Raw genomic sequence first — 72,089 nt, 5'->3', positions numbered from 1 at the left:
TCGTGAGGTTTTGTATTGAACGGAAATCTGAGACACAGATGTCTTGAATGCGGATAATCTCTGCACGCTACCTGTTTGTCAAAAAATCTAAATCAGAGCAACCAACAATACGTTCTTATACCTGATCTGGACTACAAACCCGTTGGAGTCCAAAATACAGAAAGCTAATTTAGCCTTTTGAATGGAAGTAAGAAAACCTTATTTGGTGATATTGATATCATATTCAGCCTCCAACTTTTGTATCCAATTAACAAGTGTAAAAATATATCAACGAGTTTATTGGTTTTCCTCTCAAACATTTTCTCACAAGCGACGAACTAGAAAGGAACTAGAAAGGGGGAAAAATATAGCACCTAACAGGTTAATGCTCTTTGGTCAAACACCGAAAGAAGATACATTGATATGATCAAAATAATGAATTCGATAACTGAAATCATAGGAAAAAGGATAGGTTGATGTTGTACCTGGCCCTTTTCGGCAATAATAGAGAGATCACTGACATCTTCTTCAGCAGGGTTCTTCTCCTCCAAGGATAGCTTCGATAGGTTAACCGACTCAAATGGATCAAACTCTAAGACGAAGCAGTCCTCAGATTCCTCGAATCGTTTCACGTCATCTATTCTAAGGCAGACCATGGCCCTAATTGGACTATCGTCTTCTTCTGAAGAAAGGGTGATTGTCTCGATCGGTTTCTTCAAATTGCTCGAGGATATCAGGAATGGCTTCCGATCAATTTCTCCCATTTTTGATTTCGTTTTCTTCCGTGCTTGGCTCCCGAAAAAGAAAGCGGACCGCTTTGTTCAGATTCCTTCAGAATTCGGGAGTTGCGTGGCGAAACCAGGGATTTAAAAGCAGCAATATCCAAAAATCAAATTTTGGAACATGGAACGACCGTTAGGATCCCAACCCCTAATTCAGTTCGGCGTCGTTTCGTTCTCAAACGCCGAATGAAAGTCACATGGTTGCTGGATTACCACCCCCCCCCCCCCAAAAAAAAAGGAAATTAGGCCATTCTATTTTCCAAGTATTTTCTCTTATCAAAAACTCTATAATCATCAAACCCTGAAGAATCTCACTCATCTCCTATAGGCGTTCATTAACAAGGATGACCCCACCAATTAAATAAAGCTTTAAGGCCTGGTAAAAATCCCTAAGTCATGTCAACTTTTTAAAGAAAAATTAAAATGTAAAAGAGAATATATCCTGAATCATTTTAATCCCATGAAAGCAAGCAATAGCAATTAAGACCAATTTATAAACCATGACAAGTTAATGGTAGAGAAGAATTCAAGTAAGATTGAGAGTTTAGAGTATTTATAATTTTGGATTTTTGATAAAGTGACAAGAAAAATGAGGAAAGTTCAATCGAGCATTTAAAATAGCTCTTTAAGGAATGAATCCACCTACACCAACCTAATTTCCCTAACTTAATTCAATTTGGTCCTTGCACTTCAATTGGCACATGAAGATGCCTAAATGACCTTTAAGACTAGGCACAAGTGATTAAACCAATTCACAAACACCTTGACCTAGAAGACTTATGCTAATCTATGACTTAACTCTTGAAATTAGCCCTACTCTGACTTTGATCATGTTTAATACCTTAAACCAATTAAGATTATGATATTAATCAAAATTTAAAACCTAAATAATAGCTAATGCACATCCAAATAGCAAGAGATTGAAATGAAAATATGTATTTATTTATCAAAACCTTGAGGCATAAATATAAACACTTAGAGTGTACAACTAGTTTAAGAATCAAGTACATATTTTATTTTTCTTTAAACAAGAAATTTGGCCAAGATGAAATAACTAAGATCTAGATAGAATTATTAATAACACAAATGAAAGAATCAAAGAAAAAGATGAGAAGAATCATAAGAAAAATAAAATGAAAAGCAAAGTTAGAAAAACTCAAGAATAGGCTTCATCTCCTTGAAAAACTTTGAGAAGATCTAGTTACTTATGGTGGTTCTCTTTATAATCCATGTAGAGACTCCTCCTTGAATGGCTTCCATAGCTTCAAACCTTGATTGAGAAGAGGAGAGTAATGGTTGGAAGTGAAGAGAATGAAGAAAATAGAGAGAGGGATGACAATGTTCAAAACTGGAAAATTATGAAGTGTATGGAATGTGTGATGGAATAAATGTGATTTGAGTGATTAAGCCTTGTGATTTATGTCCAGCCTTCCTAACCAGCATGTGAGGGTGTAAAATAAGTAAAATATAGTGGGTTCTAGGTAATCAAAGCTAAGGAGAAATCTAAAATTAACTAACCAACTTGGTTAAGGATTTAAATTATGAATGTGACCACTAATCAAGCTACTTTAATTTAAGTTCACTTGTAGCTCTTCTTGGAGGCTTTCGTACTTGATCAAAACTCACTAACACTTCTAAAATGATGATGAAAAGGTGATTAAGGGTTTCTTGGTAGAAATTCTCAATACCGAGTCATATTAGAAGCTCTTTAAATTAACTCTTACACATGTGTCACTCTAGGGTTTTCTTACTTTGTAGTTTGTCTTATAATCCAATCTTTTAGTCATTTAATCTTTATCAAAATCCTTGTTTGCTTCTACAATTATACATACAAGAATGACTAAAACTGTGTGCAAAATTTCAAAACAAAACTCAAAGCTAATTATAAGAAACAATATAATTTCTAAGGTCCTGGGTTATAAAACATGAAAACCTAGTATTAATGCATTTATCTTGAAAAATCCTATGACTTATATATTTTAATATCTCTTTGTAACTTAGAATGAATTTGAATCTCAAAATTTTTCTATTGATCTTAGAAAGACAAATGACACAAACTAAATTAATAACCCAAAATTGTTAAAATGACCAAAATACCCCTATACTATGAATGAACCCTAATTGATTCTAAAGGCATAGAAATGCCTAAATATACAAGGATTGAGTTCTCTAGTATGTAATAATGGAAAAATACATTCTAAAATGTACGCAAATAATGCAACATGTCACTCGACACCTTACGAGAAGTTCATAAAAAATGCCCTCAAGCTGCTTAGAGTCATCAAGGGTGCTTCCTATAAAATACTGACTTTTAATTAAGTAAAAAATTAGGAACTTGATGATTTGATATTATGATTTAAAATTTACTTTAAAGTGAAATTTAGGAATAAAAACACATTTGAGGTTATTTGAGAATAATGATATGTCTAAGCAATTAATTATGAGTTTTATTAGGCCAAAAACATAGTAGAAGAGATAGATAGGGTTCAAAAAAAGTAATTAGGCCAGATTAGGCCCAAAAGGGGTAAAATTGGGCTTTTGGAGGTTGACCTCACACAAACAAGCTTAGCATAAGGTTCGACCATGTACAAATAGGGAGTAAAATGTCAGCATTTTATTTAAATGCTCATCTACTCGCGGACTAGCTTGTACTAACCATAGCTATACATGGACAGGATAATTTAAATGCATTCCTATTTCTATTTTCAGACAGAAACACATGAAAAAGGAGAAGAATCAGAAGAGAGCTCTAGCAAGTGTTTCTATGGTATTATAATAATGATTTGATGCTTGAGGACAATTTTTGATTTTTCAGGGTATTTTTGGACAAATTTTGAAGTTATGTAATGGTGAAATATTGATATTGAGATTGATTTGAAGTTTAACTAGAGCTTATATGCATAAGAGGATGTTAGAATTTTTAGAAGGGTTAAGAAGGATACTAACCCTAATTTAACACTAAGTACGAATTAGGCCTAGACTTCCTAACTCCAAATTTAGAATTATTTATTTGTTACAATATGAAATTAATATGTAATATGATGTAATGATTGTGTAGACCAATTGATTAAAATAGTGGAGGAAGTGGTATTGAGAAGAGGAATTTGTTATCCACAACACAATGTAACCATTATTAATATGTAATGGGGGTATGTGTGTATGATTAATTGTGTGTTGTTTGTTGTTTAGAAAATCTTAATGGTTTGGAAGTATGCATGTGTGTGTTCGAAATTATTGTCAAGTGGGTTAACATTATATATGTGTAATATGTTGAGATATTATTATTTAAAAGCATGAAAATTGTTTAGTTATATTTTTGTTTGGTTGTTTAAAATATACATGACTTGTCAAGATATTTGAAGTATTGCTATTGTTAGGAAATTTTTGACTGGATAATTTATTACCATATGGAAAGCTCTTATTGCACCTAACAAGTAGCATATAACTTGTTCCAGCTCACCTTTAACCTGGTGATTTGACTTTCAAGCATGGCTTAAGAGAAGATATAAGATGTAGTCATATATTTAAATATTTATTCGAATAAATGTTTTGTGTATTCCCGCTTTGCAATAGCATGATCAATTGTATCTGCATGCATCATTACATATTAACTATGATTACTAGTACTTTTAATTTTCATTCTCTGTGATTAAGAATTTTTACAAGAATGAGTTCGATCAAGAAAATACTAAAGGCGTAGTTTGGTGTATAAGACACCACTTTATGTATTGCCTTTTTATTTAGTTTATGCAATGCATATGATGCCAACTCATGACATATATTATTTTGTAGAGCACGTGGACTCTAATTTTTTTATTACCTACATCTATAATGTCAAAATGAATATGTCTGTCCTTCTTAGCCCTTAACTTGATTTGAATATTATGTCATGATAATTCTATCTATCCCTCATGGCCTTAGATTTGAGTTGTATGGTTGACCATGAGGATTTTGTCTGGCGCTCATGATCCTAACTACTTTTTGAGATATTCGTGATATAGTCAAATTTGTTTGGAATTATTGGGTATTTTGGTAAAGTTGTAAAGATTGACCACGTTGTGAACAAGTGTACATCTTAGAACTATTCCTGGTAAAGGTCAAGTGTTAAATGTGAATATTGTTCGTATCCATCTAGGGTATTATTAAATAACTTATTGTTTGAAAAGTGTTATGAGTTAACAATAAGATTTATCTTGTTCCAATTAGGATGTACAATTGGGTCACATTGTCATGTCAAAAATTTGTGCTTAGAAATTGTTTGGGATTTTGCCACCCTGGGAGTCATGCTTCTCTGCTCAATTCTGATTTCAAAACTATTACTTGATTTTTAACGTTGGCTACTTCTATGGGATCCTTTAATGCAAATGGTTTCACTTTCACATTTTCTTCTAATAGGTACAACTTATAATAATTGTTATTCTAATGATCATGGTAGAGTTCATTTATGATGTTAAATTTTGTCTGTCATGGGAGGTTGTTTGCAAAATAATTTATTTATCTAATAAACTCTTTCCTACTATGTAGGATTTTTAATTAATTAGGCTTTGTCTTTTCTATTATAATAACTCTTTAATTACCATAGCAGTATTTTGAAAATATAAGTTTTTTTTGTTACCATTATAGGCTTTCTCAATCATGGTAAGTTTTTAATAAATTTAGTTTGAGTTAATGAATTATAAACTTGCGAAAAATTGATATGAAATTTTAGAGTGTTACACTTCCTTTAATGATATGCTCTGCATTAAATTGGGTTCATCACATTTTTCCTAGTTTTTTCTTGCTAAAATACTGCAATTAGTGACATTTGTTTTTGGAAATAGATTTTTTTCCTTGTAGGTCTGATTTATGATGAATTTTCCATGTTCTTCCAAGTAAATCTTGGTCAAGTGACTAGATTTTACTTCTAAGATGGATGAGAGGTCGGTAGCATTGTTGTTTCTTAACTTGGGTCCTTCAATTACAATTAATCCAGAAAGGAAAATGATGAGCATTGTTGTTGTTTTTCTCAATGTTGTTTCTTAATTTGCTAGGTATTTGTTGTTTCTTGAATTTGAGCTTGGAAGAGCAAACGAACAGGGGTCACTTGTTCAATTGTTGAAGAATATCAAAGCAGGCCTCGTCGAAATCCTTTCGAACATTCTGTTAGAGAACATCATGCCGGACGTTGCCACTGGAGTCAAGTCACATAAAGAATCAGGTGGCAAGCATGAGGGACAAGTGTAGAATTTGGCAGCCACAAGGTGAGGAAACGTCAAAACTATTTTCTAAAAGGAAAATAATGTAAATTGGATGTCGAATGGGGTTGTGACATTAGTCCAGGAAGTCAATTAATAGCCAATATTTTGCTTCTGTCATCTTAAGGTGATATTGTATCACTTTAAAAAATGTTAAATGTTAGGGGTAATATTATATATTTAAATATTTAAGGATATCAATTGCATTAAAAAAAATTTGGGACAGATTTGCACATTAATATAATTATTTTTATAACCGTTCAAAATAGCTTTCAAGATTTTTATATCATATTCTGGTTATTTTAAAAATCTTAAAAAATGTATTTTTGAAAGTGATTTCTTTTCAATAAAAAAATCATGGAAAAAAACTTAAGCGAGTATGGCTAAGTCAATTTTCCATTATCTATTAAAAAATGAATATATATATATATATATATATATATATATAATGTATATTAAAACCTAGCATAAAAATTACATGATGGCTCATGAATCATGAGGAAGCTTAAGGAACCATCTGTTAAAATTAAAAAATAAGTTATTTTTTAAATACTTTAGAGACTCTATAAAAAGGGATTATTTTGTAGAGATTTTTAAAAAAGTAGACATTATTTTATATTTAGTTATAATAATATTAGTTAATTATTTTTAAATTTTATGATATCTCATTTAATTTTTGTTTTATAAAAATAATTTATTATTTAATTATTTTAATTTTTAATGATATATCTGAGAATCTCGCTTTTTTAAAACATTCTCTTCCATTTATATTATTTTGAGATCTGATTATTTTTAAAAATTTAAACAAATATTATAAAAACTTCCAAAATAATTATTTCAATAAAATAACTAATTTTTTTTATAAAATAAGCTGAAACTAACATACTCTAAAAAACACGCCACAAAGTTTACAATTTCATTAATATTATGGCTGGTTAAAATTTTTCTATTTTATACTAATATTGATATTAATATTGTTGAAGATAAAAAAGGATAGTATATGATCTTTTATTTTAAAATATTAAATCAAGCTCACTCGTTCATCGATTAGAGATAAAAATATTTTTTTATCGTATACCAAAAAAAGGTTGATCCATGTCCAAACATTTAAATGAGGTCCTGTAATTTTGTTTTAAAACAAGGTAGGTATGTCACCGAACAAAAAGAAATAGATGATAAGAGCTGACATAGCACAGGTTAAGGTCTAAAATCCAATTTCAGACCTTTGAATATAATGTAATTGTTCAAAAACAAAAAATAAGGGGTTGTAAATTACTTGTAATTGTTAGTGGCAGCCTGCAAATCAACCATAAGAACGTGACGTGAATTATTGGCAGCCCGCTATCACCCTGTGCTACTCAACTTATGAGTATTTCTAAAGGTTTAACTATACATTAGAATATCAAATTCATTAATTTTAACTCTTTTGAAGCTCTCATGCTCATTTAGCATGGTTTTTTTTTCCTCTTATAGTCACTCTCTTACAAAAAACATCAACAGATTCTAGAATTTTATTATAAAAAATTAAATGATTGCTTTTGATTATGTGTTTAGAGAAATTAATAAATTTGTTAATTGGTTGATGCATTAATTTTTTAATGATAACTTAGATGTTAAAATTTTTCATATTTTGCTGCAGGGTGCATAAACCTTTTGTATTTTGACATGACATGATTTGTTTTTCACTCACACAATTTATCTGTGACTTTACACTAAAAAAAAAGAAAAAAGACGAGGGAACTATACTGGGAGGGAGGGTGATTTGATTTATCATGAGTGTGTTTAGAAATTTTGTTTTGAAAAGAAAATCACCCAAACACTATTTTTTTTTAATTCCATTTGACAGCCACGTTTGATCATGTATTTAGAGAAGCTAATAAATATGTTAATTGTTTATCACATCAGTTGATAATTTAAATTTTAAGATTTTTTATATTTCACTTCTAGGTTATAGAAATATTTTATATTCTGATATGACATAATTTATTTTTCACTTTCACAGTTTATCTGTTACCTTGTACTGAAAAAAAAAAAAAAACATACGTGACTAAGGGAAGTAAGATAATGTGATTTATCATGAGTGTGTTTAGATATCTTTCATAATTAATCAGGGCTCCTGAAATTTTGTTTTGAAAAGAAAATCATTCAAACACCTCATTTTGTTTTTTTAAGAGTAAAGGGCAATAAAATCTTGCCGAACATGATGAGAGTGATGGCCGAATTTGGTTTGTTGTTGGCCCCTCATTGCCCTTGGAAGAGGCCTGTCAGATTTCCAAGGCCAAATAGGTTCTTGTTTTTTTTTTTATATTTTAACTATCAAATAGAGTTGCTACACATATTTATCATTAAATTAAATTAGACAACTTAAATTTACTACTTTTTTAAAATATAAATTAATCTGTATCATTAAAACTTAATTTGAATAGTTAAATTTGAAGTGAAGGTAAAATGTAAGGGAGAGAAATCAAAAATCAAATCATCATCATTTCTTGATAAAAAAAAAAAACGTAAATGCCTCAATATCAATACCATTAGATCATTGTATGATGGTTTAATTTTTCCAACTGGTTTCAATCTGAGAGGATCCGAATCTAAACGTGGTGTTGCATTCACAACCCCCGAAATAAGTAATTGATATGTGTAATTTATTTATTTTTTAAAAAAAAGGCAGAGTTCTTGCTACTCTGGATCAAATAATTGGATGTCCTATCCTATGTAGACAATTGAACTAACACATGCATCAATATCAATACATCACTAATAACTTAACAATTGCCCATACTGTAGTAACTTGTTGGTTTTATACTTATTTTGTCCTCTAGCCAAAATGAATGCCACATGTCAACTATAACTGTTCCAATGTTTTTTTTTTTTTACTTTATTTCCAACGAAAATGGGTTGGCATCCCAGGTCTAATAAGCTGGTTAGAGAGAGCCCAATAAGCCCAATTTTTTAATCCATTTTTATCTTCTCGGTCCATCTCTGTCGCACCAAAAATTGGCACTTCCACGATAAGTTTTTCCCACATGTACAAGCATTGTTGCACTAAAAAGGTCAGCAATTGGCTTTGCTTTGGAATTTTATTTTTCCTGTTATATGCATTCTTGCACGAAAATCGTACCGGCTTGTCTTTGATTCCTTGAGGCATCCCTTGCTTTTTTTTATTCTTTCTTCGTGATTTCACTTGTCAATTCCCAGGCCTAAAACAATTTTGTCCGTAAAACTATTTCATTTCCATCTTCCCTCTTCTCAGAACCATATAGACTATAGTCATTGTTTCAGTCCCGTGATGGATGACTGCTGCACTCGGCTACCTCTTTTCCTCTCTTTCTCTTCTTCTTGCTTTTTTTATCCGTTCCTTTCCCTCCTTCATCTTCATTTGTCACTTCTTTCTCGGAACTTTCTGGAACCCTGAGCTCCTCATCATTATCAATCTTAGTTGCGCCACCACTAGATCTTAGTGTCCGGTCGTCAAAGAAAATGTGGCTGAGTCGTCTTCTTTGACACTTGAGCAACCCTTGCGGAGTCATCTCATCTATGAACTACAAAGGAATGCATTTTTCTTTTTTTGTCGTCGTCTCACCCGTCTCTCTACTCTCTCCCTCTTTCATGTCTATAAGTTCTTTCCCCTGTTTCTTCTTCATTAGTTTATTCTTAGCTTTACTATCTCTCGCTTCATGATCGATTTCTTCTCCTTCTCCGCAGTCTTCTGCTTCTCCACAGATGAATCAGTAAGAATGAGCGGATGGAAAAATTCAGGAAAAGAAATGAAATAAATTTTTGGAACAATCTCAACGTTCATTGCGACGCTGTCGGAAATCACTCCGCCATCCTAGTTGTTTCGATTTTGGTTCTACATTTTCCTTTCAATTTCCATTTGACTTTTTTTTCTTTGTTTAAAGGGAGATGCGTTTTGATTTATTTTGTTTGATGTATTATCCTTGCCTCTGCTAATTCAGTATTTTTTTTTTTTTGGTTTAAACTACAGACAACAATATCTTGTAGAAAAGTTTTGATTCATTATTTATTTCTTGCTAGCAGCAGGGATAATTGAAAGCACCTCATTTTTTAATTTTTTTTTCCTCCATTCTGTAGCCAGGACAGTTGAAAGCGCTTCATTTTTATTGATAACTAGATTCAGTTTGCATAGTCAATTTATACGTCTTTGTTTTTTTGGAATATTTTAAAATGCATGGTCAACCCCAACATTTAGTGTAATGGTTGAAATCTCAATAAACTTTTTTTATTTGTCAAGAGAGTTATTTCCTTTATCTATATAATATTCTCACCTTGCTAAAGTTGGAAAGCCAATTACTTCTAAATCTTATTTTTGTTGCTCTACTTTATTATATAACTTTGAACTATTATTTCAATATCTAGACCCTAGCTTATTGCAAGTTATATTTTTGTTGCCATCAATTTTTCAGATTTAATAGCTTACGATTAGTTTTGCTTCTTATTTGAAGAGATTGAAAATTTCAAAATAGCTGCAGTGGATGTAAGAAAAATATAAGAATCCCACTTTCTTGCATTTTAAAAGAAGACAAAAGCAGGAGGTTGTATCGCTTTAATGCAGAAACTATTGTGCATTTTTTGGGCTGCATTTGTGAACATTATCTTTTTGATCATTTTGGGCTAGATTATGGTATATTTATATGTATACACTTATTTAAGTTTGGAGTGACTTGCCTTACCTTGCTCAGTGAAAAAAAATTGTGTAAATCATATATTCAAATAAAATATTAAAATCAAATAGTTCTATAACTTTATCTTGCCTAAGGTTGCATGTTGCGTGCTTTCACCACAGCTTCTCTTAAATAATTGTTTTTTCAATTGTGTAGTCATTCTTTGAAACGTCAAATCTCCCTAAAAATGTTTTGTAATTTGGGGTGGGTAGAGTATTTATTATTATAATCTGAATTAAATTAATTTCTCTCTTGATGGCCATGATATTTGAAAGTTGAATTTAAAAATATATAACTTCATATCCAATTAGTTACAATTTTTTTAAATCTTCCTTCACGGGTAGTAAAGTCTTGATCATGTATCTAAGAATGAAAGAAAAAGGATATCAAGAGAGATTTTTGGTCTAGATGTGAAGAGTAAGTGATCGTGATGGAGTATTTGGCTATTGTACATCATATACATCCAAGTTCACTCATTTGTTCCACTAATGAGATTGAACAAATAGTGTGGCTTCTATATATTTGATTATATAGGAAAAATTACACCTCATCAAAGGTCAAAGAGAATGTGATATGAAAATCAATTAATTGTTACAAGACTCATTCTAATATGTGTCTCAAAGTTTTTTAGAGTATGAATCTCAGCTTGATTAAGATAAAGTTGTCAAGTTTTATTGCCCTGCAACTCTTAAAACAAAATTTTATTATTAATCATAATAAACATCAACCTTTCAATAAATATTTGATCCCTATGTAACTCTAACCTTTTCATGCATTATATGGGAAGTAAATGCTTGAATAATGTTCGTTTTGGGGTCTATGGAGATTTTATTTTTGATTAAATTGAAGAGGTAATATTGGTGCATAGAAAGTAAAGGGATGAGATGAGGGTATTTGTTCTTAAACAAGATTTAATTGTTGCTATGCCCATAGCTACAATGTTATTTGATGCAATTAAGACTTATGTACATACTTACTTACAATATTATTTGATGCAATTAAGACTTCTGTACGTAATTGTTGCTATGCCCGCATGTCCCTACAAGTTTTTTATGGTTTTATGTTGACAATTTTGGTTTCATTGTCTTTTAGATCTTCCTTTAATACAACTTTTATAAAAAAAATAAATTTTGTTCATAATTTAATAAACTATTAATAATTGTCTCCCCTCGCATCGCACGAGTAGTAAAATCAAGTCCAACAATGATATATCTTCCTTGTTTTTCCATTTTTATTTCTTTTTATTTTTTTAAGAGGATGAGTACATATGTTTCCCTATCCTATGGGCTACACAAAGATCGGGTTAGATTAGGTTCACCCTCAAGTCAAAGTTTGGTCTAATTTTAGGCTAGTTTTGAAATTATGGTCTGAGGACTGGTCCTACCCAATTAGGGACCTAGTTTGTCGAGTTAGACACTAGTCTAGTAGACTTATTTTTTTAGTTGGTGAAAAAACATAGAGAATGACTGAAGAAATCAAATCAAACACACGAAGAAAGATGAAAAATTTATAATACCCAATAGTAAAATGATACAATAGGATCCACAAAATAAAGACACAAAGATAACAAAATAATACATCAAGATTCAAGCATCAAAGAGCCCAAGAAATTTTGCCCCAAGACTTGTAATATCCTGATTTTTATATAATAAAAAAATTGTGAAATTTAGGTTTTGAGGATAAAAAAATGATAATAATAGAAATTTATATTATTTAAAGTTATTCAAAAATAATAATATGGTTAGACATTTAATTATGTATTAAAAACTTATGTTTAAAATTATATAAGAAATAATTTGTTAAGATGTAATTTTAAGATTTAAAATTAAAAAAATTATGTGTGTGTGTGAATTAAAAAAAAGAAAAAAAAGTAAAAAAAAAAGAGGGATTGTAGAAGTCCCACATCGATTAGATGTGGGAAGGTGAGGCGCCTCCTCACATATAAAATGAGGAGGCACAGGTGAGGAGACGTAGGAGGAAGCAAAAGAAAAGTTTTTATAATTTGTGAAAATTGTAACTAATGGCCCAAAATGTAATTTGTGAAAATTGCAAGTAATGGCCCAAAAGTTTGAATAATTAAATTTAAACCTATAGTTTTTTTTAATATAATTGTGGGACTCACAATCACATTTTTATATTATTTTTCTCTCTTTCTCTCACGTTGCTCGGCATGTTCTCGCAAGGGGGGATTATTTTCTTTTTCTTCAGGTATGCTCCAACTTTCCTATTTAAATTAGCATTTAAAAATTTATTTAATTATAAAATTAATTTTATAGTTATTTTCTAAATAATATTAGCTTTCTAGTGATATGATTATTTTGTAGGATAGAGTAAATATTCTGATTAGAATTTTCTATAGGATAGTTAATCTGATGATATGATTGATTAAAAATATGGGTTGAAGTTCTTAGAGGTATAATAAATATTATAGAATATTTTTTTGAGGTTGAAACTCATGTTTAAGAATTTTTGAGTTAAACTCCAGATCTATATAGTTGAATTTATGTTGAATCTGAGATATAGGGATGAATATCTGATTATTAAATATTTATTTAAGTATGAATATGTATTTTTGAGGCTATAGAAAGATGATTTGAGGCTTCAAGTTAATTTTTAAAATTTTTAATTTATTTTTAGATAGATTTTTAGAATATAAATGGATGAAATTGTGATACTAGAAGTGATTTGAGATTTAAATATAGTTTATTAAGGTATAAGAATTTTAGAAAAAGAATTTGAAAAGTTAAATGAGGCATAAATCTTAAATTAGTGTTAATATGAATTTTAAGTCTAAGACTTTCTAACTCTTTAAATTAGAGTTATTTATTTTAATGTAAAATTAATATATAGTATTATGAAATAACTATGTAGATTGTGTTAACAAAGATAGTGGTGAAAGAGAAATTGTAAAGGGAAACTTGTTATTCAAGACACAAGGTAACCATTATTAATGTGTTGTGATGAGTGTGTTTGTGAATGGTTATGTGTTGTCTTATTGTTTGAAAAAATTATGAATTATTAAAAATAAATACTTTTATATACTTGTTTGAAATTATTACCAAGTGGGTTAAAAATTTATTTTTGTTTATCATGATGAGATATTATTATTCGGATATATTTCTGTTTGGATATTTGAATAATGCATGACTTGTCAGGGTATTTTAATATATGATGTTAATAAGAATTTCTATTCGGTTAATTATTACCACATGGTAAGCCCTCATTGGACCCAATGAGTGGCGTATCGCTTGGTCCAACTCACCTTTGGCCGGGTGATTTGGCGTCCGAGTATGGCGAAAGAAGGATATAAGGTGCAGTCATGCAAATTAAATACTTGTTCGGTTTGTTTGAAAATATTGTTCTGTTAAATGTTTTGTGTGCCCACTTAGCAATCGCATGATTAGTTACATTCGCATATATCATTACATATTAATTTTTGGTTACTGGGACTTTTAAGTCTCATTCCCCATGGTTAACATTTTTACAGGAGCGAGTCCGGCCGAGAAAGCACCAAAGGCGTAACTTTGGTGTATGAGACACCATCTTTTACGTTGTCTCCTATTTTATATTATGCAATGTATCTTGTGTCAACTTAGGACATTTCTTATTTTGACAATATGTAAACTCTAATCCTTTGTATTAAATGCATTTATATGACCAAGAAGATTATGTTTGTCCCTCTTGATTCATGACCTGATTTAAATATCATGTCATGAGGATCCTGTCTGTCCCTCATGGTTCTAATTGCTTTTTAAGATATTTTAAGACTTGTGGCATATTATCTTGGATGTATCATGGTAGAAAATTTTCTACTATGATAAGGGTATAATAATGGTTCAATGAAAAAAAAATGATTTGTTGAATTAATAATTTGTGAAAAATTGATTTGTAAATATGAGGATGTTACAAGGCTGATAACAAACCATGAAATCAAGAGAATTAGAGGAAGAAGAAGAAGTCATTGAAGATTGATGAAGAGATGTAACTAACAAAGAAAGGGGGAAAGTTGGAACAAAACAATAGAGATCAGAGAGGAACACAGTGACAACTAAGGACCCAACAAAATAATAGAGAAAATGGAATGGAACATGAAAATAGGAGAGGGGTCTAATGATATACGGGCTTAGGGTTTTTTATGAAGCCCATTATAAATTGAACTACTTTTTAAACACATTCTATACAAAGCATTACAAGCACATATATAATAAACAAATAATAAACTTGTATTAAAAATAGTGGACTATGTCCAAATAGTGAGAAGGGTTTGTCCTTAGCCCAATCTAACCTGGATAGTCAACTCGGTTTGATCAACCCAATCTTCTTATTGGGCTGCTTTTTATTCATCGAGTTGGACCACTGGACCGAGTTAGGGTAGGTCAAACTAGGTTTCAGGTTATATCCACAACCATACTTATAGATGCCTAAAGACTGAGAACTATCAATTTGGATCGTTGTATAGGGTTGCTTCACTTGTTGACAAATGGATAGAAGTAGGGGTGAGCATAATCAAATCGAATTAAATTTTATTAGAATCAGTCTATTTAGTTTTCTTTAATTTTTTTTTCAATTGATCGGTTCAATTTGGTCTGGAAATTCTTGAACTAAATAAACCAAACCAACCAAATTATACGTATTTTTTTATTTTTTTTAAATGTGAATAAATTCTCATCTAGGTGAATAAGAAACGTCTTTTTACCACTTGCAATTGTAATATTTTTTATTTAATGTGATGTTCTAATTTTTTATTTCTACAATTTAATTTTTAATGCAATAGTACTGAGGTTCATTAATTTTCTCATAAATTATTGTATAAGACTGCTATTTTTTTTTGTTGGGCTTTTAACATCAAGGGAAAAATTGGATAGAAGAAGATATGAACAATTAGATTCCATAGACCCAAATCAAAGCCCATGAACAAAATAGACCGATCGAATTGAACCATTATAATTCAACTTGATTATGTATTTCGATTCAATCTAAATTTTTTATATAATTCGATCGATTGGTTTTAGAAAAATTAAAATCGAATCGACCAAATGCTCACCCCTAAATGGAAGTTCATAAATAAATTAATATTATTATTTTTATTAAAAAAATATTGTTACACTGTCCATCAAACTTTGTTGTTAAAAATGGTAGAAATTTATGTGTAGGTTCATATTAATTATCTTATTTATTTGTTAAAATGGGTTAACCGGTGGTTCATTGAATATTAAAGCCTAATTATGTATTTGATTGGCTAGACACACAACGGTGATCTATTGAGTATGTAGTTAGTAGTTAAGGTATTGGTGACTTAACCTTACTAAATCTTGCAGTGGATGGGCCTATTAAAAATTATTAAACATGTTAGGTCCCTCTTTAACCCTAACTTAATGTGTATTTTTCATTAAAATTAAAGTTGCATAATTCCAAAAACATATAGAGAGGAAGACTTGGTTTGACTAACTCATTGTAACTTAATGACTATGGCAAAATCAAGTAGGCAACTCTATCTTGTGTGTGTGTGTTTTCCTTTCTTACATACATTATATCCCCGTTTAATCTATTAATTAGATTTTACGAAACAATTGTCTACAATTCCATCTACTTGCTTAATTAAAAAGAGAACACTTCATCATGATAATTAGTTACAACACACAAATCCTTAAAAAGAGATTCACGTTCAAACTCGAGATGGCATATGCATGCACGGCAAATTAAAGCATAATAATATTACATTTTCGTCTTTATTTTATGGGGTTAGGTTGACAATATTTTGAGCAGAGACTAATTATTAAGATAACGCGGTGGTAGTCTCTATCAAGGGCGCTCACAATATCAGTAAAGAAACGAGAAAATTCTAAACTAGAGTTGGTAGTTGGTGAAGGATGCGACGTTTGGTGGCGAGTAGAGAAAGACCCATGGGTGTGAAAATTTTTACTATTAATCTTGCAAGTTTTGAGTTGATTGATTTGAGGCGAATTTATTTATAGACGAAGAGTGGGGTCAATACGGGAATTTCCACATCACACAATTTCTTTCTGCTCGCTTGTTGCATGTTTCTGTATTGCTTCTAGATTTTAGGTAAGATGTCATCCCCTTTGATTTGTCAATCCTACCATTTTCGGGGCATGGCTAAATTAATTTAAGAATTTAAACTAATAAAATATTGCAATAATAATGACTAGTTTTTATATCATTTTTAGTGACCGCAAACTCGAGTGGGCTTTCTGTATTTGATCACCACGGTATGATATTTGTGTGGATCTATAACCTTGTAAATAAAAAGCCTGCACCGGCATTTCTATAATTTAGGAACCATTTTGACGAAGGGTGCCCAAACGCAGAGCCGTTCAGACCATTAGATGTCCATAGTTTCATTGCTTTAATTTGGTTTTCCTTTCCATCAAAAAACAAGTTGAAAATTATGGATATTGAAAGTTTCAAACTAGTATGATTTTTTATTTTTGGGATAAAGGAAGTCATAGGAGAAAGGTGGAAGAATGTATAATAGAGAAAGGCCTCAAAGAAAGCAAACATAAACTCGAGCTGATTAATTATCTTATGCATGAATCATAAATCACTACCAAACAACATCTTAAAATGATTCTCGAATGATGAATCATCAGGTACAAAATTTGAGAGTGATTATCAAAGAAATGAATCATTGAGTAGGAAACTCATGAATGATTATCAGAGGGATGAATCACTATATGAAAAAAATTTGAGAGTAATTCTTGAAGGGATGAATTGCTAGGTGAGAGAAACTTAAGAGTGATTCCTATAAAGAAGAATCATGAGGCAAAATCTTAAATTGAACCATCAAAATATTGAAGACTAAATAAAAAGGTAGAGCTATTAGAAGCAATCTTATTCAAAACAAGATTAAGCATTAAATATAGACACTTCTTTCAGTAAAAATTTGAACCTTGGTTCGTTATGTTGTGAAGCAAACTAGCCACTCTTATTAGATCCATCCCTGTTGATGATATTTTAATATTTTTTGGTATATAATCTAATAAATAACAGATTTGTGAAAAATGTTATCTTTTTTCAATTAAAAAAAACATTGCTATCAACAAGCAAGTGCCTATTCTAATGGGAAGAGCTATACTCACCTAGGTGCAAAATCTTAAGTTCCAATCCATGTGAATGTAAAACATGCTTTTGAGAGAGTTATTTTCAATTAAAACCTAATAATATCTAAATCTAACTTAATCTGATAAATTTATGAAAAAGGATTGTTTTTGTTATGAACAGGGTCTCCAAGGACAACCAACCTGGAGAAGTCAATTATCACGCAACCAGATCAAGTAAATTGCAAGAAATGATCAAAACCATTGTTGTTTAACATTGAAGTGACACCATACACTTCACTCCATTCTTCTAACGGACACACACACACACACACACACACACACACGCACACACATATGGCAAGCAAATATTTTGCTCCATTCAAAAACCGGATTAATCAGAATATTTATCTGATTCCCTTTGATCTCATTCAAGAGAATTACTATGTTAATTAATCGTCATTGTCGCCAAAGCTCCGTTGTTAATTATTTGTCTGTTTATTTATTATCATAATGGGAACTGAAAAGCGAAGAGATGTTGACAATTAAAGCCAAAGATTGACAAACTTGCATGAGCCTGTTATCCAAAAGCGTGAACTTAATAACTAAACACAGCCTCAGGGGCAAATATATTGGATTAAAATAAATTCACACCTCATTCTCCAAACAGGGGAAGGAAATTTTTACTAAATAAAAATAAATACACGCTCTTGTCTGAGCTTGTGGTGAAATTTTCAAGCTGAGTTGAACACCTGACCAAATGGAATGAGCATTCATGTGTAATATATAAATTAAAAAAAAAGGTCAATATCCTAAATTTAATTTATTAATTTTAGGGTTGCTTGCGGGGTAGGGGTGGTTGGTGGGGGGTATCAATGGAAAGTTCTCAGCACAAAAGGACGCTATCGCCACTTGCAAATTTCCACTCACCACCCACTTCGGGACTCGGCGTCGTCACCATTTTTCACCATCCACTTCTTCTTCCCCAAAACCGCCCGATTAGCCCCGAGTCGTCATGGGTTCAGCCGGCGAGACCCAGATCACCCCAACGCACGTCAACGACGAGGAAGCGAACCTCTTCGCGATGCAATTGGCCAGCGCCTCCGTGCTCCCCATGATTCTGAAATCAGCGCTCGAGCTGGATCTGCTCGAGATCATCGCCAAGGCTGGCCCTAATGCTCAGGCTTCGCCCTCCGACGTTGCCTCTCAGCTGCCGACGAAGAATCCCGACGCGGCGGTGATGCTGGACCGCATGATGCGGCTGTTGGCCAGCTACAACGTCCTGACCTGCTCTGTCCGAACCCTTCCCGACGGCAAGATCGAGAGGCTCTATGGTCTGGCCCCCGTCGCTAAATACTTGGTTAAAAACGAAGACGGCGTCTCTATTGCTCCCCTCAACCTCATGAATCAGGACAAAGTCCTCATGGAGAGCTGGTATTTCCTTCTTCTTTACTTACTCCGTTTCTTATACTTTACTTGAATATCAATCTGTAATTTAACTTGCTAATTAATCAAATTATTAGATTCATACAAGTAATTAGAGTATTAGTCATCATCAATTAATGTGAAGGATGAAATAAGTGTGCACAATCAAACTTCGCGAGGACGATATATGTCAAGAAACAAAATGGACGGCTTATCTGGGTTTATTTTATTTCAATGCTTATTTATTTATTTATTAAAAGTGCCCAAAAGATATATAATATATATATATATTATATGCGGGGTACCTGGATGGAAAGCTCGAGAGAGGTTTACTAGTCTTGCAAGTTTCCATGGCACCCCGATTAGTGGGGTATTGTGTGTGGCCAGAACAAAATAATTAGTGGGTATGGTAAATGTGTAATTATTGATGATCATGTCATGGAGGTCGTGCATATTTTGATTTTTTGTCAACCTCAATATATGAAAAATTATAAATAAAGTGGCAAAATCCACGTATTTCTTATCCTATTTAGTGTGTATTTAATTTTCAATTTGTTACAAGTTTGTTAGTTGAAAGTTCATTTAATAAAACTCAATTTAATAAAAGTCAATTATTATAATAAAATTTGTGTTTGGATAATTTTTTTAAAAAATTAATTTAGTAAATTAAAAATTACTTGAATTAAGATAATGATTAAGTAAAATTAGAAAAGTGAGAATTAGTTAATAATAAAATTATACAAAGTACTTTCAAAAAGCTATCTAAAATTAAATTTAAAGGATGAACTTTTAGAACTTTTTAAATGTGTTTTTCAAATGAACTTTGAAAGCAATTTAAAGAAACCAAATTATTTTTATAGTTTTGAATATTCAAAAGTCTTTTTTGAATGTAAAAAGTAGGTAAACGTAACGGCCCTTAGTTGAATAATGGAGAGATGGAAAAGTGGGAAAGTGATTATCGAACTCTTTTTTTTTTAAATTAGTAATGTTTATCCAAGTTTAAAAGTTACCACTCAGGAAGGAAAGCTCCAGTTTTTTAGTAGAATCGGAGAGGAATGTTTTGAAATGGAATTATAGTTTTGAACGGTAATTACCAATTCAGGCATGTCATCTAGATTGCCTTCCCTATTGGACGTTTTGGATATTAATTAGTAAATTAATTATTACCCGGAAGATTGATCATTTATTTATTTATGTCCATGGAAATAGCAGCGGCCGGTAGGCGAAAAATTCGAAGGGATTAGAAAAAGGCATAAAAAGTGGGCCCTACCGGAATCGCAAATGTTGATTATATCTCAATGGAGACCACTCATGAGTTGTGTTGTGTTTGTGTGAAATGGGGCCACAACGCCACGCTCTTTGAGAGGTCCCCTGCAGTATACCTACCACTACCTTTCCCTGTGCTTGAAAACCATTCTTCGTTACGTTTCCTCATATTAATTACGTTAATTAATCCAACTCCTTGACCTTTGCTAAGTTAGGTCGAACTGCTTCTGGTTTCTTTTTCATGATTATTGTTTCCATACACTCATTTGATTAGCGTGGTAACGTTAGTTCACCTAAAAAACATTTGATACAATACAAATGAACCAGCCATAATATAAACATTGTAGCATAATACATGAGTTTCAGATAAAACTCACCTAAAATTTATTTTACCAAAAAATTATTGTAACCTGATACAAATAGTTAAATAAATTTAAGGAAAATATCATGACAAAATAAAGATATGGACAATGTATTCTAACTTTCTTAACTTGTCTTGGAGGCCGAGACGGATTTAAGGAGGGCAACCGCCCTTATTTTCCATCTCCTTTTGAAAGTTATTAAAATTTTCTCTATACCATATTCCCTACAAGAGGTGATGAATGATAAAAGACTGTTCTCAGTTAATTGTTTTATTTCTTGTGTTTTTATTTATACTAGACTCTCTTCGGGTAATAGAATTTGTTTTTCACTAAAAAAAAAAAATCTTTATAGAAATTGATAAAATTAATTCTGGCCCCCATACTTTATGTTATTTGAAATTTTGTCTCTCTGAGGCATATTCGAGTCAAGGACGAGTTTTGTGGAATTTTTTGGATATTTATCAACAATTTATTTATTTTAATAAAAATATAACATATTGATATACATGATTCTTAATAACCATGGGCTTGCTATTAATTTTTTTAAGTAATTTATAAGCCTATCTCGAGTGCTGTCAGAATTTTTCCTTCTATTCTATTTCGAAAATATAGATTTAAATAAATTGAAGAATATTGGAAATAAGGGGTTAAAAATTTAAATGACGATGGATATTGGGATATGGAAGGTACTACTTGAAAGACGCGGTTCTGGAAGGAGGGATTCCATTCAACAAGGCACACGGGATGACATCGTTCGAGTACCACGGGAAAGATGGCAGGTTCAACAAGGTCTTCAACAAGGGCATGGCCGACCACTCCACCATCACCATGAAGAAGATTCTGGAGACCTACAACGGCTTTGAGGGCCTCAAGTCTCTCGTCGACGTCGGCGGCGGCACTGGAGCTGTCATCAACATGATCGTCTCCAAGTACCCCTCCATTAAAGGCATTAACTTTGACCTCCCCCATGTCATCCAAGACGCTCCCTCTTATCCAGGTGTGGAGCATGTTGGTGGGGACATGTTCGTCAGTGTTCCAAAAGCTGATGCTGTTTTCATGAAGGTTAGTTCGCTTTAAATATTCTGTGTGTTGGACTGGCTGGTTGTTAGGCCCATATAATAGTTTCGGTGGCCTTGCATCATCACATCACCAAACAAGCAAACTATTAAAACAATTCAAAAAAGCCTTGGGCCATCAAACTAGCAACGTTTTGTGCTTGAGCTGGAATTCATTGGTTCATATCATAGGTATTCCTTTTGTAGTGGACCTTTGGTTTAAATAAATAAACACGACAAGTTGGCTGACTTGTAAGCGACGTGGGTAAATCATGCAGTGGATATGCCATGACTGGAGTGACGAGCACTGCTTGAAATTCCTAAAGAACTGCTACGACGCGCTTCCGGAGAATGGGAAGGTGATAGTGGCGGAGTGCATTCTTCCGGTGGCTCCGGACTCTAGCTTGGCCACAAAAGGTGTGGTCCACATCGACGTCATCATGCTGGCTCACAACCCTGGTGGCAAAGAGAGGACTGAGAAAGAGTTTGAGGCTTTGGCCAAGGGCGCTGGCTTCCAAGCTTTCCGGGTTGTTTGCTCTGCTTTCAACTCCTATATCATGGAATTCCTGAAGAACCCTTAACTTCTTCGTTTCTCACTCTTCATATCTGTTCACATGTCTTGCATTTGAGCTTGTCACATTGTGATTCTGCTGGTTTCCATGCCCCTTGTTCATCCGGAAATTCTACTTGTCTTCTTATATATAGGAAAAAGAATCACCAACAAGTTATTGTATCCTGCCTCTGTATAAAATAAATGAGTGTATTCTCTTGTAATTTAAGAATTTGCTTCCTTTACTCTACTTTTATCCTTCCCCGTAGCCCATGTTGGGGGTAATTTCATGCTATGGTTTTCCTACAAATTGCTTAAGAATACAAGGACATGCTAACAATATACTGAGAACCGAGAGTGGAATTAACTTCAGCGATTGAAATACCGTTAAGATCTGCAACTTTTAACATGTATAGATTAATAGTTATCGAAACATAGTCACAACACTCATAATAGTCTAGAAATTAGAAAACATAAACAGGGAAAATGGTAGAGGAATAATATAAAGCAGAGAGAAGAGAAAGCCTTCAGGGTGAGACACAATACCAAAACTGCAAAACCCGCGCGCAACATATGCCCATTATTATTCCTTGAACCACAATACTCCCACGCACATCCTCAATAGTATACACTGCAATGTTGTCCTTATTTGCCACATATAATGGCCAGAACACCCTAATGATTGAGAACATCGAACATTTCCTTGGTCTTTAAATAAAATAGTCTGATGAATGGCCTAAACATAGTCAGCTATATTCATTACATTACTTCATACTAATATTACAACAATCTCAGGAATCAAATTCTGAGATTATGAAATCAGAGCACTAAACTAAAAATCTACAAAGTCTTGTTTTGTTTCCTGAATGCCCCGCTTGCATCAAGAATTGCAAAACAAGAGGCATTAGGGAATTTCAAGGTTCGACTAATTAATGAAATTCCCTGACGGAGCACTGGAAATAATGTAGCAGTATCGTAACCTCACATGTGCTTTATAGGCTAGACTGACCTTGCTTAATCCCCAATATAAATTTAGAAGTTTACACGTTCTTGAAAAGTTCCAAACAGCTGATGTCTTTGTGCAAGTCTCTGCTCCAAAACTTCTTATAATACTCTTCATATGTATAACCCCTGTATATGGCTCCGTGTCCATCCTCCGTGAGTGGTTCTGCAGGGCTGATCAGAGCGTCGTCCTGAGGACACAGAAATGAAGCCACCGACAACCTCGGCTTCTCCGAGTTAACGACAGCACGATGCCACACGCTCTTGTAAATCCCGTTACTCAAAGCCTGCACCAAAATTCACACAAGCCTGTGATCACAACACAATGGGATCAAAATAAATGCATATACGAACGTTGCGAGTGTAGTGTATAGTGTGATGCCTGAATTTGATCCCCGATGTTGATGACGAAGGCATCGGGTTGTGGGTTAATGGCGACCCAGTTTCCGTCTTTGAGAACTTGAAGCCCCGACACGTCGACGCCTTGGAGGAGAATTGTGACAGCATTAGGGTCGGTATGACCCGGCAGGCCGTAGGTGAGCTCTGGTTCCGGACACGGAGGATAATAGTTGACGGCCATGTGCTGGCCCTGCTCCCCCAACACATTCTTGATGTGATCTTTGGGGAGGCCCAAGCTTTCTGATATGTACTCTTCTATTCTGAACCCCAACTCTCTGACCTCCATGCAGTAATTTCCCACCGTTTCTCTGTTCATTCCATTCCACACACATCACATCACAATCCATGTCACAAAAGAAAAAAAAAAAAAAACCACGGCTGCGTGGTTAAAAATGTCGTGTTAGGTATAGACTTGTGAAATACTGAATAAATTAAGTTTTGTCACGAGATAGAAATTTAACATGTTGGAACGCAGCCGTAGGGTGAGCACGGAGCTAACAGGTTGGAATTGTATCGGATGATTTTTTTTTAAATATTCTAAAATAATAGTTTGGATATGTCATCAACAAAGAAAATTATTTGGGCTGTTAATCACTGATGGTGTGTGGTTCTAGATGGGGTGACTTTTTCTTTTGTAATAGATGGGTGTGACTTGGTCAGTATGGACAAGGTCATTGATCCGTCGAAAGTGCTTGAGTGATGTCGACGAGCTGAAGAAATGCTCAAAACGTTCCAAAGCGTCACAATCTCGTGTCTCGACCCAACACGTCTACTCCATTTTTCAGATGATACGATCCAAATGACGTCTTAATTTAAAAATTATGGTTATTTTAAAACTTAAACTTATCGTTTATGTTTGCAAAATCAAAGTAGGTTTATTATAAAAATATTAAATAAACTGTATAGCTATAACTTTCTAGAATGTGACATCCTTTTTTTTTTAAACTAAAAAATTCTCAATTTGTTCATTACTAATAATATTAGGTCATTACAAATAAGTTATTCAAATATTTTACCTTGATTTATTCTGATATATAATCTTAAAATGAGATTTCAAAAAAAAAAAAAAAACTTAGATGCTATCGCAGCTTCAGTTTCACATGGGAACACTTTTCCTCCGGCCAAGTCAACCAACCACACAATAAATCAGTAAAGAAGCTTGCTTTCATATTTAATATTCCCCTTTAATATTTTTTTTATACTAAAAAAATTTAATAGGTTAAGCCCCAGGATCTTATTAGAGTTAAGATATGTTTTTAAATTTAAATAATATTTACAAACATACTTACAGATTATTTATCAACAAGATCATCACATTAACAATAAATTTTTACTAACTAAATCAACTTTTATTGAATTCTCCTTTATTCATTTTCTTAATATGATAAATGGGAAGAATTTCTTGTTGTGAAAAGGAAAGTCCAATTACCGGCCATTAGCGTTCCTATATGGTCAAGGAAATATAATTATCAAAATTAAAATTTCAAAGAGCCGTTTCGAACTCGTGATTTGACCTCACTTTATCTTTTTTATCCACACTTTAATAATAATAAATTTATTTTACTATTATTAATGCTTAAAAAAATTTAGTTGCTAGGAAAATCAGGTGATTTCAAAACATTTTGCCTTTCAGACACAAATAAGCCACGCACGAAACCATATCCGTATCATTTGGGTTACCCCACTTATGTATTATGTCTAGATCATTCTAATTCAAAATATTGGAAAGAAATATGAGTCTGTAAAATTAATAAATTATCACTATCATAATTGTCAGTGTATTAATCTATAATTCTCAAGAATTCAACTCAATTAAATTCTATCCAAATATGATATTACTTTTATCCATATTGAATTAAGAGTTTATATTTTGTGAACTCTGTCTAATGAAAAGTTAATGGTGCAAATAGATCGTATCAACTTGTAAGACATGCCGAATAAAACAAAAGAAAACAAAACAGTGATCGGCACACAATCAGAATCCAATCTAACTTCGTTTAACATGTGACGTTATAGGAGGTGCGGGCATATCAATTCTTTACTGCAAAGAACATGACACTAACATGGTGAGAAGAATAAATACACAGTAATATTATGAGAAAAAGAATATATCCATGCCGCCATGTTCAAAAGTCATTGAAGTTACCTTTAAACATTGAAAAAAAAAAAACATATATCCCATCTAGCTAGAAGAACAAAAAATGAATAAATTCTTTACTTTTATATATTAGAAGGATATATTTAAAATACAACAATATTATGTTATAATTCAATAAAATGATTTGTTTTGAAGGTTTTCTATCATGTGTTTATGTGTAATGTAAAGCTAAAGTACCTATCAATATCATCATTAGATTTATAAAAATTACAAGAAGCTTTTTTTTTTTAATAAAAAGACAATTTTATTCATTTTAAGAAGCTATATCGTTCACAAATCATAACACATGAGGTATTTTAAATGAAAATATGAGGTGATATTTTTAAAAAAATTAATTTGAAAAAATAGGCAAGAAATGACTTGAGAAATGCATGAATGTAAGAGAATTAGAGGAAGAGGGACGAACATGTGGAAAGGAAAGATATATTTCACGTGCAGTCATGTGTTTAAGATAATGGCACTTTCAGAAATACATGAATGTGATTACGCGGAGAAGATAAAAGAAGATCGGATTCTTTGTAACAGGAAGAAGGAAAAACAAGTCCAAAGGTAAATTAGAATTTTTAAAAGAAAAGAATGACTAATGCATAAACGTCCAGTCATAGTACTAAAAAAGCAGGTTAACCTAACAAGTTCACAAAGAGACTCTAATTCGTATGTCGGCTGCTTAGCTAGCTTATCTCATAAATTAGATGTTAATTTTAATTTTTTTGATCGTCCACCTCCTCTACTTCAAGAGGCGATCAATGATATATAAAAGCAACTAATTATGAAACTCCTATGTGATGTAATCTTTTTTTTATTTATTTGTATGATCCTTTTTAATCAAAAAAATTGATTGAATGAAATGTTTTGTTGAAGAGTAGTCTAATCATGAGTTGACTGCGATTATGATTTCTTGAAGCAGTCAAAACACTTCCATTATCACCGGACAGGGTTAGGGGGAAAAAATTGGGAAAGGAAGAACATACTTGAAAGAGGGAGGATTGGAAGGCCAGTGAGGGACATAAGTGTGGAGAGGATAACAATGGAGCCTGAGGTAGTCCCTCCAATTGTGGACCTTCTCCTTGTTAACGTTGAAGCTGGTGGACAGCCTGACGGTCTTGGAGGGATCTTCCGAGTACAGCTTCATCTTCTCCTCTACCGGCAGCCTGAAGAACTCGTACGCCACCTCCGACATTTTCTTCACAGCCTCCAAATCCACCCCATGGTTAATCACCTGCAGATTCCTCCAATTTCTAATTAGTCGAAACAAGTCACTCTGGCACACCGGCGTCAAGATTCGAAGGAATTAATTAACTAATTAAAAGAACCTGGAAAAAGCCAAAGGACTTGCAGGCCTGACCGACTAAGCGAACAATTTGAGACCTATCGGGGGAGGACAAGTCGATGAGGGGAACGTCCTGACATGCAGAGACCTGAGAGAGGCGAGGACGCTCTGATTCCGGGCGGACATAACCAGGAGGCAGGCTGGCGTGGCGGATTCCAGAGGACAGGACCTTGGCTTCCATTTTCGATTAATCAAGGAGAGAGGGATGAGGGAGGGAGATGAAAGCCTCAGAGTGTTGTTTTGGGCTTTGCCTCCCGGAAGCCAAGTGCTTAGAGTAAAACGGGTGTCGCCTTTATATAAACCAATTGCGTGCCTGTTTTTCAGTTGGGTTCTTTAATTTGTGAAAAGTGACTTATTAAAACCATATTAATTTTTTAATTGTATACTTGTGTATTCGTATTACAAATAATTTTGTTTTAGGCGTTATGACTACATGTGAACGTTTCTTTTAACAGATATTTAAATTTTGGTACAAAACTACAAAAGATTAATCCCTTCTGCTAAATTTAATCTTATAAAAATTAAAATTTAAAAAATAATTAATAAACGATATTTTTTTAATTTTGATAAAATATGCTTATAAATATAATTAGAATGGCCAAAAGCGTGGTGTGTTAAACCGTAAATGCTTAATGGCTGATTTTGGAGAATGCAGAGAGTAACAGAGACGCAAGGCTACAGGAGTTACCCCAAGGTCAAAATAGGAAAAGGGTACCTAGTACCAAGATGCTGTTCCGGATCCTGGGATCGTGGTTGGGTCCTACTGTCCTAAAAACAGCAATTATTGAGGAAGTTCAGCAGAGCGAGAATTGGGAACATAAACGAGCAGGTTTTAAAAATTAATTAAACTGGACCATACTGACCGGTTTAACCGGTTCAGCTGTAAACTAATCACAAATCGGTTGCGGTTGAAATTTACACACCGGGAATAAGCAAACCGGAAAAACCGAACGGTCAAGTAACCTAATTTTTTTTTTCTCTCCCCAAACAGCATAACGGCATTGTTCAGTGTTAAAAAAATAATAATAATAAAAACTCTGACCAAGCCTTGACGCACTCTCCGTCCGCCAGAAAGAGAAGAAAATAGAAATCGAAACCCAGCCAAAAGGAAGATGAAGCGGAGAAAGATTTAAAAAAAAAAAAAGAAAAAGAAAAAATAAGAAGAGAAGTTAACTTGCTGCAAACCATTGCCACAGAGGCGTTCCTTTGGTCACAAATCAGTTAGATCTGCCCTGAAACTATCAGATCCATGAACAATCTTGCACTTCAATCAAGGACTCATGGCGGCCGAAAAAGAGATAGAGAAGAAAAGAAGACAAGCTCTGCTAATGAGAAAACGTGAAAGAAGTGGAGGAATGAAATGCTTTTAGGGTTTAAGTATTATAAAATAATAACTGTTCCTTAATAAATGTGTCATTGGGGGGAAAAAAAACAAACTATTGTTAATATTGCATGTTAGGAGGGGAGGCGGGAAGAGTTGATTTATTAGATGTTGGTGTTGCAATTTTGAGAATTTAAATTAATTAAGATTAAAATCCGACTTGCCAAAAAAAGTAACATTAAAATATTGTTGATTTATAGCTTTGCTTATCTTAAAAAAATATTGTTTATTAATATTTTTTTCATCAAGATATTATTTATCTATCTGCTTTAATAAAATTCATTTATAAATAAACTTTATGAAAGTAGATTTTGGCACATTTTAATATTAAATTATAAAATTTATTGATTTTAACTACTATTTTTTTATAATGTTTTATATTAAATATTAAGATAAATTATTTTAATTAAAAACGGTTTGATTCTAATTCAATCACAATCCAACTATTAAACCATCAACTAATATTTTAAGTGGGTGAATGACTGATTTAAACTTTAAAACCTTGTGAGTAAGGAAATGAGAGCCTCGTTATGAATCCCTTTCCAAGGCTGGACTAGTTCGTTTCAGTACTCGTGTACCTTTAAATTTGATTCAACCGTTCCCTGCTTCTCTCATTTATTTCTCTCTTCCTAGCTTTGGTTTTATAAAAATTATTAAAATGGGCTCCCCTTTTTAATTAGGAGTATTCACCGGGACAAAAATTGAGATACTCTTATCTCATGTCTTGTCTTAAAAAAAAATTAAGATTAAATTTTTATTTTGTCTCATCTCAAAAGTCATACTGTCTCATTAAAAATTGAGATATCTCATTTTCTTAATAAATCAGATAACGCAAAGGAAAGGTTTGAATAATAATATTTATTAAAATTTTAAATTACATAATTTATTAAGTTTAAAATCAAAATAATGTATAAATTATAACAATTTAAAGTTAATTATTGAATTACATCAATCACAAATATAAGTGTATAATACATTAGGAAAAAAATTACAAATAATTTATAGGTTACAAAAACAACAACAATAGACAAGTCAAGTATAATATTAAATTATTATTTTTATTTTTTAGTTAAGATATACTAAATTAATTACTCTTCCAAAAACAAAGCAAGGAATACAATATAAATAAAAGTTATTAAATGAATATATATAAAAATAAATTATATTAATATAATAATATATTATAAAGAAAGATGTTACCTAACACTATGTAGTCTGTGTCATTAAAATCATCAATATAAAAAAAATTTGTTTTCAATAAAAATTGCATGTATTAAAATTATCATTGATGTAATTAATATAAGTATAAATTATATTAATATATTTAATATTTTTTTCAAATAATAAAATTATATATATACATACTATTTGAGACAAGACGAGACATCCTAAAGACAATCTTGTGGCCCGTTTCATCCCAAATCTCTTTTCAATCTCATCTTGTAAAGTCACATCCTAATTATTTTTGGATCGGGATGAAACCTGTGCTGATATAATTAAGATAGCTATAAGTTAAACACTCATACTTCCAACAAGATTATAAATCATTTTCCAGAAATGTTGTTTAATTCAAAATATAGAATATCAAATAGGTGTAATATATATTTCAATTATATCCTCATTTTATTAGGTACTTAATGAAAGTGTTTTAAATAAATTAAATGTTATATTTATTGCACTCAATGACATGAATGAAAAGATGTAAAAATTTTTAAAAAATTAATATTTAAACTACTCTTTTTTTTACAAACATAAATTAGTTAACAATAACTTGTACTATAGTTCAAAAGGAGTTATTTTTAATTGAAAATTTTCTCTAGTCTTTTCGATCCTTATTACAAAGCATCTCTAACCATCTCACTGAAATCAAGAAAAGGTGGTCAAGTCAATAAATTTAAATAAAAATAGAATAAACTTTCAATCTCACTCATATTTGAATGAAAAGTTTTCAAATTTACATTATATTTTTCTCATAATTGATAAATTTAAATAGGGTTAATATTGTAAGAATAATTTATACCCCATCAAGTGCCTTGTATTAAGGATCTCATTAATTTTTTTAAAATGTGCCTTATAATAAAGACTGGATGGAGTGATAAATTTATTAATAATTAATATTGTCTTGTTAAAAATACCTTTTGATATAATGGATTAAATGGCAACTTGAACCTTAAATTATAGATTTAGAGATAATTTAAATTTATATTTATATTTAATATATTTTAAATACTAAACAATTAAATTTAAGATAATTTTATTTTGATCGTTAAATTAAAATAAATAGTCGTTACTTGTAAAGATTGGTACCTAGCCTTTTTCACACACTCCTCCCATCCTTCTCCTTCCCTTGATGCGTTTTGGAATGATTAGGTTTGGGGTGGGAGGGGGAGGGGAGAGACATCAGGTAGGAGGGGAGAATGAGAGGGAGGGAGAGCAGAGAAAGGGGGGAGAGAGAATAGTTTCAAAGCCTTTGAAGAAGTCTTCAAATGCAAAGTTGTCAGTACATGCCACTTGTCTTGTAAATCCAAGTCCCATCACTTAACTAACGATAATTTTGTCTACGATAATTATAAAGGTGAGATTGCTTCAAGTTTAATTATTTAAAATTTAAAATATATTAAATATAAGTTTAATATTTAAATCATGCTTAACATCATAATTTAAAATCTAAATCATCATTTAACCCATTACATTAAAAGGTATTTTTTAATATAATTACCATCTAGTGCTTAATTAAGCGATCATAGTCATTTCTATCTTTTGTTATTATTTTTTAATTTCATATAATTACATATCTTTAGGGAGATAAAAATAATACTCTTTAGTTATATTTACAAATCACTTTTAACATTTTTACTGTAATCAATAAAAATTTTAAAATTTATTAACTTTATCTAAAAGTTCAAATTTTCAACTTTATCCCCATACAATATATATACTTTAAAAGTTATATATTCTTACATTGAATAATCTTTCTAATATTTAATAAGAAAAAAATAATAAAAATAAATATAATAATCATTAAGATACCTTAAACAAGATTAAAATAAATACTTTATCTGTTTTACAAATAGAACCACAGGAGAATTTGAGAATTTTGGGGCGGGGGTTAAGTAGATCAGAGTGGTTAAAAAATCCTAGGCATAAGCCTCTGGATCGTATGAAAAGATCGGTCAAGGTTGATGATAGGGCTATGTAAAAGTCTTTCAATTCTGTCTGGTCCAATCCAACCCAAGATGGTCTCAGTCTTGTTTGGTCTGTATAGACACTGGTTCTTCGGGACCAAAAAAACTGAAAAGATCATATTATTTTTTCGGGTTGGACTGGAGAAGAGGCTAGACATCCAGACCACTTGGTCCAGTCCAGTCCTATTAATTTTTTTATTATAATTATAATTAATTTATTTTTGACAAATGTTTGAAGTGTAATTGATACTAAGGAGATGATTGCATGAAGATTTATTAAATTTATTTTTAAATTATTATTGCAATGTAGTCTTGTTGAATTTTACTAAGTATTGTTTTTGTTAAAGTTATATTTGAACTATAAGAGAAATATTTTTTTTCTTATTCTTAAAAATTATTATGGATTTATTATTATTATTATTATTATAAGTGTTTTTATCATTTTAATTGAGTTTATTACGTTGAAATAGATTATTACCTCTCATAGAATAGAAAGGAAAAAAAAAGTAAAGTGAGTACTGGATTGATAGGACCATTCTCCTAATTATTTGGATCAAGTTCGGTCTTGTTAATCCTTGAATTATCATTAGACAAGATCAAATTACAGATTGCTTAATTCAATTCTTTTTATAAAAAAAATCGAACTTTAAATTAAAGTAAAATTTAATATCATCCTGTCTTTTGTGCAATCCTAACAGATGAGGTTGAGTTGAAAGAGTAGACTAGTGATGCATTTGACGCGTTCAAGGGAAGCGGTGGTGATGAGATTGAGTGGAAAGAGCAGACTAGTGATGCATTTGACGCGTGCAAGGGAAGCGGTGGTAATTGTCGAAGTCGAAACAAACATAAATGGACACAGTGACAGTACAGTGGCAGGACATTAGGGCAAGACCGAGTCAAGGTGGAGGAAGATATTAAAGCAAAAACAATGAGAAGGGGAATCAACGATGACAGAACGGAAGATGATAACAAGTGTGTGTACACAGTACAGACACACCGAATGGGTCAATGGGAAGCCTGCATATATGTGGTTGTGGAAGCTGAGAATGTTGAAATTAGCTCAGCGCGTGTGGAGGTTCATTCATCTTCTGAGTCATGACAATTGACTAGAAACAACGCAGGGGACTAGGGGAGCCCAAAAGAGATGCCAGATGCCGCTTTGATTTCGACACATATTTTGAGCGATTCAAACATTTTACATCCAGTTTTGCGTCGTGATCATCAGTTTAATCACACGTAATAAAAGCATCATGACCGGAGCTCGCATGTGGATTAGCATCCTGCTCGCCGTTCTAATGGTGGGCGTGATAGTATATGATGTGGGCTGCTCAATTTGTTTTGGCCTTTCAAAGTACTTGCTCAGGATCTTATTGTATGGAACGTCTTCTAAAAAGATTGCTTGGTTCCTGAGTATCAATATCTTTCTTTCATTATTATCTCTATTTAAATTTATTAAATATAAAAAAGAATATGATGCAAATTTAAATTCTTTTCATTTAAATAAAAATAATATTAAATGATTATCATACACTATAATATTTTTGTCTTGTAACAACAGTTGAGAAAACTGATACCAAAAATAAAAGGCAATATTTTTAAAATTGTACCTATTTCAATGTTACTTGTTATAAAATGCAACAATTTTTGCATTCTATGGTCACACATTTCCAAAATTGTTGCCTATATCTTATAAATAAGCAACAGTTATTATGTTAACATATTGTCACAGTTTTAAAAAGTCGTTTATCATATAATAGTAGACTAACAAATTAAGAATTGTTGTGTATGCACAAAATAAGAAAAATTTAGAATTTTTATTCATGCCAGACATCCAAACACCCTAAACCTTAAGGAAGACAAAAATGACTCTTATCACTTTTCCAAAACCACTATCATGTTATTTAAAGCAAATTATTTTATATACTGATAATTTTTAAAGTAATTTTTGAATTTAACTAATTAAGAATTTAAAAAATTAATCAATTAATTATTTAATTAATAAAAGTATAACCAAAAATATTAAAAAGTGTAAAAATAAGTGGTTTTTATGTATAAAAACATAATACACAAAAGTTGTTAAATGTTGTAAAAAAAAAACATTTAAATACAACATTTATATAATTATTGCTTGTTAGAAAACGGAATGGTTTTTAAATGTTATGAAAAAAAATTATTTTATAAGTAACAGTCCTAATGTTACTCATTAAAAAATATAATTTAATAATTTAAAAGTATTGCCTATTCTATATCAGCCAACATTCTTCGAATATTATCAAATATTTGTTGCTTGAAATAGTAATTAATTCCAACACTTATAAAATATTGCTTATTTACATATTAGACAATACTTTTAAAATAGTTGTAAAGTGAAGTGCCGTCAAACGCAAAAAATGTTGTGATGATATTTGTAGACAAAATTAATAACTTTACCTTCTCTTCTTAATTTGGATTAGTTAAAAATATTTTATAATAACAAGCATGTGTGATTTATGAATGGCTGGAAGGTAATCCATGCACATACGTACATATATAAAATAAACTAGAAATGGTAAGAGTCAATATCTTGAGTTAGAGGGGACAAAATCATTTACACATTCATAATTTAAAAAAATAATAATAAAAATTATTTAATAATTACATATCTTATAAATTTTCTCGATATGATTTTATATTTTGAAATCGTTGAACAATTATTTCATTATCAATGCTTTTAAATACATCTTTCTTAATATAAGTTACAAGATAATTATTCATCTATGAATTCTTCATTCAATTGTGCAACCGATTTTTCATAAATTTTATAGCAAGAAAAGGTCTTTTAATTGTTGTTGTGACAATAGGTAATACCATTGTTAATTTTAATAGAAGGTAAATCAATAAATAAATAATATACCCTTCAGTTTCAACTAATTTTTCAGTAAATCTGATTTGAGATTTCAAATGATATGGGCCATATTATTTTTTTTATTTTCTTAAAAATTTAATAAATATTAAATTTTTATAAAATAATATTATTATTTGGATATATCGAAATTATAGGCTAAAATTTATTAAAATTTTGAGTTAAAAAAATTTAATTTTAAATCTGAGTTAAAAGGTAATATAAAACGAGTTTAAAATGTAAAATATAAAAGGAGGGGTGTAAAATATAAATGCCCTTATTTCCATCCCTTAATAAGTAATTTTTTTCTATTTGAGAGGGCATATTCCCACACCACCCAAAAAAAAAAACACAAATACATGCGGAAGCATGTGAGTGCTCAGAGGCACGTCCTGTCACATTTATGATTTGGGGGACCCTCCAATTAATTTCATTAATGAATCTCTCACGTGTCCACTCACGTTCTCAGAATAAACGAGCCTCTATGAGTGGTGAGTTAGGCTGTTAGCATGCAGGAATTATAGGATAAGGACGATCCAAGTGAACTCAATCAGTAACTCGGAAAATATACAACAAGAAGTTGATATGATTAAATAGCCACCCTGATTCTACCAAAAAAGAATAGCCACAGTAACTCTATGTCTTCCATTTGCACGTAGGCTTTGTCAATTACAATGAATCCGAGTCGCCGACTTTTCACTAGAGGTCGGAGGATGGATCATGTGGCGGTCGCAATATTTCGCAATTGAATTTTCTGCCGCCGACAGAGAGAGGGACCAGAAGAGGTATCTCGAATATTAAATTTGAGAGTTTTCTTTTTGGGAAAGAAATAGACGAGTAGATCGTGTCATGTGCGTAGCAGAGGTGAGCTGTGAATGCAGAGTACGGGCCGGTTCTTACGAACACAAGTTGCTCGTTCCATGACGCCCTTGTGATGACATCACGCTCTGACAAATCCCTGACTCTCGTTGCTATTTCCGGACAAACTTCCACTTGCCCTTGCCATTACGCTCTGCCGTTATCCCTACGCCTCCGCCCCTACTTGAAACTTTGCCTTGTAGAATAATAAAGACCGAGTAATTAATTAATAGAGGCAATGTTTGAATATTTTTACATTTTAAGAGTGAAGGGATTGAAAGTGATTGCGACGTATAAATGGCTCTAGACAAAATACACACGGATCGACACTAGAGTGTTCACACAAATAGGGATAAGATTGACAACAAGATGATAGGTAAGATATGTTATCCTGGATTATCAAGAGAGGGATGGTTCCGAGTTGTTGATTGTTGAATAGTGAGTGCGTGGAGGAGACATCACAACCAAGTCGGCAATGTCAATTCACATCTCGTTTCTTAAACCATTGAGAGTAGGGTTGTGTGAAAGCTTATAGTCCTAAAATAATTAGTTTAAAGGATCAAAAATATCAAATTTTATTCTCGAGTTAGCTAGGATAAGAGACCAAATTATTAAATCACTTGATCAAGTTCGGTTTTGTGAAACTATTTTAACGTAATTTTAATTATTTTAAATAAATTTAGATACTTTGAATGTAGCATTTTTATTTCAATTAGCATCTTGCCTCTGATCTAATTGCCTTGTGCCTCGCCCCTGCTTCATCTCGCTCTGATCTCTACTCTCGTCTTCTTCTTGTCTCGCATTTGATTCTGCTAAGCGAGATTTCTTCTCACTACTTGCTCTGATTCGCAGCTCGAGTTATAGGCATGATGTATCTTTTACTTTATCAAAATCTTCCTCCATCTGTTTGTATTTCTTATCATATGAAATGGCAGAGATTAAGTTTTTTGTTTTTCCTTCCTGTTTGCTTAGATGTTACCTTCCTATTCTCAATTTTTTTTTTTATAGTGGAGATTAAGACTTATTTTAGGCATTAGCTTCATGGAAAAAGGAAAAAAAAAACTAATTGAATACTAATTTATTAGGATCAATCTCCATCTTATGGATTAAGTCTAATTTTATTAATCTTCAAATTACAATCAGACCAGATCAAATTATATATTGCCTAACTCATTTTTTTTTATAAAAGAAATCAGACTTTAAGTTCAATAAAAGTTTAATCTTGTTTAATATTTTGTGCAATCTTAATTGAAGTCACTTTTCCTGCCTAATAAACAATTCTCCCAAAAGCTTTTGTGAGATAGGAAGGAGGAAATGGCAAGGAGGTTATTGAGTGGTGGGCGGTTCTCACTCAAGTTTAAATAGACAAGGGAAAATTGAATACTAAACCTCAGAGCATATTACAATTTCAAACCCAAGACTTCTTCATGTTATGATAAAACTCCACATGCTTATATCGTATTCAATCCATGGAGAGTGGCAACCCAACAGCTTTAATAACTTCGGGTCTTATATATTTTCTTGCCATAGGTTAATTGCGACTTCGTTGGATGTTGAGTTCAAGTCTTTCTCTGTCATCCTGCAAATTATTCCTCCCATTTTTACATATAAAAGTTTTTTTTAATTTTTTTTCCTCAAATATAAGAGGCTGTTATTATATTTTTTAATGAATTGATCATTATATTTTTATTAAATTAAAAAGAGAAAAAATAAGTATTCTTATTAATTTACTTAAAAAAATTATTTTTTATTTATAATAATTAGAGTCAAAATTAGAATGTTATTATATTTTTAATTAAATAATTAATTTTTATTAATTTACGTAATTTAATTAAAAATATTTTATATATAAAGATGGAGGGAGTGAAATGAAAACCAGACACGAAGCTGTTAGCTGGAGATCATTAACTACCAAGTAAACTCGTAACCATTAACTAAATCAGCGAAAAAAACGTTTTCTTTGGTTCAATCACTCGCTGCATTACATCACTGATGTGAATATAATTGTATATGGACCGATCCAGGCTGTGTTAATTACAAACGCATTGTCCCATGTCCCCATATGATTGTTGTTTCATCAAGCCCTTGCTCTACGTCAAAAACAGCAACAGTTTTAAAGGGCCCATCTCGTTGACATCAAGATGAGACCGCGAATTTGTTTAAACAAGTCGGTCAACTGCGACCGTGTTGTTTACTCCTTCATTAATGGCGAGCTGTTCCAAATTCCAGCTCAAAAGCATTGTTTAGATCGCTTCAAAACCCGACCCCGGCGAGTGCGGCATCTTTTATTTTGCTTTATCTGGTCGGGTCGTTTTTCCGACAAATTTTCGGATCAGTTTAACGCGTTCGATCCGTATGTGAAAAGAGCACCGAATCACTAATTTTTCGTACTCCTGAAATTATGATTTGATGTGTTAATGATTTGATGTTATAGAATATGTCTAACTTCATATCAATCCACAAGCCGCAAATGAATTCTACAGGATTGGGTGGATTGGTTTCCATTATACAGAATTTTGAAGGTGTTTTTCATAATTCGTGAATAATATAATTTATTATAAATTTTATACTTTACTTTTATATAAAAAAATATTCATTGATTGTGAGCATTGAATATTGATTCATCTACTGTATTTCTCTAATTTTATTTATAAATCACTTTTAATATATTTTATTTGTATTAATAAAAAAATTCAAAACTCATTAATTTCATCTTAAAATTTAATAAATTTTAAACTTTATTTTTATTAAATATACATATTTTAATAATATATATTTTTTCTTCAACATTTAAATAAGGACAAAAAAAATTTATGATAAAAATTTAATAACATAACTTATAAGGAGGACTAAAAATATTTTTCTTTCTCTTTATTTTATAAATAAGATCAGAAAGAATAATTGTAGTAGGTTTTTGGGAGAATAACGTAAAATTTCTCTCAAAATATCTAAATAACAATTAGTTACTTCAAAATTAATAATTCTTTTTAAGTTTTTGAGGACTTGTCTGTCATTTTTTTTTGTGAAAAGACACTTTTGGCAAAAAAAAATCCCAAAACCCAAATCTCTCCTTCCCTTCTGGCCAGTGAATTACATCGTGTGTCTGCACAACCATAAAACACGAACAGTATACACTGGATCTGGTACAATTTCATATCGCAAGCACTAATGCTCCTGTCCTGAAGGAGCTGGTATTCAAAGAAACTAGGAAAATAAAAACCAAGATGTAACGACATCAACAACAGCAAATTAAAGTAACAACAACAACAATAAATTGTGGGAGAAAAGTTGCGGATGATCAAGTAGCCAGCCACCTAGAATGGCTCCCAATCAAGTATTTGGATGTTCATGTTACGGTTTTCATTGCACCTGCTTGGCCTTGGAATCTTTCTCATTCCCGATTCGTCATCCTCATGCTCGTTATTCCCGTCCCAGTACTCCTCCGCCTCGTCACCATCATCTTCTTCCTCGGCTCCTCCTTCTCTTTCCTCTTCCTCTGTTTCCTCTGGTTTGTGGAGAGAATGGTTGAGGGTGGACAGGAGCAAGAGCCTAAGCTTGCCATGGCTGCGCTCCGCTTTGAAACAGGAAAGATGAGAAGGGACAGCCATCTTCACGGCGAGTCCTGACTTGAACCCATCCCTTTTTACCCATCAAAGACAGTGGAGGTGAGAACTCAGCAATGCTTTGGTTCCCGTGTTTGTGTCTGTGCAGAAACGAGGCGAAATTCACTAGCCAGAAGGGGAAGGAAAGATTGGGTTTTGTTTTTTTTTTTTTAAATTGTCTTTTCACAAAAAAAAATGACAGATAAATATTCAATTATCACATTTCATGATATTTAATTTTATTTAGATATTTTAAATGTTATTTAGATATTTTAAGAGGATTTTTGTTTTTGTCTTTTTCCTTGGTTTTTTTTTTTAAGTCTACCAAGAAGAAACAATTGGAGGAAATGTTAGGATCTAAAACAACAAATTGGAGGAAATGTAATATTGGGCCTGCCATTTTTTGGCCAAGGCCCAAGGTGCTTGCACTGTTTAGGAGTGTGATTGGAGATTTAAATCTCAATCCTTGTACGTATAACAATTCAGTTGGAAGAGATTTACTCATATTTTTGAAAGGCATAAACAGATGAGAATATAAATAGGAATCAGAGCGAGAGTGGGAATGAGTTTTCTTCATCCAACATAGTTAATCCTTCAGCGGGGAAGAAAATATTTTATTAATTTGAGTTGGACGATGTTTTGTTATAGAATCTCTCAACGTTTTGACACAGATATATCTTCATTTATTCATGCACCTATCTTATAAGGAACACAATACCTAACATTAACACATACAAAAGTTAGTTTGGGTGGATCATGTATGTTTATATCTGTAGACTATTCCACCATCAAATTCCATCCCATTGCATTGTGATTTTGAAGCAGTGTTGAACAAAATATGTTTTAGATCAGTTGTGCCTGGAAAAGGCTGATAGTGTGTTTGACATTGGAAACCTCTAAAACTAGGGTTTTAAATGAAACCATGAAGGCACAAAGTGTAAAAAAGAACATGCATTTGCAAAATCGCCTTGGAAGCAAATTGAATGACTTTAACTATTGCCCCACTGCAATGTAATTGATATATTTATATGAGCCATCGCACAAGATTAATGGAACAAACCCATTTCTTCCTTCTCCAGAACTGTCAGATTCATGGCGCGCCAGATTCTGATTTGGGAGGAAAAGGATCAAGATGAAGTTACATAAATGGGGCCAAACAAATTTGAATTCGATGACGGTATTTAATACATGCATTGAATGCCTGTACTACCTAAACTGTTAAAGTAATGATCAATGGTCCTATGAATTTATATTCAACTTGATATTAACCAATAAGTAAGTTTATTTAAATCGTTAATTTGGATTTCAACAACTCATATAATACATGCATTCAATACTTATATTAAGTACAGTCAACGAATTTAAATTCGAGTCAAACTAAATGAAGGCACTTACTAATTACTAAACGATTTCATTAATGCCAATGAGTTTATAATTATTAAATTAATTTATTAACATTTAAAATTTGCAATTATAATTAGATCACATCACATTCCAATCACATGACAATATTATAACAATTCTTTGCTTTGCTTGTGAGTTCTTCTGCACTTGATAACTTGTGAGGTGAAGCTATTTTGTCTATATATTTTTTACAAAATAGAATACCTCATAAAAAAATAAAAAAAATACCTTATAAGTTATGAAAAAGGTTTACCCTGAATTTAAAATATTTGAAAGTATGGGGATGTCTTGTAAAAGTTTTATTGCCTGATCCTAAAAAGAGAAAAATTGATTCTAAAACTTCTGATTGTATGTTTATTGGGTATGCTTAACAAAGTACAACATATCGCTTTTTAGTTTTAAAAAGTAATATTTTAGATCAAAATACAATTATAGAGATTAAGGATGCTGAATTTTTTGAACATATTTTTCTCTTAAAAGTTAAGCATGTTTCTAAACCTGTTGAGAATTTAGAGTTTGAACAAAATTTAAATGAAGATTTGGTTTTAAGGAGAAGTAAAAGGCAAAGAAAAGAAATAAGTTTTGGAGATAATTTTTACACTTATTTAGTACAAGATGAAAAACCGTTAAATTTTTATGAAGTTATTTCTTTACCTGATACTAAATTTTGGAAAGAAGCAATTGAAATTGAAATTGGTTCTTTAAGGAAAAATAAAAATTGGGTTTTAGCAGATTTTTCCCAAGGAACTAAGGCTATTGGGTGTAAATGAATTTTTAAGAAAAAAAATATTTTCCAGACAGTTCAATTGATAAATAAAAAGTAAGGCTTGTGGCTAAGGTTTTTACTCAAAAAAAAATATAAATTATTTTGACACATTTTTTCCTGTGACTAGAATCTCTTCTATAAGAGTTTTTATTACTTTGGCTTCAATTTAAAAGTTTTTTTTTACCAAATGGATGTTAAAATCGCTTTTTTAAATGGTGATTTAGAAAAAGAGATTTACATAGTACAGCCTGAGGGATGTGTGATTCTTGGGCAAGAAAATAAAATTTGTAAACTTGTTAAGTCTTTATATGGCTTAAAACAACCGCCTAAGCAATGGCATGAAAAACTTAATCAAATTTTGACAACTGGTGAATTTTCTACTGTTGAAGTAGAAAGGTGTGTTTATACAAAGCTTGTGAATAATGATTGTGTGATTATATGCTTGTATGTGGATGACATACTAATTTTTTAGCTCTAGTATATATGTTGTTAATGAAACGAAAAAAATTTTTTCTTCAAATTTTGATATAAAAGATATGGGTGAAGCCAAGGTAATCTTGGGTGTAAAAATCATAAGGAATGAAAATAGGATTTTGCTTTCCCAAGAACATTATGTTGAGAAAATTCTCAGAAAGTTTAGACACCTTGAAGATGCTTCTCCGAGTACTCCTTATAATTCGAGTGTGCAATTAAAAAAGTACAAGGGTGACCCAGTTGCTCAATCTGAGTATGCACAGATTATTAGGAGTCTGTTGCATTTGATTAATTTTACTAGGCCTAATATAGCTTATGCTGTAGGCAGATTAAGCAGATATACCTACTATCTAGGCAGTAAACATTAGGAGGTTCAGGTGAGAGTCTTGAGATATTTGAGAGGTACCATGAATTATGGTATATTGTATAGTAGATTTCTCCCTGTATTGGAAGGATATAGTGATGTTAACTGGATTTTAGATTTAAAAGAGATAAAATCCACTGGTGGTTATATATTCACTTTTGGTAGTAGTGTAATAACCTAAAAGTCTGCAAAACAGACAATCAACACAAAATCCTCAAGGAATTCTAAGTTTATTGCCATGAAGCTGGCTAGGACTGAAATTGAGTGGTTGAAAAACTTCTTGGCGAGTATTCCAATAGGTGAAAAGCCCACACCATTAGTATCTTTACATTGTGATAGCCAGTCGGCAATAATAACAGCTAAAAATAAGACCTTCAATGGCAAAAGTAGACATATTTGATTGAGACATAATATTATAAGGTAGCTGCTCAAAGATGGGATCATCTCAATCGATTATGTGAGATCAGAGTTAAATTTGGTGAATTCGTTAACTAAACCCTTGGGGAAGAAATTTATTATTGAAACGTCAAGGGGAATATGACTTAAGCTTGTTTGAAATTAACAGTGCTGGCAACCCAACCTTTGTGATTGGAGATCCCATGAAGAAGGTTCAATGGATAAGAACAAGTTACTTGTTAGTTCTGCTAGCATTGAATTTTGTCCCTTCCTATGGCTTGAGAAAGTGCTAGAATGCATTGAACGGAGGCTGAGCGAAAGCTCTTAATGTTTTCATAGTCCTTATGGATGGTGTATTCATTGCAAATATATTTGATGAAAACACTTATACAAATGTGGAGTGAGGCCGCTCCTATGAGATCGTGGCAAAATCTCTAGAGCATTTGTTAAAACCAAGCGCACGCATGGCCGATAACATGCAAAATCGTCGTTAACAGCAGAGACTGTGGGGGTATAATCCGATTAATATGACCTTTAGCACACACTCAAGATCTGTTGGTTTAATAACGAAGTTACACTGACTTTTCTTTGTGCTAGGTTTTATTAGTCTAGGTTTGGTTCAAGTCGACAGACACCAAATTCAAAGTGATTATCCTCCGTGTGAATAATACAGACGAACATAGATCCTTTTAACACATGTGGTGGATTGTTGTATGTGTGTTAAAAGTGTGTGTGTGTGTCAAAGTCCCACATTGACTAAATGAAGGACTCTCCTAGTGTATATATACTAAGGAATAAAGTGGGTTAGTAAAAGAGGCTTGGAGGAGAAGTGGCCTCGTGCACATGAGACAAGCCAACACAGGACAATCGCAGTTGAAATCAGCCAATTTGCCCCCCTGCACGTGAGTTCAAGAGGCAATGAGTTCCTTTTACTGAATTATTTTTACAAAATAAATAATTAATTATTTTTTGCTTACTGAAAAATCTCAGGTTTTAGTTGTCTAGAATTTAAATTCAAGCCATAAACGTTTTTACTATTAACCAGATTAATTTTCTAAACGTAAACGTTTCTAGACAAAAGCTTAACTGTGATTTATGTCAGCGTAACCCCCAGACATATGTTCAAACATGATTTATGAGAGTGTAACTAAAGCATTAATCCATATACGTTTTTGTTGTTTTATACGTGTGTAACCGAAACATTAATCGATGATTATGACCCAATGTTCATGTCTCCATTTTTAGGCTATATATAGCCTTAGGTGCAGACAGAAAAACTTGACCAACCTCTTGAGTTTTCGGGGCAATTCTCTCCTCCCTCTGCCTTCTGCTCTCATGTTCATCTGTGTTTGCTTTTTAGTCTATGTTGTTCTGTTTCCTTGCTTTGCAGGAAGTTCTTATTTAATCCTCGAAAATTGCCAGTCCGTCAAAGGTGCGCCGGAATAGTTTTTAAGAATAATGTCCTTCCGGCCATGATTCAAGCAGTTCGCAGTTCGCCGTTCATATTTGTCGCTGGTGCCGCCAACATAAATGGGGCATGTAATTTGTATTGAAGGATACAATAATTTATAAAAAAATTTCTCATTCTCTTATTTCTATCTCTTCTTTCAATATCTTTTATTTTTGAGTTGCTTAATTTTATAGCAGTAATTATGTTATTGTGAATCACTAATTAGAGTTTTTAATGGTTTTTGGTTTTGCTAGAGATGATGATGGGTGAATAATAGAAAATAGTTTCAAATATGGATTGGAATGAGTGGGGTGTCCATAGATTTTCAATGGATACGAAATGCGTGGGGTGTCCCCTGTATGATTATAATAACTTTATGATTTTAGATATAATTAAATTTTAATTTTTTTACACGATTTTATCATGATCTTATAATAATAATAATAATAATAATAATAATAAATAAAGAGTACCGATGTGGTTGCTGGACCAATAGTTTTTCGGTGGGCCATACAGTATCGCAAAACAAGAAACTAAAAAACAAAAACAAAGGGTGTGGTCCCCACCCACGTCATCATGCTACCAAGGCTTCTCGCTTCCGTGCTGTTTGCTCTGCAATTCCTCAAGAACCCTTAGCTTGTTCATTTCTCCCCCTTTCATTCATACACACGTACGTCTTGCATTTGAGCTTGTCAAATTGTGATTCTGCTGCTTTAAATGCAATCTGTTCATCCGGAAATTCTGGTTCTCTTTTTATATAGGAAAAGGAATCATTAACAAGTCCTGACAGTGCCACATAAATGAGTGTTTTTTTTTTCTTATTTAAGAATTTCCTTCTTTTACTCTCCACTCTTCTTTCTTGTAACAACACATCTATCCACTGCGCCTACCGGGTGTAATTTCATGCTATGGTCTTCTTGCAAATCTCTTAACAATGTGACTATATTTAATAATGGAATTCATAGAACTAAGCTACGGCTAATGACAATATCTAGGAGTCCGAATTTGTTTCATTCTATTGAATTCAATTGTGACCCAATATCACATGAGATACAATTCAAAGCCTCAATTAAGATTTATCCTTCTCTCTTTCAATCTTGGCTCAAAAAAGCAAATTTGGAACTTAAAATTTTGTGCATAAGCCGTGGCCAAAGCAACCACAAGCTACGGCTAATGACAATATCTAGGAGTCCGAATTTGTTTCATTCTATTGAATTCAATTGTGGCCCAATATCACATGAGATACAATTCAAAGCCTCAATTAAGATTTAATACACCTATTAGTCATCCATTAATCACAATCTACTTGAGTTAACATTTAAATTCACCATTTTGCCCTTAATGATCATAATTAATTCTATTTAAAATTTTTAGGATGTTACCAACAAGCACATAGCTTAATTAATAAGGGGCTGTGATAGTTTAATCGGCAATCTTGGATATGCATTTTATGTTAAATACTTGTTGGGAGAGTATCATTGCTTTTTTTTTTTGGGATAAAAATCTGTCAGTATATTTAATGTCATTTTGGTTGTGTCTAAGATAATGATGCTCATAATAATGTACCATGAAAAACACGTTCAAATATGGGCGGAACATGAGCGTGAGTGTTCTCACGATTTTCAGTGGATATGAAACGAGCACCGATATTATCGCTGGACCAATGTTGTTTTTTATGAGACCACACCTAGCAAAGGATATGGTTCACATCCACCTAACAAAGACTGCTTTTTGCTCTGCTTTCAACTCCGATATCATGGAATTTCCCCATCAATCCTTCACTTTTGAATTTAGATCTATTAAGTTCACTCAGCCAATAAGTGTATCAACTATAATTATTAAATTTTTATTAATACTTGAAAATTATTAAAAAAATTTTAAAAATTCAAAAAAAAAATCACAATTGAAGCATTCTTCACATATTTTGTCCCCTCCAAAAAATTATAATTTTATATTTTTTAAACATTATATGACAAAATTTCTTTCAATTATTCAATTAAATTAAATAATTGTTATTATATGACACAAGACACTCATTAAATCTGTAGATTTATATCACTACAAGATCCAATTCCTTCACTTCTTCATCTCACACTTGCATCTTGCATTTCAGCTTGTCACGTTCTCTCCCTCTCCCTCTCTCTCGGAAAAAGAATCATCAACGAGCTATTGTATGCTGCCTGTATAAAATAAAATGAGTGTATTTTTTTGTCATTTAAGAATTTGCTTCCTTTACTTTTCACTATTTTTCCCTGTAACAAGGTGTCTACTGTGCATGTTAGGGGTAATTTCATGCTATGGGCTGCCCACAAATAGATATTAACAACGCAGAGATAACCGCAAGTGGAATTCACTTGACCCATTGGAATACAGTTGAGAGCTGCAATTATTAATATGCATAGCTTAACACAACTCAGATAATAGCTTCTGATACATGACAGTTATCAAACAAAGCAACAGCACTGATAATAGTCTAGAAATTAGAAATCATAACAGGGAAGAAAGCTGAGAACTTCCACACCCTCTCCCTCGCATAGCCACTATTCCTTCAACCTCACAGTCTCTGACTTCACGCAACAATATCACGAATCAAATTCTGATAATGAAACCACAGAACTCAAATTAAAAACATGTATAGGGGTGAAAATTGGATGGCGAAGGGAGGCTGGACTCTTCCCATTTACTCACGTGAGCGTTACAGCTTTACTCGTTCTTGAAAAATTCCAGACAGCTGGCGTCTTTGTGCAAGTCTCTGCCCCAGAACTTCTTATAATACTCTGCATATGTAAAGCCCCTGTACATGGCTCCACGTCCATCTTCCGTGAGTGGTTCTGCAGGGCTGATCAGAGCGTCTTCCTGAGGACACAGGAATGAAGCCACCGACAGCCTCGGCTTGTCTGAGTTAACAACAGCACGATGCCACACGCTCTTGTAAATCCCGTTACTCAAAGCCTGCACCAACATTCACCCAAGCCTGTGATCACAACGTGATGGAATGAAAATAAATGCTGACATGAACATTGCAAATGTAGTGTATGGTGCGATGCCTGGATTTGATCCCCGATGTTGATGACGAAGGCATCGGGTTGTGGGTTAATGGCGACCCAGTTTCCGTCTTTGAGAACTTGAAGCCCCGACACGTCGACGTCTTGGAGGAGAATTGTGACAGCATTAGGGTCGGTGTGAGCCGGCAGGCCGTAGGTGAGCTCTGGCTCCGGACACGGAGGATAGTAGTTGACGGCCATGTGCTGGCCCTGCTCCTCCAACACATTCTTGATGTGATCTTTGGGGAGGCCCAAGCTCTCTGATATGTATTCTTCTATTCTGAACCCCAACTCTCTGACCTCCATGCAGTAATTTCTCACCGTTTCTCTGTTCATTCCATTTCATACTGTTTACATCACAATTCATATATCACACACACACACGATTGCGTGCTTCAAACCATGGTCATTTGTTTATAAAGTCACTTTAGAAACATGAATGCAAGAATGGATTGGATTCCTTCGAATAGATAAAAGGAAAAACAAGTTGAAAGGCAAACTATAAATTTCACGTGCAGTAACTTGAAAGACGGAGGGTTAGAAGGCCATTCAGGGACATATTTGTGGAGAGGATAACAATGGAGCCTGAGGTAGTCCAACCAATTGTGGACCTTCTCCTGGTGAACGTTGTGACTTGTGGTAAATCTGATAGTCTTGGAGGGATCTTCTGAGTACAGCTTCATCTTCTCCTCCACCGGCAACCTGAAGAACTCATGGGCCACCTCCGACATTTTCTTCACCGCCTCCAAATCCACCCCATGATTAATCACCTGCAGATTCCTTGAATGGTTAGTTGAACAGAGCACACACGCCCTGGCACGGACCTGTCAAGACTAAAAGAAATTAACTAAAAGGACCTGGAAAAAGCCAAAGGACTTGCAGGCCTGACCAACTTGGTGAACAATTTGAGGTCTATCATGTGAAGACAAGTCGATAACCGGAACATCCTGAAATGAAGAGACTTGAGAGAGACGAGGACGCTCTGATTCTGGGCGGATATAACTCCGGGGCAGGCAAGAGTGTGGCATTCCAGAGGAGAGGACCTTGGTTTCCATTTTGAGGGCAGGTTTTGCGGGGAAGAAGAAGATGATGGTGATAATTCCTTCCTTTGTCGGCCACAGGAAGATGATAATTAAGAAGGGAGGTTTGAAAGCGGCATACTCAGCTTTAAGTAAGATATATAGGCAGAAAGACTACATAATGAAGTGATGCCATCCATGGTTGCCACAATCTGAGTCGTCAATGCCATCCAATGAATCCCACCCAATCTAGTGCATTAACGGGCAGAGGCGTACCTAGGTCTTTGTTGAGGGGGGACCATCTCCATGGCCATCTTCATTCATATGGGAAGGAGGGTGTATTATGTGTGCACCCTGAGTGTGGAATTGGGTGGGACTAAAATTTCTTTACCCTCGAGGCACATATATATTTTCTTATCCATATATTAAACAAAAATTAATTATGCATCCTCAGTACTAAAATAATATAAGACATTTTTTATGAGGTAAAATCTTGAAGAATATTGGGGATTTAGGGGTTTTTAAGGTGTAGTTAATAAGGTCTTTTCAAATACTCCTCAAATTCTTTTTATAAGTTATTTTTACTAACCCCATCAATATCAATACAAAAAAAGTATAAAAAATAAAAATGTATATAATTTTAAATATATCCTTATATAATAAATTAAATTTCTCTCTCATGACAGGTAATTTTAAAAATACTTTTTAAATATCATTTAAAAAATTACATCATAACTTATAAAGACTTATAAATGAGATCAAATAAACTTTTTAGAGTATAGCTTATGAATGGGATCGGAGCGAGTATACCCTAATTAGGGAGTGCAATTAATCAAGTTTTCTTAAGATAACTTATTAAATAAGAGTAAACATGAAAAAAAGTGTATAATTTTAAAGACTATTAATTAATTCATTGGAGAATGTAATCGAATTAAACATGCTTTATAATTTTAAAGATATACATTTATATTCTATATGTTATTTTTTTTCTAGTTGTTTGAAAAAAAATTCTCCTTGATAAATTAATATTTTAAAAATTGAGTAATTACTTAAATAATTTTTTATTATTTAACTAGCTTATAGCATAGGTAAATATTAGTTTAACTGCACCAAACATGTAAATTTTTTAGAGTTTCTGTTATAAGTATAAAAAATACTATGACTTAACTTTTTTAAAAAAATTATATCATCATAAATGATTTTTATCTTATATTTTTTTTTACATTACAAAAAGTATTTTAATATATTTTTATTCTGAATATTAATTTTTTTAAAAAAATCAGCATATATGATAATCTTTATTAAAATTTTGGCCCCCTAACCTTCCTGTTCTGGTTTCACCTCAGTTAACAAGAATATGGAAAGTTACTACTCCATACTTTTTATAAATAGTTTGTCATTACATTATCCAAAAAAAAAAAGATAGTTGGGTGATTGATATTGTTTTTACATAAATTTTTTTAATTTATTCTTGATAAATGCATCATCTTTAAAATAGGAAGAATTTTAATTAAATACTATGAATGTGACTTAATTATCAATGAGTGTCAAAAAATTTAAAACTTCAATTCAACCTAAGGGATTAAAATAGAAATAATTTTAATGGTGAAAAGACTGAAACACTTTTCACTTGTTATGTAGAATCATTAGTTATTAATTTTCCTATTTCACTTGTTAATTTACTAATATAAGTTATAAATTATATGAATTGACATGTCAATAATTATATAAAACTTGACATCAGTTGTTAAATTACTAACTTTATTTATTAATTTACTAATATCAGTTGTAAATTATTAACATGTATTGTAATTTAAAACGGATGTTAATAAATTAATAAGTAAAGTTAATAAATTAACGACTGATGTTGCTACTTGTTTGACAAACGGGTATAATTTAAAATTCATGTTGGTAAATTAACAAGTGAAATAAGAAAGTTAACAATTAATGATTTTATATTAAAAGGAAAGGATACTTTAGTTTTTTTACCATTTCAATTCCTTGGACTGAACTGAAGTTTTGAATTTTTTTGGGACCCTCTAATAATTAAGTCCCATTTTTGGTCCTTTATTGAAATCCTCCCTTTAAAATATTTCGTTTCTCATGTAATTTTTTTCCTTTTTATTTATCAAAAAGTGAGAAAGGTAAAATTAAAAGAAATTAAAGATGTTCACAGGATGAGACAGGATTGAGATAACCTTGTCTTAGAAAATGATCGGGATTGAATTTTTATTTCATGTCTCATCCTGTCTTAGTAGGAATTAGGGATGGGATTGGGACGAAATCAGGACTTCTCATTATCCCAATAAAGCAAACAATGTCGAGAAAAGCTAGAATAATAATGTTCATTAAAATTTTAAATTACATAACTTATCAAGTTAAAAATCAAAACAATATGAGTACATAAATTATAATAATTTAAAATTAATTATTTAATTACATTAATTACAATTACAAGTATACAACTTCAAGTCAAGCATATATGGTGGATAATACATTATGATATCAATCACAAGTAATCTCTAAGATATAAAAATAGCAATAAGAGATAAGCTAGATACAACACTAAATCATTATTCTTCTTCTTTAATTGAAATATGTTAAGTTAGCAACTCTTTCAAAAATAAAGCAAGAAACACTATATAAACAAATAGACATGAAAATAAATTGTATTAACATAATTAAGATATTGTAAAGAAAGATATTACCCTATATTGCTTATTTTGTGTCATGAAAGTTATTAATATAAAAAAAAAATTTAGTTTTAAATAAGAATTGCAAGTGTTGAAATTATAATTAATATAAGTAAAAATTATATTAATATAATTAATATATTAATGTACATCTTTAAAATAAAAAATAATATACATATATAATATTCAGGATGAGATAGGACATCTCAAGAGCAATCTCATGTCCTGTTCTTGTCTTGATTATTTTTGGGCCAAGATGGGATCCATCTGGATATAATCAAAATGGGTATAAGTTGAACAGCTTTAAAATAAATTTATTAAGAAAAAATAATAATAAAATCCTTTTAAAATATATAAATGATAATTTAATCTCTCAAAATATCATAATCCCCTCAAAGTTCCTAGAAACTTTTCTATCATTAATGAATTAATATAAAGTATTAAATTATTCTTGTTAAAAATAAATGATTTACAAGTTTTGTTTAAATATTTAAAATTTTCTTTCTTATATTCACAACAATGTAACAGCAAATACCTTATTTATTGTTGCATTGTTGCGAATATAAACAAGAAAATTTTAAATATTTAAACAAAACTTGAGAATCATTTATTTTAAACATGGGTAATTTAGTAGTCTATATAAATTTATCAATTATAGAAAAATTTATAAAAAATTTTAAAAAATTATGACATTTTGAAGGATTAAATTGTCATTTATATATTTTAGAAGAATTTTATTTTTATTTTTTATTTATTAATGATCTATTTTTTAATATAAAATGACTTATATAAAATATTATTGCTGTTGCATTGTTGCGAATATAAGAAGAAAAGTTTTAAATATTAAAAAAAATTATGAATCATTTATTTTAAACATAGACAATTTAGTTAGTCTATATAAATTTATTAATGATAGAAAATTTTTTAAAAATTTTAAAAAAATTATAACATTTTGAATGATTAAATTGTTATTTATATATTTTAGAAGAATTTTATTGTTATTTTTTTATTTATTAATTATCTATTTTTTAAATATAAAATGATTTATATAAAATATTATAATTTAAAAAAAAATTTATATATCAGAGCGGAGGAGTCCTAATTAGCATCTCAGCACATTGAGTAGGCAAAAAAAAAACAGTAAAATGGGAGCCAGGACAGAGCGATTCTAATGCGCACAAGTTGGAAATGCCCAAATACCTGTCATGATAATGACGTCACTCTGCGTCGATTCTGTGACTCTGGTTTCTATTTCCCTGACAAACACTCACGTGCCTTTTTCTATTGGTTCTTCAGTTGAAACTTAAAGGCTGCTCCCCCCCCAGCCCTTCGGTTACCGGTAGGGTGCGCAAAAATTTTCCGCTCAACTCAATTTGATTCGAAATAATCTAATTCTATTTGATTCATATAAACATTAATTTTTTAAAATTAAAAAAATTAAAATGATCAAATTATTTTTAGATTAAATAAAAAATTAAACATTTAGATCACTTAATTCAATTCAGTCTCATTAATTTATTTAATATAAGTATAATTAGTTTATTTTTGACAAATTCTTTAAGTATAATTGATGACGAGGAGATGATTATATGAATATTTATTGAGTTTATTTTTAAATTATTGTTGTAATGCAATGTTGTTAAAGTTTGTAGAGTGTTGTTGAAGTTATAAATTTAAATTATTTGGATTGTAACTGAAATAATTTTTTCTTCTTGTTGGAAATTATTATGAACTTATTATGATTATAAATATTTTTATTATCTTAATTGAATTTATTAAATTGAAATGAATTATTGCCTCTCATAGATGAAAAAGAAAAAAAGACTAAGTAAATATTGAATTAATAGGACCAATCTCTTAATCTTTTAGACCAAGTCCAATTCTATTAAATTTCAAGTTATCACTGGATAAGATCAGACTACGAGTTGCCTAATTCAATCCTTTTCATAAAAGAGATTGAATTTTAAGTTACGTTAAAGTTCAGTACCGTCCAGTCTCTTATATAGCTCTAGTTAAAGGACTTACCATTATTAACAAGAAACACAGGTATTCTAAACTATTCATGTCTCACAGTAATATAAAACATTTTGGATAGTGATATACTCTCTCCAATTTTATTTATAAAATATATTTTAAAAAATTTATTTGATCTCATTTATAAGTTACGATAAAACTTTTAAGTAATATTTGAATTGTATTTCTAAAATTATCCTTCTTCAGAAATAAAAAGTAACATGATATTATTTTTGAATTTGTTATATAGGGGTGTATTTAAAATTTTTTTACACTTTTATTCCTTATGCTTTTTTTACATTCGTATTGATGAGGTTAGTAGAAATGACTTATAAAGAACGGAGAGATATTATTTTAAAATATAAGATACTTTAAAAACATTAAAGTTCTATTAAATAAGTTTATTTTAATATTATTTTTTCACTCTATCTAATACCAACTAAGTGTAGATTTAAGATTATTACATGAAAAATTACTTTTAGAAATTTATATTTTATTTTGAAAAAAATAAGATTCTTAAGTGTATTTAATAAAATTTATTAGTATGTGATATTTTGTCTAAAAATACCTTATAATTTGGGACTGAAGTGGTATTAAGTAGAGCAATATCACGAATAAAGTTATACTCCATCCATTTGAAAACGTAAAATATTTTTAAGCTAATCTTGCCTCCAGTAAAGTAATTTTTTTGGTAATATCCCACTAAAATGGTTAATTGCCTCTAAATTAAAATTATCTTTTTATACTTATTCTTATTTAACAAGGTATTTTGCTTTTAAAATAAATTAATTTATTTATTATGGATACTTTTTAAAAAAAACACATTAGTTATATTTTGAAATACTAAAAATACCTTATATTTTTTAAAAAATTTATCCTAAAAAAAATACCTTGGAAATTCAATCATTGAGAAGGCTTTGGGATAACTGTACTACCAGCATACCCCGTCCTAAATAAATTGAGCTCAAAAGGTTCCCACTCTCTACCTAACGAGGGAAATTTGGGGGTAAACTCTAAGAAGAAGGAGGGTGTATTGTTGTTAATTATGAATAGATTGTTATCAAAACTCAAATGGATGCTTATTAATGAATGGCTAACACATATAATTAAGCCCATCGTATTAGTTTTTCTAACTTGTTAAACAAGAATATATTATTATTAATTTTGAATGAATTATTGTGAAAAATCTAAATATACACTTATTAATAAAGAACTAACACATACAATTAAGTCTATCTTATTCATTTTTCTAGCTTGTTAAAACTCATATGAACTATTAGTAATTTAGAATGAATTGTTGTCAGAACTTAAATAGATACTTGTAGTTGATGATTAAAAGTACATGTCTAATGGATTGTTGCCTTTCTAGTTTGTTAATTTTTGAATGGGTTGTTGTTAATTTAGAATGAGTTACTATTAAAACTCAAATGGATACTAATTTATGAAAGACTAACATATGCAACTATACCCATCCTATATACTTTTTAAGTTTGTTAAACCTCAAATGGACTGTTATTAATTTATAATAAGTTTTTTGTCGAAACTTGAATAGATATTTGTTGATGAAAGACTAATATGTACAATTATACTCATCCTATATGCTTTTCTAGCTTGTTAAAATTAAAATGGATTGTTGTTAATTTAGAATAATTTGATGTTTATACACTTGTTCCATTTAGACCTATGTTTTTAATCATCAACATCAAGTATCCATTCAGATTTTAATAATAATTTATTTTAAATTAACTATAGTTCATTTAGGCTTTAACAAGTTAGAAAAGCATATAGGATTAACATCATTGCATATGTTTGTTTTTCATCAACATGTATCTATTTGAGTTTTTACAGTAACTCATTCTAAATTAATAATAATTTTTTTAAAATTTAACAAGTTAGAAAAATAACAGTCCCTTAGACATGTGCTTTTAAATATTAACTACAAGTGTCTATTTGGTTTTTTATAACAATTCATTCTAAATTAATAATAATTCATTCGAGTTTTAATAAATTAGAAAAATGATAATTTCAGGCCTACGCCACCTACAAGAGCTTTTCAGAAATTAACAAGTAAAAATGGTTAGAAGTTAACATTTGTAAAATAATAAATTCTGTTTAGAAATCAACAATACACCGTTAAATTATAACATGAAAGTAGTTAAAAGTTTGATTTATTACTTATATTTTTTTATATATAATTAAAAGGCTTGATGTTCTAGTGGCCACCAAGCTTTTTAGGTGACCAAGGAAGGATTTGAATAAACTAATTATTTCTTGAATAAAAATGTTGTTAGCGTTGGAGCTCTAGTGATTTTGCTGACGGTGATAGTAAGGGTTTCTTTCTTTGTTTGTTTTTTAAATTTGAAAGATAGTTTAGTCTTTTAATATTATAAATCAATATCAATCAAAAATTGAGAGATTGTATTACAATTTTAAAATGAATCAATGCTTAACTAATATTCATTTACCACTGAGTCCTTGGTTGCTATCTTCCTTAGAAACAATGCAACGTGTCATTACTGCTGAACGTCCATTAAATAATCACGTGTGTTGTGTGAAAGTCCACGTGGTGCTTATAGGTCCAAGCCCTCTTTCCATCTCATGGAAACAGTGCCCCATAACATAATTTTCAATTTTTATGTTTGAACCCACAATTCCACCATACTCCTATCCTCCTCTGGATGGTGTCTTCTCTCAGTGGTGGCAAGTGCAACCATGAAATTTCCACAAGCCTCTTTCAAACGCAGGCAGTGATAGATTTGATAATGGATGCTCAAGCCAAGTCACTTCTACAAACACCAAGCAATCAACGACTGCAAGTGCTGCTTCCAACACGCAAAGAACAACGTAACGGATGTTCAACAAAAACCAACACCCATCCTAACAGATCTTCTTTTTTAAAGAATTGGAAAAAAACAACTTGTAGAAAAAGAATATTGGAGAGTGAGAGTCGACTTCAAGTGAGACTGATTGACATTCACATAAAAACAGGACTGAGATCTCTAGCTCTGGATTTGAAAGAGATGAGGCAGAGTGGAAGATTTTGTTTAGATCGTGAAGAAGACACGGCACAAGATTTTTTTGTGTTTTTAAAATTTATGAAATGCCAGCTGGATGCCAATAATTTGCCTTATACACCCTTTGGTCGCAACTTCTATTGGCAATTGTGACGTTACACAATTTTTATCATTTCAAAGTGACATTGCTCTATTTAAGAGCTTAGAACACCAGAGCTTCTGGGTGAATAATTTAAAAGTAAAAATGCATTTTAATTCTTTTTCTCTCAGTTTGCATTGTTTGTTTTTTTTAATATTGCAATATTATTTTTTAATAATTAAAAACGATGCAATATGGGTATCAATCTTTTACACTCCCTAGAACTAATTGGTCAATTGTTGATTAAAGATTTAGATAGATTCATGCTTTGTCCTCAATGTCCTTTCATATGAAAAGAGTCCCTTACACCTCCCCTTATATATACATTCACATATAAATAAATAAATAAATATATATATATATATATATATTTCTAAATAATGATAATTGGATAGAGCATTATTATGATTTTCTTTTATATCAAGATAATAAAATCTGGGTGTATTACATATGGTCATAAAATAGGATTATAGGGCTTGTTATATTGAATTGATTAGCTGTGAGTGCTAAGATGACAAATACTCTCTTCGTCTATTAGTGTAAAACAAAGTTAACTTACTTTTTACTAATTAAAAAAGTTAAGTTATAACTTTAAAATTATAAAATATATATATATATATATAACCTTTTAATTTTACCTTTTTTTGCAATTAATAATCATAATAAATTGTTATTTAACAATTCAAATGATAATAAATAAACGAGGTAAAAATAAAAAATAATTACTTTAATTTCATTTTATATCAAGTATCCAAAAGAACCTTTTAAATTTCGTCCATGTTGAGGACGAGTGTAAAATATCTTTTACTATTATCAAGCGAGGGATGAAGGTTTGGGAGTCACAAGAGAGATCATACCCAAGTCAGCAATATCAATTCAAAGGATGGCTTTTCCCACCAAATCAAGAATTCTCCTAAGCTTTATTTAATAATCAATAATCAACCAATCGAAAAACCTGATGTTAAGTAGATTAAACTGATTAGTAATAGAATATAAGTTTTTGTCCTTTTAAACTCCAGCAACTGTTTCCCAAAAAAATCTGACGGAGTAAAAAATGCAAAAGATTGTGCACGAAAAGTAGAGTAGAGGTGAGTGAAACAGCTGCAGGTTGTGACTAGTGGTGACTAAACCAGTATCATTTCCAGCAAAAGAAGGCCATATTATGAACAAAATTCGCTCGCTGAGCCTAAGCAGATCAACATTGCTCTATGCTTACTCCCAAAATGACCTGAATCTAAGAGGAAGTACTTTTACCACACTTTCCTTGAATCCACGCCAGTCGTATCTGGTCACTTTTTAAGGAAAGGAATGTCTCCCTTAAACTAGGGTTCTCAAAGAGGTCCAATGCAGAAAGGTAGAGCTTCTGATCAATGCCTGCTATCTCATCCAGAGCTCTAATGCAATTTGTTATGGAATATTTATCATCACTTACAGTTGAAGCAACAGTCCTTAACCTTGAAGCAGCAACCATCTCTAACAAAGCCTCGGCCATAGCATCACACGCGTCTTGATCCAAACTGGGAGTTGGAGTCTCAGATGGACGTTTCTTTTTCTTAACTGGAGGATTATTCGTTACCTTCTCTGGAGTTGAGGTATTGCCCTGCACCGGCTTTGATACAGATGATGCATTTTCTGTATGCGAGACTCCGCCTTCTGGACAAGAAGTTAAGACAACAGCATTGGTTCCAACAGACTTGTCCAACTCTTCATAATGACTAGATTGGGCGTATTTCCCATCAGCAGTTGAATCTGTGAATATCGTGCATAGTTGCTCATATATAGGGCAGTCTTTCACTTTAACTGTTTCAGGCCTATGCTGAGCCTGTGCATAAAACATCAGAATTCATGATAAGCATGGTGACGACTAAAAAAATTTGCTGCAGTGAAGGAAAAACATTTACCCCCAAATCTTCCCAGAGTTCAAAACCAATGCAGCACGAATCATTTATGACAAAGTCATTATTTTGATCATATGCAGACTTCAAATTATGAAAGCGTGTTCGAAGAACATCCAGATGTTTCCTCAGTTGATTGTTATTGAAATTGAGGTCTGTCTGCCTATTGAACTCATCACGAATGTGATTCCATGCCTTCTTGTCAAAAACATTGTTTGGTCTGTTCCCCAATTGAATCTGCTTGACAACCAAGTCGGCAAATATCTTGTCAAGGGATGCTGTCCATCTTGTCCTTGAGCGCTCTTGCTTGGGTTGTTGACCAGCTTCATTTTCCATCTACACCTGCAGAAATGCAACAAGATCAGTATTCTGCGCATTGATATTACCATAGAAAGTATCTATAGAACTCACCCGCTAGAATTTAAGTAAAAAGAAGAACCACAATCCTTGTTATTGATAATAATGAAAATATGGACACGCACTCAAAATGTGAGGAGAACAAGTAAATCTAGATCGAAGTTCGAAAAACTAAAATGACCCAAAATGCCATTTTGAATTAACTCCTCGATCCATTCAATAAATGAAACCTGCCTGACACATGACAAAAAGCACAGTGAATAAGCATAGCAGCAACATCTACAGTGACTTTTGGGAAAATATCAAATAGCAATATCTATGAGAAGCGTGGAGTTTTTTATTTTTTTGTCTTTTTTGCCAAAATATGAGAAACTTAGAGTTTAAATGTTTGATATCCTAAGTGAAATCCATTTCCCAAGAAAAACACAATATAAGAATGGAAAAACCCTATGCTAGGGTTTTGGGATTGGCACTCAGGAAGTACCAGCTGTAGAAATCATAGAAAATAAGCCCTATTAACGGAAGGGAGTGATTCAGTGCAACGGCAATGCCATAGCACAAAATAGAATAGGCATTAGAGATTTTCCTCGTGAGTAAAAGCTGATAAATAAATATACTGGCAGAGTAAAACACTAGGAGACATGTCTCCAACACAAATGAATATCAATTCTGAGACACGAATTAACTGATGTTGATGTACACAATTATCATATCAGAATAGCACAAGTAAACTGCTGAAGATGAGAGAGAGCAGAAATTCAAGGAAGAGAAGGTATTAGTGATAAAACTGCAGGTGGATGAGGAAGGGGGAGATAAAAGTGTAGGGACATCTGGGACAGATTGATCAATGGAGCAAATCCATTCCTTCCTTCTGCAGAACTGTCAGATTCATATGGCACCCGATTTCTGAGTTTTTGTTTTTTAAAATATATAATGCTCTCGCGCAGCAAAATGTTTTCAAATGATGCAACATCGCGCGCTGAGTATGAAATCGGTAATGAGTCGCAACCCAAATAAGTATACTCCCAAGCAGTAAATAATATGCAACATGCGCAAAGAAGGGTTTAGGACGACAATACAGGAGTGACAACCGAATTTATTGACATGTTCAAAAACACACACCAACCTAAAAGAAAAAAAATATTAGAGATTCAGAGATGACGGCAGGCCTACCGGCTGAGCTTCGACGTCGCTAAGCGGCGGAGCCGATGATGGAGGGTGGTCGACTGTTTTCCGGTGCGGACGGGGAGAAGGGCGCGTTGGCGGGTGTAGCAGCACTTTGTTGTACAGAGTCTGTCAACTTTTGGGGATGGGGAGTCGAAAGGACGGATTTGGGGCGATGAGAAGAGGGGGATTTGATTCTGGTTTGGGAGGAAAAGGATCAAGGCGAGGTTATACAGACCGGGTCAAACTGATTCGAGTTAATTAGGAACGATTTCATTAATACTCAAGAATTTCCGATATTAATTAATGAATTTACATTGACATTCACATTTATCATTGGGTAAGGGATATTTTTGTTTTGCATTGAGTAATTAGGGAAAATGATAATAATGAATCTTACGAAAGTATTATGGTAATAGAAAACTTTTAATCATTCAAATGTTCTTTTTATAAATAAATAAAACTAAAAAAAAAAAAAACACAGCTACCCTACAAAACAACAAAGAAGAGAGGTAGAAAATAGAAGGGCTTGCTTGGTTCACTGGAAACATTTTAACAGAAATGAAATTAGAAATGAATTTGAAAAAGAAAAATGAATTAGGCTTGAAAGTAGAGTATGGTACATTGGAAAATTTAAATGGAATCCTTTTGCCCAAAAATTTTAAAATACAATAATACCCTTATAAAACTAAATTAATAAATTAAGGCATCACCTGTTATTCCCTTGCTAAAAATAAATTGAATTAATAAATTGATAAATTTTATGTCACCCTTTCGTCCTTCTCATTGGCATCTTTGTCAACAAATCAAGGTGGAAGACAAATCACGGATCTTCATCTCAGGCAACACCTATCACTAACTCACCGATCTTCATCTCATCTCCTTCATCAATCTTCATTTGTAGCAAAAAATAAATAAATAAATAAATAAATCAAGGTTTGCAACTTGCAAGGTCAATGTGACCAAGGGAGAAGAGGAAGAACATCACCCATATTTGTGACAGAGGAAAGAAGAAATTAATAAATATGTTGAGTCAGTATTAGCTGAAACATAGGACAACAAAGGATGGGGGATAAGCTTTGGCTAAGAGTGAGGGAGAAGCTTCAATGATGGGGGATGAGGGAAAAGCTTGGACGGAACAGATTGGAAACAAAGCAAACAATGGAGCTTTGTCAAATTCGGAGCAAGTGAATGTGACACACTGATTACACATGGCCACTAATAAAAAAGAAGCTTGAAGAAATTTGAAGGTATTTCGAGATTTCAAAATGCGGTATTATTACCTATGATTTAAGAATAGTCTGTTGTGAATTTAAAAAATATCATTTTGTGAATTTGTAAACATTAGCTATAAATAAATATGAACAATATTAATTGTAAATCTATAATTTAGGAACGTTTTCTATGTTTTTGAATATCCATTTACAATTAACTTTTTACAAATTTGCAAATTATTTTCCCTAACATTTACAAGTAAGTTTTGGCCTAAAGGAGGACATTGTATAACAACTTCTTCTTCCACACACACGCGCGCGCTAGTTCTTCTTCACTTCTGGGCTTCATTTATTTAAATATATCAATTGCTTGTTTATAATTAGATTACGTTGCATTCAAAATTTCCCAGTAGGACGTTATAAAAGGTCCCCAGTGTCTTTCCTTTCTGGTTCCGTCTAAATGAAAAAATGGACTATGATGAGATATGATGGACAATGGAAACACTTCAATGATTGGTCCAGAATGAGGGGACCGGTTCCAGATTTCCAATGGATTTGATACGTGTACGGCTTTGTTCATTTCAGCCCAGGCCCGACACTGAGTGCATCCATGTAGGTGGGTTTGGTCCCGTATGTAACATTGCTAAGCAGGTGACCCAGAAAATGTATTACCGAGTAACTTGTGTTTGATCATAAGGGGAAAAGCCTCGTCCAAGACTTGAATTCAAGATTTCACCGAGTGTCCCTAATTTCGTAGCCATTAAGTTTGGTTCTGATTGGCCAGCCAATAGTACTCTCCGTTTGAATATGCTTCAGATTTTATTTATTTAAAATCCTGGTGGGTAGAGGGGTTCGAGCATGCTGGATAAAAAGCTGAGCACTTGTGACAAAAATCATTTGACATTTTCCTAAAGGAGACCTCTGTTGAAATTGGTGCATGAAAAATTTCCAAAGCTTACTTTCTCCTTTTTGTGCTAGAAATAAGTTCTGCGATACACATGGCTCTCCCCAAAGTAAGCAATGACTCCATTATTAAACCACAATATCCTATTGACCCATCATACTTAATTAATAATAAGTACACGTTTGAAGAGTCTTACCAGCCAATTTCAGTCTGATCATCCAAGGCATTCCCGAAATTTGGTCGCACGCAAATATTCTTATCCCATCATTATTTTCTCAACTGTGAAGGACATAATTAATCATAACTATGTTAAAAAGATATATAATTGCTCATGGAGAACCTAATAATTTATTTTAAAAATTTCAAGACAATTATTTTTAGAATTAGCATTTAATGTAACTCGTAATTTTTTCCTAAAAATTCTATAATATGTCTTCTTGAACATTTATATGATAAATTCTTAAAACATGATGCAATTTTATAGCCTTATAAATAATTATAATATTTAAACATGTTATATAAATTTAATTAAAACCGAATCATTAAAAGTAACTTTCCATCAAACATAAATCATATCCCACTTTTACTTTTTAATTGTTTCATTGCTTGTCCTTCGTCCTCACTCCAGAGTCTGTTATGGGGTCGCTCCTCTTTAACCCTCAACATCAACCTGCCCCTTTATTTCCACTCACCTTTAAACAAATTTGTCTTTATTCGACATGCATACATACAAACAATATACATATACTTGCATGCACGTGTGTGTATGCCTTAATTAATTAACAGAACGTAATTACAACCTTTTTTTATCTTTCTACCTCCCAATAGTGTTTCTATATATTATTACCAGATAATTAAGCCAATCCCGATTAGTTTAGGACACCATGTCTAGATCAAGATACCAAAAAATCACCACATTATATTCATCCTTACCACGTTCACCGACTTATTTATGCTCTTCTCACAAAGTGTATCCGCTAGAAAGATCATATATGTACATGGTCTTGAAAAGAATATGCTCATTCTTAAGTAAGGTTGACCGTTTGAATTTCACAGATAAAAAATCATGTTGGAAAAAGGCTGTTTTTAATTAGGTTTAAGTGTTTAACAATACTGAATTCTGACCTGATAAAACTAGATATTGGATAATCTTTGTATATAAAAAACAAAATGATTACTTGGATTCTTTTTTTCTTTTTTTCTTTTTTTTTTTTTCCTTGGACCTTCATATCCTTTGGTATTTTTCAATTACTCCATGCAGTGAGTTTCCAACCCCACGAGAAAAATAAAAAAGTAAAAGCTAACAAGTTCAAGAGTACTTTCTATAAAGAATTCTTATGTTGTGATAGGGTTGTAATATGTGCTAAAATAGGACAAGAGTTTGCTATAGTGCCTGTCTTTTTGCATTAAAATCTGTGACAGTGTTACTGTTGCTGTTTTCGTAAATACTGAAATTGCTTGCCGTTTTCATTTTCATATTGGTTCCAGTTGTTGAGTTCTGGCTTTTTTCAAACTCATCAGAAAGTTTTCTGACTTTTCTGAAATTTGTGGCACTGGTTTTCCAGTTTCTTCTCGTTTTCCAAAAAAGCTATGGGAATGGAAGGCTTTTGTCTGCATCATATAATTTAATATCATCAATGAAAAAGAGAAGCAATCTGATCTTATGTTAATCAACTATAAAGGCATTAAACAACCATATATGGTTGACGTCTGGAAATGAATGTGCTTTTTACAATTCTATTTTGCTTAGTTGTACACTCGTATAATTTTGAGAGGTTTTAATTGTTGGACTGGAATGACTGCATAAGAATAGTGTAGATGAAGCATCTCGCTTGCATGCTGAAAATAAAAGGACGTGAATGGAACTATTCACTTTAGCATCTTCATTCTGGATATTCAATATATTCACAGGAATGAAAGGCCAATTGGTTTATATGATTGCAAAAAGAAGGAAAATATAATTCGATTCATGGTCACCAAAAGTTGGATTAGAGCCTAACATGTATATATGATTCTTAAAGGCAGGGAATTGGCATGTAATACTGAAATATGCAGATTCTTGGAGAAGAAAAGATTTCAATTTCAATTTTCATATCTCTATTTTCTTAAATCTCTTGTCGGAATAATCTCATCTGCATATTCCTCAATCAAAATCATTTGCTTTCCCCACAAAGAAGCCCAGGTCACCCAGTATCTACTCATGAATCCACTCCCAAAAGAAAATATTCCACAGAGATAATGGGAAGAGAAAAAGAGCAGGGAAATAAAAGTAAGAGATAAGATTTACAGCAATCTAATAATAAGGAGGCAAGCTTTTTCGTTCTCACCCATGAGTTTTGGCCCTATCATTCATATATTTTTACATGTACAGATCTCAACATCAAAGCCAACCAAAAGCTGAAAACCAAATAGGAAAACTTTACCACTCATGGCAGCAAGCTATATTACTGTGATCAGTATAGTAAATTTAATCAAACATCCGTAGAACGATGGTAAAAAAAAAAAAAAAAATCAAACATCCGCAGAACACTGAGCCCCCTGGTTTGAACTTAGAGGACCAGAAGGCACAGAGGGTCCAAAAGCAACGAACGAAACACAATTAACATTAAACCTCGAACGACCAGACACCCAAGTTCCGACCTTCCATCGAAGCTTGCCATTAATCTTAACATTCAAAACCAGTCTGCCAGCAGATCGATCACGAGCCACTTCATAACCAAGGGAGGGGGATACAGGGATGCCATTTCCCAGCAAGGAAGCAGACAAGAGATTGCTTTCTTGTTGGGTCTGGTAGAAAGGAGGAAGAGAGGAGTCCATTGTTATCTGCTGGCTCTTGTAGGTGGCGTAGACCTGAAAGTCTTCGTAGTAAATGCCGACTTTCTGGTTGGGGTTTTTGGAGAGAAGGGAGAGGTGGATGGAGGAGTTGAGGTAAGGGCCAGAGAGATTGAGCTGGTAGATGTCAAGGTCTTTGAGGGAGAATTGAGGCTTGGAAGGGCGAAGGATGAGCCAGATGAGAAGGATTAGAAGCAAAAGTATGGAGAAACATGAGGAGATGATGAAGAAGAACTTCTTGTAGTTCCCCTCAATGTGATGTCCTTGTTTGCTGGCGCAGTGTTTTGGAGATTTTATTGTGATTTGAGACATTTGCAGAACCAAGAGAGAACAAGAAAGGTCGAAACTCGAGAAAGGAGGGAAGCTTACAACGTTAAGGAAGAAGGGTGAGGATGGGTTATATAGAGTGATTTAGAGAGAAGAAAGAAGCAATAATTTTGCTCCAAACTCTTTTGACTGTCAGCTCCCTCTCCTCCTTCAAATAGACAGAGATAAATAGCCTTGTGCCAGTAAATCGGACGCATCTGAATAAACCATATAGCAAATCCAGCCAAAATATTCGAATTATAATTTTTTATTTTAAAATTAAATATTTTCATAATTATAAAAAAATATAAAATATACCTTTTATGATATTTAAAAAATATATCAGACTCAATTTTTTCAAAAAAAATTTGTAGGGTCTTAAAATTTAAAAATCAAAATTAAAGTATATTTTAAATATTATTTCAATTTATTTTATAAATTTAAAATAAAAAATATAGCGACACTAATATTTTTAATTTTTTAAATATCTATCATAATGTACTAAAATATATGGTCTCTCAACATAAAATAAGTATTGGTAAAAAAAGAAGTATAAAATAAGCTAAAATGTAAAAAATTAAATAATATTTAATATATTTTTTAAAATCTAAACTTCCATTTGAGTATTAGGCTGAGTCCCGAATAGGCCCAAGCATTTAAAAAAAAATACACACTTTTTTTAAGTTTGTTCTTGAATTTTTTGAAACTTATTCGAGCTAATCTAAATTATTAGCTTTGTAACTTTAAGTTTTGTAAGATACCGAGTGGTGATGGAATAAAAAAATAGAAAGATCAAATTGTGTAATTTTGATATTTTCTTTTAAAAATTATAAAACAATATAAATTTTTACTATTGTGAGACTTCAATATTAAAATATCTTTTATTTTATATAAAAATTAATAATTAAAAAAATAAATTAAAAGGACAGGATGTTACAAAAATATTTAAAAAAAAAAAAGATATATTAGATACCCCTGGCCCTTTTCTTGATAGTAACTGGTAGACGTGTCTTTGTTGAAAGTAGAAACTTGAAAATCATATTTACATAGGAGAAGAAATCTTGCATTAGTGCAAGGGACACGGGTGCGTGTATTGTTAAGCTAGGATTACAAAAGGTGGAGATTTGCAAAAAAATCAGCAACTTACAAGCATTTTACTGGAAAAGGCTGGGAAAAATTAGTTCCCCTTTTGCGTGAATTGTGGGAACAATATTAAACTGATCTATTTTATATGGTTTTATTTGTGGGTCAAGTCTTGAGATTGAGAGCTCGTTAGGCAAATATTAGACGCTGCAATGATTTTTATAGATAACTTGTTAACGAAAATATAATATTAACAAAGAATTTTTTTTTATCCTACTATGAGATATCACTTGTATTCTTATGAACAATTACACCATTTTTTTTTTTGGTGAACACAAGTAGACCAATTTTTATGAGAATTTATCTGCACATTTTATGCTGTCGATTAGGATAATGGGCTATTGGTGAACGCAAATAAACCACTGTTTAAACCATATAATTCTTTTTTAAAACCCTATTAAATTTTCTAACATTAAGAAAATTAGTTATATATAGTTAAATTTTAAAAATTATTATAACTTTCCAATTAAATTAAAGCTATTATTCTAGCTAAATATTAAATGAAAGATATGAGGGAATTTAGAAGTGAGTCATAAATGTTTATTAAATTTTGTAAAAGACCTTATATCAAAAGTAATGGATATGATCTTGTAAATAGTAATAGAAGGAATTTTTTTTTCTCTCATCAACTCAGGAGCATGTTGAAGCAATTCCACAGGCAATACATATTAAAGCTATGGACCAGAGTACTACCTTAGTTTTTTTCCCCCTCTCTCCAATTAAAATTTGATTCAATTTTCATATATACCAACTGGCTACAATTGTTTCCTATAAAATTATGATATGATATACGGTATGTATGCGAATATAATTCATTGAAATATTAAATCATATTATAGTTTTTATTAAATCATAAATATAGTCACTGTGATATTAAATACACTAAAATGTAAAAATATACAATTAATAAATTGATGATAACAAAAATAACAGTTCGTAACAATATTCGCCCCGTCTTTATGCATTTTACAGAGGCGTTATGATTGGCTAACAAGTGACGAGTAGCAGATGCACAGTTGACGCATGGATTATAGAAAAACCAGAAAAACAACCAAAACATAGAAAATAACTCCGAACGCGTTGTGCTAAAGAATAGGTTGTTGAGGTTGTCACACCCAATTAAAAGAAGGAAAAGAAAAGGCAGTAGCTGTTGTTGTTGTTGTTTTTTTTAAGATTCTTTTCTTTGAAGGTCCCGAGATGGGTTCGGTCACTTTCCTACTTTGGTTGCATAATGGACCAAAACTGATAGATTGAGACTCCCACGAAATCCCTTGCTCGCTCCAAACGCACTCACTCACCCCAATAATTCTCCTCTTTAATCCCCAACATCCTCTGCCTTCTCATTTCCCCTTCATTTCATCGTTTTACTTTCTCTTATCAATTCTTCATACAAAAATTAATCATTTAATTCTTATTATTTTCACTTTGTTAAAATTTGATGGTGCAAAGTTCTTGATTAGGTTCAAACTCAGTTTTTAAACTTTAATTTAACATAATTTAATTTTATAGTTTTAATCATTTAAATTATTTATCCCTAAAGAATGAATTGTACAGAATAAGTTAAAATTTATTGGTTGAATCATAATCAAGTCAAAAGTTATAAAGATTGATCAAATGATTAATTTTTTCATCTTTAAAAGTGAAAGGAAGCAACTAAATTTCATATATGCTCATTATTGACTTCAATTATTATTTCTGAAACTTCATCATTCATTCTTTACAGATAGCATTAACTTACAACGTGCTTGCGTATTTATATCTATCTTGAATTTTTTGTTGAGATTGTTAGAACCTGATAATAGATTTAAAGTTTGAGTAAGGATACTGTTTAAGAGTTATTCCACACTAGATTGTTCACATGGTAGCTCTCCAAAATTAAATAAATTCATCTTGCAAATTAAGCAGGGCCACAGAACAACAAAGACTAACAAAATATATTTAAGCAGCACAATACATAGGAGAGCTTGAAACTCTAGAGCTTGACATTGGGTACACTACATTCCCTCGGCTATATATAGTCACAACCAAAGGTCTCTTTAATAAACAATCAAACATCAATTTTAAAATAATTAAAATAAATTAAGCCTCATAACTTGGAACGGTTTTAAACATTAAAGAAGTTTTTAAAATAAATATTAAACTCTTTTAATGTCATTAATCAAATAAAAGGTGATTAAAATCCTTCAAAGCTATAACTCCAAGTTGATAAAAATAAATTCAAGTAGGGGTATAAAAATCAATATTATTAAATTATAATAATTTTTTTTTAAATATTCATAAATATTTATAATATCCAACATTTTTGCCCAACATTTAACTACTTTCTCCGCCACTACTAAGCGTTACCCAGAAAACAACTTCTCTTCAACTTAAAATTACAGCAGCATTCATAGTCCGCCTTTCTCGCGCATTGAAAAGTTGGCGTACAAGACTAAGAAATTGTCCACATCATTAGATCAATCAGCCATATTGATCACCTGGTCGTGATTCCCATGGGAGATACGCGTGGCGTACAAGGAGGGACACTCACCATTCAGTGCATCAGGTTTCCCTACACCCTATCACAAACGATTCTCATACAAAATGACAGTTTAGCTTGGGATTAACAAATAAACAAAATACACCCGCACAGATACTGGCACGATGATTGAAGGAAGAGAGGATAGGGGGGCGCCTTTTCTGAGCTAGAATAAGAGATTGGGAGAGGAAAAGGGCAAATAAAAGGGGATGTTTTTGAAGGGAACGTGGAAGAGAGATAGAGTGGCGTGTGTAGCTTCGGACCCGAATCATGATTGGGGCTGTAGTGGGAAGGTAGTAGCTAATAGCCTAGTGGCGCTTCATGGTCTGCTTTTACTTCCACAAATCACGATGTTGACCTCGCGTTACGGACGTCTCTTAGTCTCTTAAGTGCAATAAACTCAGTCTAATTCTGAATTTTTCTCATGAAACACCGTGGAAAAGCATATAGCAGACATGCAGAATCTGTAAAATTAGCTTTTTGGAAACTCCCTCTAAAATTATCGCTTCTGTAATGATTTCCTCATTCACTTTACTTTTTCAAGTTGAGAATTGGCCCCACTTGATGCATGCTTCTCCACTTTGTGTGGCCTACTTACCTCTCTTGCACCCCTTGATCTCAAGAATAAACAAACAGCGTTCGAAATTGATTAAACTTGATAATCTGTGGACCATGAAAGGCTTCATTATTTGGCAACGTGGGACCCTTCTGGTTAGGAGTTTACATGGTAGCGACTTTTTTGACATTTTAAGTGTATGTAGTATTGCTTTTGACTCTCTCTCCCTCCCTCCCTCCCTCCCTCCCTCTCTCTCTCTCAGTTATATATAATATAATCTAGCTCTTCAATCATAAGAACATTGATGCTACAACACGATATCGGTTCCTCTATCTTCCTTCATATTCTTAAACTGAGAAAATATAATATAATTGATGGTGATCGTTTTCTGAATGGGAAAGAAGCAAAAGAAGCAACGAAATAACCTTTCTGCAGAGCGAAAGCAGAGTAATTTTGCTTCATATCTGTTAAATAAAAATTAGAAGGAAAAGAGTCAGACCATTTTTTTTATTTTGATTATTTTGTTTGGATAGCTTTTGCAATTATCTTTTCGTGAAAAAGTTGGGTCCCCTGCATCATTGTATGGCTACCATGCATTTGTCTGATGGTATAGTGACTGCGTGGTGGCTATTGATATTTCTTCTGCAACTTTATCCTCCAAACGAAAAAAGAGAAGAAAAGTGATCCTTTTTCCAGCCATAAACTTCTTGCGGCTTCGCCCATCAATGCCTCTTCATGCAATTCAAGAACTCTACTGATCACAAGATCAATCAAACTCTTGATATACCCAGAAGCCGAAAGTAGGTAAGGGATTATCGTAACCATATTTAATTTTCTGATATTTTCGTTCAAATGTTATTATTTTCTCCTCTTCACATGGCTGTCGCATGCGGCTTCCTAGGACTAAAAAATTCCCTTTACTTTTCCCGTCCTTTTAAATTTAGTGAATAGGGATGGGGTCAGGATTGGATTCATTCATTCCTTGAAAAGCGAAAAAGAGTAATAAATCTATTTGTTTTTTTTTTCTCTTAAAAAAAAAAGAACACAGGCCTATCCATTCCTCACAAATAAATACATATTTAGTGAGCCAAGCAAGTTCATGTAGCCAGAATTTACAAAGCTCTATATTCTAGTTACAAACTTACAACACACATAACATGTCATCAAGATCTAGAAGAAAGGAAAATAAACTTTTTTTCCGGAAGTATATACACATAAAGTGGCTGTCGTCTACAAGGACTCCGGGAAACAAAATTTTCAAGCAACCTCATTCTAAAAACTTGGTGTGACAGCAATTCTCTAATGATCAGAGTCTCAACAATCTTTGTCTGCAGCCTAGGCATCCTGCTGCACTTGACGAACAAACTGTCCCTTCACTCTTGGACGCTGCTCTGCAAGTTTCTTTCTGCTTTCATACCGAACCTATTATACATATGAGAGTAAGAAAAGCTCTATCAAAGAATTGTGATCATATGAACAAAAGGCAATGCTGACAGCAAAGACTAACCTTTTTTTCAAAGCATCTCTCTTTCCGTTTCAGGCGGAATTTGTTGAGAGCTGCTTCTCTTTGGATAGATCGATGAGAACTCCCACTCTTTATGACGTCTTCAGTCACGCTCTCCGAAGCTGCCCTGACAATAGCAACCTGGTCGGCATTGCTGTAACTGCAGGCACTTTGACCAGTTCTGGGAGAGACATGTCTTCGATCCTCAGCCCGTTCCCAATTACTTTCCTGCATGTACACAACGTGGCTTGTTGTGTTGTTTGCATTTTGACCTTGAGGTTTATAAAGCAGCTCTGAACTGTTTTCTTTGGTATCTGACTGATAAAAACCATTCACTTGAAAGGTTGGTTCACGTTGTGGAACCAAGTCTTGATTTAGCGTTGCTGCGGGACCTGACTGCGTACATAACATAGGAAGAGGTGCAGAACCATAGGCTGTGCATGGATCATCGTACCTTACAGCTTTTACTGGAATAGGAAGCGAAAGTCTACCCTGGGAGGGAGAAGTTGTGAGCTCAGATTCTTTTGATTGTGGTGTAGCTGGAGACACAATACTTCCTTGCAAATTAGGCATTGAAACGTCTGAGTTATAGCCTACAATGTTTGAGATATTGTTCTCACAATTTGTTCTCCTTTCTCTTTCTTGATTGCAGCAGTTTATAGACACTGCTGGCGGGGCTTGTGTTTGCCTACTAGTATACCTGTATAAACGCATATTTAATTGACAAGTCCGTAGCAATGCATAAAAATGAGAAATTTTCAGAAGTCAAAGGACAAAATCCAATTACTTATTAATAACTGATCACTCACTTTATGCAATTAAGCTTTCATGGTTTAATACTGACAAGAATATTTTATACATCTCTTGAAGTCCCTGGAGATAGTTACTTACCGCCTGAAAGCTGAGCCATTAGAATGCATCAAGGCATGCCTTTCTTTAGTAGCTTCATTCTCAAAGTTGCTGGGATGCGATCTTCTCAAGGAAAGATCCAGCTGAGGAGAGAAGTCAAACTTGCCCGTGCAATTGACCGAGGAACTTTTGTGACTGCAGTTTGGATGATTTCGAAATGCTCCAATCAAGTCAATAGCTTCCTTTGAAGAGGTTATTTGAACATTGTGATTGTCATAAGCCTCCTGACTGGCGACAGGACTGCTAAAATGTTCTTGGTCACCATCCTTGCCATAAGCTGAACTAGTCTCACCATTTTTGCGGATCTCAACTGTCAATCCTAGTTAATAAAGGTTTTGCTGAAATTTTAGTTTCTTCCTTGTCATGCATAACAGATGTCATAGGTCAATTAGGAACTGAGCCGGCAGAAATTTACCTCCAGCGTGATTGTCATGCACAGTCAAGGTCTGGTCCGCTTGAATGCACATTTCAACCTCCTGGATTTTTGTTTCACTTGGGTATGGTTCAGCATGCTTTGCTTGGGAAGACTCGTACACATGATCCACAGGAGCACTGTCAGCTTCCAAATCAGGCTTTGCACAAGAGCTCTGCAAAAGACAGCAAACATGAAGTTTCCATGTAAATCTTCCTGTAGCCAATCCAAACAGAAAACAAATTTCTATAGAACTATAAGACTCTTATAACGGTAAGAAAACATGCCCCTGGAAAAGATTAAGCATTGGGGACATGTTGGCTAAGCCATGGTTAAACTGTCAAAGGCTGTACTAATACGAGAAGGGGAGAGGATTTGCAGTTTTCCATTAACTGACACGTAACTCA

General features: G+C 32.2%; 7 protein-coding genes across 8 annotated transcripts in view; 1 reads left to right on the top strand and 6 right to left on the bottom strand.

The window, feature by feature from the left end:
- LOC129304233 (RPM1 interacting protein 13-like) overlaps window positions 1-949 on the bottom strand; it is a 1,429-nt gene extending 480 nt beyond the window's left edge. The window contains exons 1-2 of the mRNA XM_054943926.1: window positions 465-949; window positions 1-71 (exon numbers count right to left, since the gene is read on the bottom strand). The exon at window positions 1-71 is cut by the window's left edge and continues 16 nt beyond it. Of these exons, the coding sequence (XP_054799901.1) occupies window positions 1-71; window positions 465-743 (350 nt within the window). The 5' untranslated portion in view covers window positions 744-949. The remainder of the gene's footprint in view (window positions 72-464) is intronic.
- A 17,704-nt stretch (window positions 950-18,653) lies between these two features.
- On the top strand, window positions 18,654-22,641 carry LOC129304160 (caffeic acid 3-O-methyltransferase). The gene is made up of 3 exons (XM_054943848.1): window positions 18,654-19,172; window positions 21,478-21,853; window positions 22,125-22,641. The coding sequence occupies exons 1-3, from the start codon at window positions 18,754-18,756 to the stop codon at window positions 22,425-22,427; spliced, it is 1,098 nt and encodes a 365-aa protein (XP_054799823.1). The 5' UTR covers window positions 18,654-18,753; the 3' UTR covers window positions 22,428-22,641.
- Window positions 22,642-22,948: 307 nt separating this feature from the next.
- Window positions 22,949-27,570, bottom strand: LOC129304161 (protein DOWNY MILDEW RESISTANCE 6-like). The gene is made up of 4 exons (XM_054943849.1): window positions 27,269-27,570; window positions 26,927-27,174; window positions 23,781-24,105; window positions 22,949-23,685 (listed from the first exon to the last, which is right to left on the bottom strand). The coding sequence occupies exons 1-4, from the start codon at window positions 27,464-27,466 to the stop codon at window positions 23,437-23,439; spliced, it is 1,020 nt and encodes a 339-aa protein (XP_054799824.1). The 5' UTR covers window positions 27,467-27,570; the 3' UTR covers window positions 22,949-23,436.
- Window positions 27,571-46,414: 18,844 nt separating this feature from the next.
- Window positions 46,415-48,304, bottom strand: LOC129303596 (protein DOWNY MILDEW RESISTANCE 6-like). Of its 2 annotated transcripts, XM_054943012.1 has the most exons (5): window positions 47,948-48,304; window positions 47,613-47,860; window positions 47,094-47,418; window positions 46,735-46,998; window positions 46,415-46,642 (listed from the first exon to the last, which is right to left on the bottom strand). In XM_054943012.1, the coding sequence occupies exons 1-4, from the start codon at window positions 48,143-48,145 to the stop codon at window positions 46,750-46,752; spliced, it is 1,020 nt and encodes a 339-aa protein (XP_054798987.1). In that variant the 5' UTR covers window positions 48,146-48,304; the 3' UTR covers window positions 46,415-46,642; window positions 46,735-46,749. The 2 variants fall into 2 exon arrangements, with proteins under 2 accessions (XP_054798987.1, XP_054798986.1); XM_054943011.1 differs by having other exon boundaries at window positions 46,415-46,998; window positions 47,948-48,303.
- An 8,650-nt stretch (window positions 48,305-56,954) lies between these two features.
- Window positions 56,955-59,636, bottom strand: LOC129303695 (L10-interacting MYB domain-containing protein-like). The gene is made up of 3 exons (XM_054943173.1): window positions 59,394-59,636; window positions 57,870-58,205; window positions 56,955-57,790 (listed from the first exon to the last, which is right to left on the bottom strand). Exons 2-3 carry the CDS (start codon window positions 58,197-58,199, stop codon window positions 57,203-57,205), a joined length of 918 nt encoding a protein of 305 aa, XP_054799148.1. The 5' UTR covers window positions 58,200-58,205; window positions 59,394-59,636; the 3' UTR covers window positions 56,955-57,202.
- A 4,160-nt stretch (window positions 59,637-63,796) lies between these two features.
- LOC129303824 (NDR1/HIN1-like protein 26) lies at window positions 63,797-64,790 on the bottom strand. The gene has a single exon (XM_054943364.1). The coding sequence runs from the start codon at window positions 64,644-64,646 to the stop codon at window positions 64,014-64,016; it is 633 nt and encodes a 210-aa protein (XP_054799339.1). The 5' UTR covers window positions 64,647-64,790; the 3' UTR covers window positions 63,797-64,013.
- Window positions 64,791-69,892: 5,102 nt separating this feature from the next.
- The window catches only part of LOC129303725 (two-component response regulator-like APRR5), a 4,427-nt gene continuing 2,230 nt past the window's right edge, over window positions 69,893-72,089 (bottom strand). The window contains exons 5-8 of the mRNA XM_054943219.1: window positions 71,686-71,857; window positions 71,253-71,589; window positions 70,365-71,061; window positions 69,893-70,279 (exon numbers count right to left, since the gene is read on the bottom strand). Of these exons, the coding sequence (XP_054799194.1) occupies window positions 70,193-70,279; window positions 70,365-71,061; window positions 71,253-71,589; window positions 71,686-71,857 (1,293 nt within the window). The 3' untranslated portion in view covers window positions 69,893-70,192. The remainder of the gene's footprint in view (window positions 70,280-70,364; window positions 71,062-71,252; window positions 71,590-71,685; window positions 71,858-72,089) is intronic.

Source organism: Prosopis cineraria, unplaced genomic scaffold, assembly GCF_029017545.1.
Source record: "Prosopis cineraria cultivar Desert tree isolate PC_DT_omini unplaced genomic scaffold, ASM2901754v1 PC2, whole genome shotgun sequence".
NCBI lineage: Eukaryota > Viridiplantae > Streptophyta > Magnoliopsida > Fabales > Fabaceae > Prosopis > Prosopis cineraria.
Note: the sequence above shows the minus strand (reverse complement) of the source record. Positions and strands in the feature narration are given on the sequence as shown.

What these genes read in the sequence shown, in the direction of transcription:
- LOC129304160 (XM_054943848.1), top strand. Translation starts at nt 18,754, where the DNA reads ATGGGTTCAGCCGGCGAGACCCAGATCACCCCAACGCACGTCAACGAC. An exon ending in AAAGTCCTCATGGAGAGCTG is followed by an intron (nt 19,173 to 21,477) that starts GTATTTCCTTCT and finishes GGGATATGGAAG; the next exon opens with GTACTACTTGAAAGACGCGG. An exon ending in CTGATGCTGTTTTCATGAAG is followed by an intron (nt 21,854 to 22,124) that starts GTTAGTTCGCTT and finishes TAAATCATGCAG; the next exon opens with TGGATATGCCATGACTGGAG.
- LOC129304161 (XM_054943849.1), bottom strand. Translation starts at nt 27,466, where the DNA reads ATGGAAGCCAAGGTCCTGTCCTCTGGAATCCGCCACGCCAGCCTGCCT. An exon ending in AGTCCTTTGGCTTTTTCCAG is followed by an intron (nt 27,175 to 27,268) that starts GTTCTTTTAATT and finishes AGGAATCTGCAG; the next exon opens with GTGATTAACCATGGGGTGGA. An exon ending in ACATCGGGGATCAAATTCAG is followed by an intron (nt 23,686 to 23,780) that starts GCATCACACTAT and finishes ATTTTGGTGCAG; the next exon opens with GCTTTGAGTAACGGGATTTA.
- LOC129303695 (XM_054943173.1), bottom strand. Translation starts at nt 58,199, where the DNA reads ATGGAAAATGAAGCTGGTCAACAACCCAAGCAAGAGCGCTCAAGGACA. An exon ending in AACTCTGGGAAGATTTGGGG is followed by an intron (nt 57,791 to 57,869) that starts GTAAATGTTTTT and finishes TTTTATGCACAG; the next exon opens with GCTCAGCATAGGCCTGAAAC.
- LOC129303596 (XM_054943012.1), bottom strand. Translation starts at nt 48,145, where the DNA reads ATGGAAACCAAGGTCCTCTCCTCTGGAATGCCACACTCTTGCCTGCCC. An exon ending in TCTAACCCTCCGTCTTTCAA is followed by an intron (nt 47,419 to 47,612) that starts GTTACTGCACGT and finishes TGGAATGAACAG; the next exon opens with AGAAACGGTGAGAAATTACT. An exon ending in ACATCGGGGATCAAATCCAG is followed by an intron (nt 46,999 to 47,093) that starts GCATCGCACCAT and finishes ATGTTGGTGCAG; the next exon opens with GCTTTGAGTAACGGGATTTA.
- LOC129303824 (XM_054943364.1), bottom strand. Translation starts at nt 64,646, where the DNA reads ATGTCTCAAATCACAATAAAATCTCCAAAACACTGCGCCAGCAAACAA.